We start from the raw sequence: 72,089 nt of genomic DNA, 5'->3' as shown, positions 1-72,089 counted from the left end.
TTGTTTTTTACTACTGCGCATCTGCGCGTAGCACGCATCAAGTGTGTGCATGCCAAAGCATGTCCCTGAGTGAACCAGCGGAATAGCGGAACCCACCCGTGTTGTACCTTATGATTCTTGATGAATATATCTTGTCTTTTTATGTACACTGAGCGCATATGCACCAAAGAAAAATTCCTTATGTGTCCAACCACACATGGCCAATAAAGAATTCTATTCTATTCTATTCTATTCTATTCTATTCTATTCTATTCTATTCTATTCTATTCTATTCTATTCTATGTGATATCTTGCATGATATCTAAGAGCCAAGGTGGCGCAGTGGTTAAAAGCAGCACTGCAGGCTACTGCTAGATCAGCAGGTCAGCGGTTCAAATCTCACCGGCTCAGGGTTGACTCAGCCTTCCATCCTTCCGAGGTGGGTAAAATGAGGACCCAGATTGTTGGGGGCAATATGCTGACTCTCTGTAAACCGCTTAGAGAGGCCTGAAAGGCCTATGAAGCGGTATATAAGTCTACTGCTATTGCTATTGCTATTGCTATTGCTATTGCTATTGCACAACAACCACAATAAAGGAATGCTTCTTAATGGAACCACACTGCAGGGAAATAGATCCTATTTAATTGCTGAGTAGGATTACAAAGTGCCTTCCTGGCTACAATATCTGCTGTGGTTCTGTGACAGGTTGTCAAATGTAAATTCCCAAAAACAAATATCGCTGGTTATTTCCCTACTTTCCGATGGCTGCTAGAAATACATGGTAACATTTGACAAATACAGGAAAACAGCAGATGTCAATCCAGCCTTCTTCTCTGACGGTTCTATTTCTGATTTATAGTTTGTAGAGACAACTTTGCCGCTCCTGACTAACGCATGACACATCTCTTATCAGTTTGGAACTGGAATGCCAAGATCTATGGCTGTACAGTTTTGGAACTGTGGAACGTGTGGAAGAGAAAATGATTCAGCTTGACTAGAGACGGGTTAAGTTACATGGTGTCTTAAACTGAATTTGACAGCTCTGAAGCCTGGTTCATCTCTTCTTCGTTTTAAAGCTATTACTAGTGCTACATGTTTCTGAATTCACCAATATGGGATTGTATTCTTAGGGAATCGGGGATGGGGGGGGTTACTCAACATATCTTTTTATATATTAAAATAATAATAGTGAACTGCATAATAATATGCATTTACACTGATGGCTTATTTGGCTTTTATTTTATAGACAAAGTCCTAATCATTAGAAGGTTGATTTTTTACATATAGAAAAAAGATCCTGAGTGAAAGAGGCACTGAGGTGGGGGTTGGAGTACCATGCTGACTGTATCTACAATAACTAGCAAATGACTTACAAATGACAGGAGCTAGAAAAAAACAGGACATATCAAAACTAGTGCACGGCTTACCCAACACATTTGCTGGTACCCTCTGCACGTCTCTCTTCAAAGATATCCAACATAACAGAATAACACAACTGGAAGGGACTTTTGAGGTCTTCTAGTCCAACTTCTTGCTCAAGCAGGAAACCCTATAATATTTCAGACAAATGTTTGTCCAATATCTTCTTAAAAAGCACCCACAGATTCTGAAGGTAAGCTGTTCCACTGGCTAATTGTTCTCAACGTTAGGAAATTTCTCCTTAGTTGTAGGTTGTTAAGAGCTGTGGTGGCATAGTGGTTAGAGTGCAGTACTGCAGGCTACTTCTGCTGACTGCTGGCTACCTGCAATTTGGCAGTTCGAATCTCACCAGGCTCAAGGTTGACTCAGCCTTCCATTCTTCCGAGGTGGGTAAAATGAGAACCCAGATTCTTGGGGGCAATATGCTGAATGTCGAAACTGCTTAGAGAGGGGCTGTAAAGCACCGTGAAATGATATACAAGTCAAAGTGCTATTGCTATTACTTCTCTCCTTGATTAGTTTCTATTGATATGATTTTTCTTAAGATGACTGTGATGGTTGTGTGAACTGGGTTAGATTGTCCTTAGGTTCCATTATGCTATTATTCCATTGTTGCAGTTGTTAATAGCTTGTATTGTTTTTGATCCTATTGGTTTTAATTCTGTCCAGAGTCATAACCGCAAGATGAGAGGATATATAAATACTTTATAATTTATTTATATAAACAAACAAACAAACAAACAAATGTTTATATAAATAAATGAATGATTTGCCTCCAGAGGTTGTGGGTGCTCCAAAACTGGAGGTTTTTATGAAGAGATTGAATAACCATTTGTCTGAAATGATATAGGGTTTCCTGTCTGAGCAGGGGGCAGAACTAAATGACCAAGATCCCTTCCAACACTTGATATTCTGTTATGCACAAATAAATAATAAAACCCTAAACTCTTTTGCAGCATACCTTTCATCTGTATAAATGGCTTGGCCTGAAGCAACCTGTACTCTACTCACTCAAGTTAGTTGCTGCAGTGAGTAGGCCCTTAGCCCTTAGCTTGCAAATAATCCTCAATATTAACACATGGTTGGAGGGGGGAGAGCAACAGCAGACAAGATTGTGTTGCTTTCAGAGTTACCCTGATGGGGTGACGAATGGAGTTGCATAAACTATGTGACTCTGGCAACAAAATGTGATTGAAAGTTGTAAGATAAATTGAAATGTAAATATTTATGGGGGGGGGAGAGGGGAAGAGTGATTCAAAGGGCTAGTTCAATTTATTCAGGATTTTTATTTTATCAAAAGAGAGAATGAGCCTGAAAGACTCCATTTCAAAATTTGCTTCACTGTGCCTATTTTATGTTATATTGTAATTAAAGCTATAATTACAGAACTAACTATAATGAGCTCCTTTCTTCAAAAGACATTGGAATCCAACTTTCTTTATTAAATTTTCAATTTGTTTCCTGCAGTGTTACATAGTTTATTCTCATTAATTGAAGGGGATCTCATAAATATTTTATCAACACAGGAATGTGATTAAAAGCAGGAGGTTTCTTATTCTTCTTATCCCAATTTTCCACCTTTTTAAAAAAAAATAAAGTAACTTTCCTTAGTTTTAATTTTTTTACATGCACTCAAGTTCCTTAGTAGTCTTAAAAAGATTCTACCCTGATGTTCATCTTATATTAGATAAAATCAAGTTATATTAGAGCAATTCCATTCTGGTCTTGGAAGCATTTATTTCTATTCTTCTGGGATTGTCTTTTACTTAAGAGATGATTTGCCAAATGCTGTCTAAAAATACAGCAGTTACTAGCAGGATTTTCACATTAAATGGTTCAGTATTGCCTTCTTCAGATTAGAATCTACATATCTGTAAAAACAGCTCTGCTCACTCTCAGTGCAATTGGATTATCATCTCTCCTGGCTATTTAGGAATATAACTCTTGGCATACAGATATACAGGCAAGGTTATTTTTATTTTAAAGAAGTCGCGCTAAGCTTCCTCTGGCAGAGAAAACTGAAGATGTAAGAAAATAGATGTAACATAGACAGAGTAGGAAGTCTGAACAACAGCAAAAAAAAAAATACCCCACAACCATTTGGGTTAAAATATATTGCAGATGAACAGAGGAAATATAAAACATTGTTCACTGTAGCTGAATCTGGTTGAGCCCTATGCTAACAGGCTGGGTCTCCTGGGAAGTCAGCAAAATGCTCCCTTAGGTATATTTCTAAGTACTTCTCCCATTTACAAAGTTGATTTTGAGAAATCAGGAATGAATGGGTGATATAAATCTTGTCTTCTCCAACGGGGCACGTATCAAGTGTGTTTATATTTTTAAAAATCCCAGAATTTCCTCTCAGCATGCTGATTATTGCTGGCTGAAAATTTTCAGTTTGTAATCCCACTTATTTCAAAGACAAAGACAGTTTTTTTAAGGCTGATGTCAATTTTAGAAATGGGAGTAGGTCTGTCAAAGCTGTGCGGAGCTTCAAAGGGATGTTTTGCTCTGATGATGCTTCAAAGTAAGTCAGACTTTGAATGTGGTATGTGAAGCCCCCTGTGAAAAATAATGGAGGTCCAGGTTTGTCGAAATGTGTGATGGTACTCAAAATGTGGAGAGGCTAGAAGTAATTAAAGCCAGCTGGTGACCAGGTGATTCTATGATCTGATGATGTCTCCCTTGGACAACTCCTCTGACTTTTCCTCGAAGACCGGCTTGAGGGAGGATGAATTCATTCTGGCACGTCAGGACTGGGTTAATTAATGACTCTGAACTGCCAACTGAAAGAGATTTATGGGGGACTTTGACTGGGGATAGTTTGCAGGTCAGTGAAGAGAAGGAGGAGGAGTTGCTTTCCATGGTGGATGCAAGAGCACACAGGGCAGAGAAAAGACAAGAGCAAAGGAGATCTGCCTGATTACTCAGGAGAAGGCCCCTCCTGTCTTAATGGGCTCACTGGAAATCTATTTAACATGGCAAGTAGAGGGAACAATGTGTTTGGTTTATGGTTTATGGCTATTCATGCTTCATGCTTGACTTTTTCTTTGGAGACTCTGAACTTCTATTGCCAAATGAGTTCTTGTGGATGTACTTTGCCTGGTGGCAAAAAATTGTTTGGTGTACTTACTTGTTGGAGTAACTTTTTAATGGACTATTTGGTCATTGCCTTATAGACTGATCCTGGCCTGCTTGTGGCTGGATTTATTTGGGACAGTTCTGAGGCTGGGTGAAAGGAAATGTTGGGAAACATTAATAAACTCTCTAAAACACACTTATGTGAGTGAGACAGTGTGAGTGAGTGGGGCAGCACACTCAAGAATATGTGACAAACTAGACAGAATGGGATTTAGGGAGACTAGGTGACTTCAAGAAGCAAAAAGCCCATTGATTTCAGAACGGCATCTTTAATTTTAGTCAGAATAAAAATATAACACTCCCTACTCCCAAATTATAAAAGCAGGTTCCGAAGAAAACCTCTAGCAAGTTAAGTAAGGCACAGCCTCTTTAAAACATTTCAATCACATAATTTCCATTTCTGGACTGAGTGGCCTTTAACATAAACTCTGAACTGATCCTCCATCATCTGGTTCCAACAACCCCTCACAGATAAGGACATGTAGCAGGAGGCAGAGGTTGTGATCTGGCTGGCATGGCAGTAAGAGGGCAGTTCCAGCTTGTGACAATGCTTTTTGAAGGTGGCTATGTGTGTGTTGACAGGCAAAATATGTACCTGTGCAGAGACTGGTGGGATGGATAGACAGATATACTGACCTGCCATGCCTGGATACCAGCAGTTCGTGTGAGGCTTTGGGTGATGCCTTTCTGCAGAGATGAGAATTTATCAGAACTTACCCACTTCTTACTTCAAAAGAAAAAAATATGTTCAGTTCTTGAAAGAAACCTTGAAATGCTGACCTATTGCAATAGGATAAAAGAGCAAATATTTTTAACATTCTGTTTAATTTGCTACTTCTTCCAGTTAAACAAGATAGGCAGATCAACACAAATTGTTTATTTTTTTTTCCTATGGGCAATACCATCCCACTTACTTAACAAGATCAAGCAGGACTTTTTTTTAATTAAACCTGCTAGCCAGATTTAAGCCCTGCCAAGCCACTATGTTGTTCTTTGTTGATGCTTTTGCTTACACTTCCTGTTTTTTTGTACTAGATCAGGGGTGTCAAACTCGTGTCATCATGGCAGCATCACGTGACGTATCATGACTTTTTTTCCCCTTCACTAAACCGGGCGTGGGCGTGGCCAATGCGTGACGCATCCACTGGCTGCAAAACTGATATTTCTTAACATGATCAAGGTACAGCAGAGCTCAATAGGCCAGCCTGAATCAACTTTGTCCTTGCAGTCATGCACTAGGAGAATGCATTTATACATCCTCAATAGTATTAGTTACACTAGAGCATGACAAAATTGTGCTTAGATATAAACAACCAAGATTTGTTCCAATTTATTCATGCATTTCTTGGGGCTGGTTCTCACTTCAAACAGCTGGTGCAAAGTCAGAACATTTTGAAAGCTAAAGCTTTTACATCATCCCCATTGGCATGCGTCTCTGGTTCTTTCAATTTTGAAATCAGATTTTCTGTATAAAAATATTAAGCTCACCACTTATGCTAAATCTATTGATGCCTTTATACTGTTATGTTTATTAAATTTGCAAATTGAAGGTCAACAAGGTGTCTTCAGATTATAGGAATTTAGGACAAGTATAAATGATGCTGTTACCAAGGCCACTTCAACTGAATCGTCAATATCCAAATCAGTGTTTAACCGTGGAAATACAAAAAGGCTTGTGTGCGTCTAGAAAATATGATTTGAAAGATACTGATAAGTATAAATCAGGGCTGTCAAACTCCTGGCCCATGGGCCAGATGCATCACGTACTGGCCATGCCCACACACATTTTAGATAAGAGGGGAAAAGTCTTGATACATCACGTGATGCTGCCCTGATGACTTGAGTTTGACACTCCAGGTATAAATCAAGGAATATTACTTAAGATTGTGTTTCTCAACCTTAGCAACATTAAGATAGATTGATTTCAATTCCCAGAATTCTTCAGCCAGCATGGAACATCAAACCCAAATCACTAACACAACTGAATATGCAGGTCGCTGCACAGATTCAAGGTCTGGGCGTATTGTTAAATGTATATAATAATGGACAAGTGCACTTTTTTCATGTGTCCTTTTAAAAACTTCTAATATGCTGAAAATGAGAAAGTGGAGGTGTGGGGGTGGGGAGTCATGTTGCAGTTCAAACCGCAATATTAGCAAGACTTTTCTGAACTCAATACAGGAAACTTCTGGGCAGTCTATATAATATTTAAGACAACCTAAATTGTTTAGGAGTTTACATTATTTAGTACCAGAGTGGTAGATTTCCTGGTATTTATTTCTAACTGTTTAGAGACTGCTCTTGTAATAAAGCAACTGTTAAATATACAGAAACCTCTTTGCCCTATAATATTTTGTTGTAAAAAGCAACTATGTCACCCATTTTTTTCAGAGCAACATCACTATTGCATCAAATCAAAAATAACCAAAACACCCTATTTGGCCGTAATTATTTTTGTAAAGCTTAGAATTTTCCTCACTAAGAGTCATCCCCAATTACTGTACGGTTTTCCCAACTTTAAAACCAGTTTTAAATTCCAATTTCTTCTGATCTTCCACCTTTATGTTCTTAGTCAGTATTGTCGTCTTTATTTATTCTTAAACCTGTCATTTCTCCAAAGATTTTAATCTTCCTCATGAAATGTTCAATGTTCTCTAATGGGTCTTGCACAATCAATACCAAATTGTCAGCAACTGCAGGTAATTTTTTTAATTAAAAATTAGAAGTGTAAATTAGTCAATGCATACAAAGGTTTACACATACACATATTAAGTGTGTTTCATGCCCACTGACATTGACCAACTCCTTCATTATCTGAACGTCAAGAGTTGAAGTGATGAGGAGACATAAGGAACAACACCAGCAGAAAATAAGAAGTGAATCCATGATCAATCTCATGGATGATCTGTTGTGAGACTTGTATAGGGGTAACAAAATCATCTTTGTTCTTCTAAATCTCTTGGCAGCCTTTGAGACAATATCCTTTTACAGATTAACAGAGTTGAAAGGGATCTTGTAGGTCATCTAGTCCAATCCTCCACTCAAGAAGGAGACCCTACACCATTTCTGACAAATGGCAATCCAATCTCTTCTTGAAAGCCTTCAGTAATCCTTCTGGGTTTCCAGAAGGATTGGAAAAAAAATTGGAAAATAGGAGGTGCTATTTTATGGTGGTTCTACTCCTACCCAAATGAGTGGATCCAAAGGGAAAGGGGACCTTTTCCGTTGGGACCTTAAATGCTCAATTATGAGGTATCGCATGACTCAATCTTCCTTTTTATTATGTTCAGCATCTATATGAAGCCTCTGAAAGAGGTCATCGTTCAGTATAGGGTTACCTGCTCCAAACTGAACAATAACATAACAGTAAGTTGTAAGTGGTTAAAAGATGGAATACTAAGGAATAATATTTGGCTGAGGAGTTCCAGGAGAGATACAGTAAAATCTTACCAGTTTCTGTCCATAGCCAGGCCTTAAATCAGATTGACTGATCTTAAAAATCAACTTTATTCAATACACCCTGGAGTTGAACAGCCAGAACCCATTATTCAAGCATCTTATCTAGAAGGGGCATGTTGGCCATTGGTCTTATCTTTAGCTCTTTTCATCCCTTGGATTCCGACTTGGTTTCTTCAGAAACCATCTAATCCTTTCTCTTTTTAGAAAGCTAAAACTTCTCTCTCTCTCAGTGAGGGATGTCCTAGAACCAATCAGACAGTCCCTCTCTACAAGACTTGAAAAGCCAAAAAGGGCAAGGATCACGCACACGAGTGGTAATTCAAACATGTTCAAGGACCCTGTCCAGCTTTTCAGGCCTCAACAATTCACACTCATCAATAAACCAGGATAAGATGGTGCTCTTGATACTTCTATTTCTGGAGTTGTATTGAATGTGGAGACTATGTTGTGGTGAATGTGGCAACTTCATCTTCAAAGTTGGGCATATTGCAACACACCCCTTAAACTCAGAAAAGCACTACTAAATCACTCTGAGATGAAAACTTTCTCACTGTCATAAAACAGGTTTAATGGTGGGCTCGAAGTTGTGTTCAGTTGCATTTGGCATGAATTTTCCCCTGCATGTGTTCTAGCCTTCACCCCACTTGTAAACATAGTTTGATTGGCTTGGGGTAGCATATACATTCTATAAATAAATAAACCTTGGCTGCTATTGCAAAGTCAGAGAGAAACCAAAACAACTCTGAAAGAATTCACTATGCAATCTGGAAACAGCGTAGAAGACCACCATGGGAGAGCAAAAAGACTAACCTTCTAAAAGTAGAACTAAGCGTCCTACTTTGGCTGGTCTAGCCAGGATTTTTCCTCCAGTTCCAGCAATATGGCTAGTTTTCAGAAAATACCTTTTAAAAAGATGATATAAAAGTTATCTGAAAAGAATTCAAAGGTCCAACAGAGCCCCAGATTGCTAAAACTACTTCATTCACTTAGTGTGTGCTGACAACCCAAATAAAGTTTTATAGTGACACCCACAACCAAATTGCTCCGTGCAGATTCATCAAGCCATAGAACGAGGAAACCATATTTAAAAGCTCAATTACAAAACCACATTGGTAAATCTGGGCTTTCCTTTCTTTGATGTAAATAATATTTCAAGGTAACTACCAAGGATGCTTGTTCTCTTGTCCACACAATACAACTGTATTTTACTTGTTCACATCTCTCTTTCCTCCACAAAAATCTACATTTTTTAAGCTCATAGCATAACTCTGGATATCTTTCCTGTCATAGCATGCTCCATTGTTTGTTGTTTCTTTTTTCCGCAGCAAATGTGAAAAATTGACTTCATATTTCATTTTTTTTTCTTAACATGGTGGATAGGGAGGTATAATTTTAAAGAGATAAAGCAAATAGTAGAAATACTTTTCTAGACAGTGCAGAAAACAGGATGTTTGTGTATGTTTGTTTGTGTGTATGTATGTACACACTCATAAACATGCATGCACACACAAATAAAGTATATATGATTAGCCATAATTCAATCAAAGCTCAGGATTTTGCCATTGGATAAAACCTTCATTTAATTTATTTTTTACATTTCAAAAATAAAAAGGGATCCTGGGCAGTGTACAATAAAACCTCAAAATATTAAAAAACAGCATATAAAAATTAAAAGGCTAAAAATTAAAATTTGAGAATTAAAATGTTTTTAAGGAATGCAAGAATACTTAAACCTGTTAGGTAATGAGAATTTAATAGCTGCCAGCTGATGTAAGGTTGTAAACTATAAGATGATGTAATGCTATTACAATTTGTTAACAAAGGTTGAGGGAGGACTCTTATAACACCAACCAGCCCACAACTGTGTGCTCCTCTGGGCTTCTCATGCAAGGCTGTAGTCATGTTTAACTCCTTTTCAGAAAGCCAGGAGTGTGGGGGGCCACATCACCTTAATGGGAAGAATATTTTGCCTGAGGTTACACACATAACACACATTTCTGGCATTATTCATCTTACTTGCATTCCAAGTTTCTCAAAGGACTCCGTTCCAAAACTGTGTACCAGGGCACCCCAGAAAAATCACTGGAATACCTGTTAGTAGAACTGTTAGTGTCATGTACAATTTGCACACAATTTGGAAGTTGCTAAGTGCAGTATGAACTGACAATGTTGAAGCTTCTTCCCATTGACAGCATTATATTCAGGATTTCCCAATATCATCCTTGTAATTTATGGGTCTTGTTTCTTGTGTGGATACAATATTCTTAGTGTGGTTGACCAACACAAATGAACAACGACTTCTCTAGCTCTTGGTATGATACTTCTATTGATGGATATTGTTTATGCATCATTCATTGAATTTTGCAATTAAGTATAAATTTATATCTAAATTTACTATATCCATTGTTCCTCAAAGGCACAAATAAGTAGAATACGTTTTTGTGGGCCATAAACATTAATTATCTTCATCATCACCTATCCAGATGCTCTGTGTGTCCTAACGTAAGATCTGGAGCTGATCAGAGCTAAATGAAACCCAGGCTTGCCCCTGACAAGATTTTTGTGATTGTAGGTTTTTTGCCCCCACTTCTGACAGTTCTGAAATTCTTCTGAAGGTCTTTGAAAAATTAGTGCTTCTCCCTGGCCTGAGGGTAAGGCAGTTGTTGAACACCTGTCAGTTTTTCTTTGGAGAGTTGTGTTAATGCATGATCTTTTTCTTTTATCTTATTATTCATAACTTTTTAAAAAGTAAAGTGTTCAGAGTCATTTTGGAATCAAGCAACCTCTAAATTTAAATAAATAACCAAAAAATTAAGAAAAAAATAATGAAAGATTTTATTTACCATCTTCCCACCTACAATCTAATCCCAGAGGTCCTCCCCCAAATGATACTGGGACTTCTATTGAACAATGAAGTTTAAAATGTGAAAAATAGCAGTAGCAGTAGCACTTAGACTTATATATTGCTTCATTGCGCTTTACAGCCTTCTTTAAGTGGTTTACAGAATCAGTATATTGCCCCCCAATAATCTGGGTTCTCATTTTACCCACCTCAGAAGGATGGAAGGCTGAGACAACCTTGAGCTGGTGAGATTCAAAGTGCCAAACAGCTGGCAGCTGGTGATCAGCAGAAGCAGCCTGCAGTACTGCACTCTAACCACTGTGCTACCACGGGTATAACATATGCTCCAAATTATTGACATTAAAATAATGCAAATAATGCCATCCCTGTCTTCTCCAGATATTATATGCTATTTCTACTCACCACACTCATTTTTACAACATCTGGATGGTATACCAAAGTCAATGGCATTTTCTGCTCACACTGAACAATTTGGGCACTACCCCCTTTCCATTTTTCAAATCTGCACCAAATTTGGACTTATTTCAAGATTTCCACTTCTCTTTTCTTATGGATATTGATTTGGCTACATAAACCACTAATTTTTTTTTGATGCATATGCTCTCAGTGTACATAAAAATAGAAGAATCAAGAATCATAAGGTACAATACTTAATGATAGTCATAGGGTACAAATAATCAATCAGGAAGCAATCAATATCAATATAAATCGTAAGGATATAAGCAACAGCCAAGTTACAGTCCTGCAGTCATAAATGGGAGGAGATGGAAATGGCTAGGAATGATGAGAAGACTAATAGTAATAGTAATGCAGCCTTAGTGAATAGTTTAACAGTGTTGTGGGAAATATTTGTTTAGCAGAGTGATGGCACTCTGGGAAAAACTGTTCTTGTGTCTATTTATCTTGGTGTTCAAGCTTTTTGGCTCAAATCCATTGAGCTGATGTATTTGAAAAGCCAGAACACCTGGCTTTGATATGGGATTTTAGGGAAACAAAGCAAAGATGGCAGAAAAATGGCCAGAGCTAGGAAAGTGTGGTTAAACTCCTGATTGTGTAGTTATAATCCTAATTGTGATACTTCACGTTGCATCTAAAGAACCAAATAAAGACTTGGAAACCTTCAAGTGATATATGCCATGTAACTTGATTGCAGAATGTATGTCAAAAGCAGCAGGTAGCCTTAAACAAGTGAATTTGGCTTTCTATTAGCATGGCAGAAGTGTGTATAAAGAACTGGGAACAGACGAATACTAGGAAAATAGCTGTGCAACCACCTGTCATATTAGCATGGAGCACATTGTACACATCTGAAGCAGAGAAAATATAGCCTAATACTTTAACTGACACTTCCAACTGCTGCTATAATTGCCTCACCATTAAAATATTCTGTGTGTTTCCAAATAATGCCCATGTCCTTAACCTCTTCCCCTCCCTTCACTGTTGTCATCTAGGAGTGGCCACAATTATGCCTGTGTCTAAGTGTCGAGATTTTGTGACTGCACAATGAAAGCCTCACTTTTTTTAGACCTGTCGCATGTGTAAATCATATTATGCCGGGGTGATGGTTGCTTATATAGAAGGCCAATATGTTGGCAAATAAATCATTCTTGTTGAGTATTTAATTCGTAAACCTCTTGCTCATCTCATAAATCTCTTGGTTGGCTTTCAGCTACCCCTTAAGAACTTATTTGGGAACCGCCACTTGAATTGAGTTTTAGGATCTGAACTTGACCACTTATTAGAATTGTAGACATGGGGCATTGTTTGCTTCTACAATTCCAGAATCTCTATTCAGGCACAAACAAACGTGAAATTGTAATACATAAGAATGGTTGAGTGATGGTGCTTCCAAACCACTTGCCGCTTTTTATCTGCTTATCAATACAAAAACTAGCCATCTTATCACCTCCAAGCCAGTCTTCTCTTTTTTCCCCTTCCCCAAAAAAGCCAGGTAGAAGACAATTCAGGAAGTCACCATACTGGTAGAGGCTTCTCTACATGTGCAACAAGTGTTCCTTTTTAACTACCGGTAGGTCCTTTTGCAGAAAAGTAATGCAAAATATCTCCACTGCTGCTTCTACCTTTCAGTGAAAGGTATTTGGGAAGAAGTTTTTAAAAAATGAGGGGAAGCAGTAATATTTCTTTTGACCCTGGTTGTAAGAACTAAGAATACTAGATCAAGCACTTTGCCTGATCAATTACATAAGGATCTAATTCTTGTGCAGCAATTAAATATGGCTAGTGCAAATTCAAGGTTAAGAAGCTGGAAGTTAATTCATACTAAATACCAAATTCAGCCAACACAAAAAAACCTGATTACCTGATCATAGATCAAATAGAACTAAAAACTACTATATGAATGGATAATATGTTCTATGACTTTTAGACTAATTTGTGAATAAACAGTATATAAATAATAAATAAATAATACATAAATAAATACATAAATAAATCCTTATCTTTGATTTAGGAGAAAAGTTTTACTTCCCAGCTCAAAAATGTAGGTTCCGCATAAGCATTTGCTTACTTAAAGTGGAATCTCAAAAAAGGAAAAAAAATTAAACATAACTATAGTTATTTAAACTGTTGAGTCTTTTCTGCCCATGAAAAGAAAGGTGAAGAAGATGTATGAACTGCCGGGTTCACTGTAACTTGTGTACATGATAGGAAACCATGATTTCTCAATATATCTGAACTTGATCGTTTTCATTTCAAAGTTAGCTTAGGTTGAGCACCTAAATAATCACCAGTTAGGAAGAAGGCCATCTTGAATCCTTCCAGAGTAGAACTTAAATTCAGGGACCTTCCAATTTTATTTTATATAGATTCAATGTAAGCAAAGCTTTCTACATTAAAAATTCTATAATTTTGTAATTCTACTGATTATAAACATTGCCCTAAACTAAATCTGAAAATATTTGCCTAATTTTTCTTCTGGCACAAAAAGAGCTAATGATACTTAAATGACGCAGGTAGTATTTTCAGACACTATGAAGAATCATAATTTAAACTGAAAGAGGTCACAGCTCAGGCGAAGTACAACTAGCCTTGGTTGCAAAATCCTTTTTCCAAAATGGCATATGCTGTGAGCTTTGATGCCATGGCTAAACCTATAATAATAGCATAAATATTAATTGGGCTTTCTGTGTTAATCTCTCTTGCAAACAGGGTTGGATTTTTTGTTTTGGTTTGGTTTTTTGCAAATATACTGTTGTGTATGAACCATGAAGTTTAGTGTGATGTTGCAGTTTAGTCAGAGTTTTCTCTTATACACATATAATGCATAATATGAATTTGGGAGAGAACTGCCATGTAGGATCTGCAGTGTGGATTTTATTTAATCAATAATAGCCACAGGTATAGGGTTTGCCAAATTACAACACCAGTATCAATGACATCTGGAAGACTATCTGCCATGATTTACCATTTGAAAGGACTCTGCATTTTTGCACATCAGATAAACTAGACACAAGGACAGTTTTTCCCCCGCATGCCATCACTCTGCTAAACAACTAATTCCCACAACATTCAAACTATTTATTAAGACTGTATTACTATTACTCTTCTCATCCTTCCTATTACCTATCTCCTTTTCTACTTATGACTATAGCCTTGTTGCTTATATCTTTATGATTTATATTGTTTTATTTACTTTCCTAGTATGATTTCGATTGCTTATTTAGTATCCTATGACTATCACTGTTGTATCTTATGATTCTTGATGAATATATTTATGATAACTATGATCATGATTTATCACTTATATATTTTACGTACACTGAGAGCTTATGCATCGAAGACAAATTCCTTTGTGTCCAATCACACTTGACCAAAAAAGAATTCTATTCTGTTCTGTTCTGTTCTGTTCTAGTCTAGTCTAGTCTAGTCTAGTCTAGTCTAGTCTGCTATCTTACTTTAATGCTGCCTGGAGGTGCAGAACATTCAGAGGTAGGTCTCATTCAACAGTGATCTTGTTTTTTTAAGGAAAGAGGGGGACTTGGCTGAACAACTTAGTTGACATCCAATTTCTAGGATAAAGACAAAGCTTTGTGGTAGCCATGTTCTTGGCTCCCTATGGAATGACAGTGATAAGCTATTGAGTCTCCTGCTATTGTTGTATGATGGAGTTTCTTGGAAACCAGTGGCTCTGTCAGTGAGTTGATACCAACAGCATCAGGATAGCCTAGTATTAGCTTCAGCAATGGTTACAACAAAAGGAAAAGTGGTGTTATTCTATGGGAGTTGAATATCAAAGTTGATATTCTTCAGCTTTGAGACAAAGGGAAACTGGTTCAGTTTACAATTTTTTCTCTTTTAGCTAGATGCAACGCTCTCCTCTCACCAGAATTACAGCTGAAGAACATGAATGGATTTGCAAACCTTTTTCTGCTAGTTTTCAAATAAAGATTTGACCAGCTGTATGTATTTTGTGGTAGGCTTCCCCATGGACCAATACATTTTAACTCCCCAGAACCTAATTTTGAGTTATGTGCTGGGATTCAAATGGATAAGAAAAGTCATGACCCTTAACAAAATCTATTCCTTTTCCTCCCCCCCCCAACCCCCCCCCCCCACAATTACACATAAGAAAAATTGAATATAGGGCAAATATGATGATTCTACCACTTCTGATATGAACAATAAGCACGTAACTGAATTCTGCAATTTAGAAGTTATATTTTTAGAAATCCACATCTCACCTTCTCATCCATTCACAGTGTCTATTTTTTTTTCCAAAGTGGAGACCAGCTGCAACCTCAAAACATTTTAACAGTTTAGCCTCGAACCATCTTTACCCTAGTGACCAATGCAGGCAGATGCAAAACATGATAAACTACACAGCCACAAAACCCGTGAATCAGCACAATGTGGAAACAGTTGGCAATACTGAAGGAACAATTTTTTTTAAGTTGAAAACTCACGAGGAGCAGCAGAAATAATCTGAAACCTTCCAACCCATGGGCACAACACAACGTCCCGCTTGAATTATAAAATAGTATGACTTTTCTACATAACTGTGATAGCACTTAGCACTTAGACTTATAGACCACTTCACAGTGCTTACAGCTCACTCTAAGCAGTTTACAGAGTCAGCCTATTGCCCTCAACAATCTGGGTCCTCATTTTACCCACCTCGGAAGGATGGAAAGCTGAGTCAACCTTGAGCTGGTGAGACCCAAACTGCCAAACTGCTGGCAGCCTGTGATCAGCAAAAGTAGCCTGCAATACTGCACTCTACCCACTGCACCACCACAGCTCCCATACAGTGATGTTGTACATGACAGAATAAAAGAGGGGGAAGGGACCTTGAAGGTCATCTAGTCCAACCCCCTGCTTAGGCAGGAAACCCTATACCACTTCAGACAAATGGTTGTCCAATCTCTTCTTAAAGACTTCCAGCGTTGGAGCATTTACAACTTCTGGAGGCAAGTCGTTCCATTGATTGATTGTTCTACCTGTCAGGAAATTTCTCCTTAGTTCTTGGTTGCTTCTCTCCTTGCTTAGTTTCCATCCATTGCTTCTTGCCCTGCCCTCAGATGCTTTCAGTCTGTAGAATACAGTATTGACACCATTATAACACAAATATCATTTTGGCATGGAGGGACTCCTGGCTAGTTAACTAACAAGATATTCAAATAGTATCTAACCTGGGAAATATTCTACAGGTGAGGTGGGAGTCTGCCACCTTTTCAATTGATCAAAGAAACTGAGTGAAATTTTGTAGTCATACAAATTCTTTGGTATCCCTCCCAGGACAATTTATTTTTTGCTGGGGATTCCATTCTTCTCTTCTGCTGCTCAATGATTGATTGATTATGTGTCATCAAGTCACTGTCGACTGTCAACTCCTAGCAACAACATAGATTTTTTTTTCTATGACAATCTGTACCTAGCTTGGTCTTTCAAGTCTTCCAATGATGTGCCCAAAACTGAGCCCATCCACCTTGCTTCAGGTCATCCTCTTCTTCTCTTTCCTTCCACCATTGCCAGTCTTAAAGCCTTCTCCAAAGAATTAGATCTTCACATCAAGCATCCAAACTAGGATGAGCTGATCAATACATCAGTTTTTGATTAGAATCATATGCAAATAGCAATAGCACTTAGACTTATATACTGCTTCACAGTGCTTTACAGCCCTCTCTATGCGGTTTACAGAGTCAGCACATTGCCCCCAACAATCTGGGTCCTTATTTTACTGACCTTGAAAGGATTAAAGGATGAGTTCACCTTGAGCCGGTGAGATTTAAATTGCAGGCAGCTGGTCGTCAGCAGAAGTAACCTGCAGTATTGCATTTTAACCACTTTACCACCACAGCTCATGGTAGATGGTAGTGGCACAAACAGCACTGCACGAAGTGTAAAATATTAAAATGGATTTTCTGCAAAAATCTTGTTCTTCAAACTGGGAAGTCTGAATCAAAACAGTTGACATCTGTGCTTAAACCAGCTATGCTTACTATTGCTAAATTGACCAAACTGCACCTTCCATTTTCTGTCCTTGGCTAAAACTTTTTATATTTCCAGGAGTCTTTTGATATTTTTGTTCATTCAGTCCAAGTATATGCACTGTCTTGTTGTTCTGTTTAAGGTTCGATTCAGTGTCCAGATTATTAGCTGATAGGGACTGAGACATTCCCTGGTCCAGGAAAGGGAACCTAACCATTAACATACTTACATGCTAGCCATCTATCTTCATGCATTAAGAACTCTTATGAAAGAGCCCTATTTGAATTCCATTTCACCTGCTTTGTGACTTCATTATACAAAGAGCAAACTTAGTTAATCTATAAGTAGCTGAAGCTAACAAGGGAGCAACTAAAGCATCTCAGGTTAGATAGAAACATAAGCATCTGACACATGTCCCCAACTCTCAAGACTAAGGAATACACTGGCCAAAATTGGCTGGTTTAAATAGCTTGGGAGAAAAGAGCTTAAGATTTAAATCTTGGAGCTGATACATATGTATATTGAATACATTCTGCCTATATTTACTTTTTTCTCATCTGCAAAAAAAAGCAATTTACTTGGCTGTGTTATGTTGTGAAACATCTGTTGTTACTAAATATGAGAGTTTCTGAAGAGCTCATATTTATTACTATGTCTGGGTGTGATTGATATGAAATGAATAATTGTATTCTCTATATGATATCTTTATGCTTTACATATACATCTTTGTTCTTTATTCTTCTATTTATATGTCTCCTTCTATTATATCCTCTCTAAATCCTACAATGCTCTGTATGTCTCCTTCTATTACTAACTGATCAAAAGAGGAGAACCAAAGAAAGAACATAAGAGAGTGGAAAAATACAGACAAAACCATCAACTGGCAGCATTTAGAGATAATTAATAGAAAGAAACTAAAGAAAAACTGAGTTTCTCCCACAAAACTGTGGAATTTCCTGACTCCGTTTCTTCCTCTTGGTCAGTGGAGGAAAAGGATGTTTTCTTCCTTTACTCCCCCCTTCACTTTTCATCACTTTTGTATGTATACTAAGTGCAGTGTGATGGGCTAGTGGTAAATACACTCTCCTCCCACTTGGAAGGCTGGAGTTCAATCTTAGGAAGTGGCAGATGTTTCTCTCCTAGGGTGCAAAGGAAAACAATTGCTGAGAACTTCACATAGGCATCAGGAATGGCATCCGGTTAGTAAATGTTTAGTTCCATGCAGTTGCCCCAACTCCACCCTGAATTAAATGATTAGATAAAGGTTCCCCTCGCATGTATGTGCTAATTGTTCCATATCTTACATATTTTGTAAAATAATCCAACCAAATTAGAGAGTCTGATATAATTAACATGACCTAACAGATCATCTAAGGAAAGAATCCTTGAGGTCTCATTTTTGTAGAATGAAAAGGGACTGAAAGCCAAGGAGATCATTCTAGCTTCTTCACAAATATGAATTTTTAGAAGGATGTTAAAAATTAAGCTTTTTCAAAAAGTTCTGACTTACACCATCATATTTCCTTATTTTTTTAAATTCTTTGCCTTTATTTTTTTCTATAATGAGTATTGAAATATTTATCAGTTTATAGTTTTTTTTGTTTAGAAGTCATTTAGATCCATATGATTTAATAAATTCTTCATGTCTTGGAAGCTATTGAGAATTATTGGTTTGCAACAGGACATACATATGATGGATGGATTGATTGATACAATAGTTGTAGGAATTGAGTATGTCTTGTTTCATGAAAATAAGGATTAGAGGAGACATGATAGCAGCTTTCCAATATCTCAGGGGCTGCCCCAAAGAAGAGGGAGTCAAGCTATTCTCTGAAGCACTGAGGGCAGGACAAGAAGCAATGGATGGAAAGTAATCAAGGAGTGAAGCAATTTAGAATGAAGGAGAAATTTCCTAACAGTTAGAACAATTTATCAATGGAACAACTTGCGTCAGAAGTTGTGACTGCTCCAACATTTTTAATAAAATGTCAGATATCCATTTGTTTGAAGTGGTGGGTTTCCTATCTAAGCAGGGGGTTGGACTAGAAGACCTTCAAGGACCCTTCCAACTCTGTTTTTCTATATTCTAATCAAGGAGAGAACCAACCTAGAATAAAGGAGAAAATTCCTGACAATTAGAACAATTAATCAGTGGAAAGGCTTGACTCAAGAAGTTGTGGGTGCTCCAGAAATGTATGTTTTTAAAAAGACATTAGACACCCCTCTGTCTGAAATGGTATAGGGTTCTGTTTGAACAGGATGTGGACTAGAAGACCTCCAAGGTCCCTTCCAACTCTGCTATTCTGATAAACTGATTGACCATTCCTGAAGCGGGAGGTGCAAGATGACCATTCTGAAAGAAAATAAGAGGGGAAAGTGGGCTAAATATGGAGACAATGAGAAAGTCTAAAGCAGAAAAAAGTAGGCTTGGCAGCCTGAATAAAAGCAGATTTAAAAAGCTCAATGGTTTAGGAGACAGTATAGTAGGCATACCATCATTGTTGTGCTCTCTAGTCATATCCATCTTTTTATTACACTCCAACTTCTTGGCTTCCTTTACTAGAACCACCGTGCTGGGATTCTAGTATAATTCCCTCCCGCCTTGAATTTGCTTGTTAATAATTTGTGTCCCAATCAGGACAGGAGAAGAATAGCCAAGGAACTTCTCTCTGTGCTTGGATTAATAAGGTTTATTTGGATAAAATGTTGATAACACAAGTAGTTTGCTTTCAGTTGTGGTTTCTATAAAGGCAATTCAAACCTGTTAGACTGTGTTTCTTTTTCTTTCTTCCCCTTTCATACTTTCATTGTAAAGAAGAGGAAGCTACTTTCTTCTGAGATGACAAGCTACTTTGAAAAATGATTTTTCCCTCCCCTCTAGAACTGTTTCATTTATTCTTTGTCAGTAAACTGGGTTCATCATGTCGGTGTAACATGCTTGCTTGCTACCTTGTAAAAACATTGATTGAATTCAATTTGGACTGTGTTTTTTTGTTCACTGTTTAGCAATATAAAAGGGAGGTTAGGAGACTTTCCAATATCTGATAATATATGTTTTGTTGTGAAAATGTGTCTGAAGAATAGTCACAGTCACAAAAATGACTTAAATAAGACTTGGTGAAACCCCAAGATAATTGAATATAGTACATTGGGATGAATGAACTGAAAGCCTGTGCTGGTAATTACAAAGGCATGATGACTGAGAAGCCAATGGGATTTTTTAGAATTCTAAGACAAGAGGCTCAGAACAGCCAAATAGGGTTTAATTCAGGGGTGAAATCAACTTATCTTCACTACCAGTTCGCAAATGTAAGTGCTCATGGGATCTTCTGTGCATGTGCAGAGCGTCAAAGATAGACGTGATGATATCTGGGTGGGTGGGTGGGTGGAGCCTGCTACTGAGCACACCTGCAAAAGTAAGTAGAATAGCAAGGGGGGAAAGAAAGCAGGAAATCCTCCTTTCTAGCTAATATAAATCTCGCATCACAGCTAATCATCAGAAATACCGGTTTGCCCGAACCGGTAGCATTTTTTACTACTGGACTGGTCCGAATCGATAGCATTTCACCCCTGATTGAATAATATTGAATAAATATCAAGAGAATTAACATAGAAAAATACCCCAATCCACATCCCTTCAGCATGCTAGGAACTCTAAGAATGGCAGCATTCTTAATCAGACAAGCTCCCTTATCAATTTTATCTTACAATGAACAGGATTAGCCATCTGAATCAAACAATGCAGAGAATTTGTCAGCAAATAATTCTGATCTATAGGTAATTCTTTCATGGTTTCAAAGCCAATTGCATCCAAGAATATCTTCTAATTAATAGCAATATACATCCTAAAAGTTCAAAGACTACAAGCAAATAAAGATTGTATGAGACTTCCTGCTAGCCTTAACTCAAGGGATACAAAGGTTTTTTCCCCTCAAACAGACCATGTCTAAAGAAGAAAAGGAAGCTCCAAAGACCCAGGCAATTGTGGATAATTTAAATCAAAATATGTCCAGGTTTTTGAACATGAACCCTCTAATTTCATAATGAATTTAACAAAGAGCATTTATTGAAGGCCAAGGAGGAAAAAAATAGTAGTCTAGCTATACAAGTGTTTTCAAATAGAATTTGACTTCTATACCCATAGCTAAGTAACAAATAATTTCATCAGAAAGAGGGATAAATCTATTGACCACAACAAGTTATAGACATCCTTAATTTCCAATGAGCTAAATATAATTTATCTATCTCTTTGCATTTATGGCATTTTTTTTCACAAGAGATGCACTCTATAAATGCTCTCATGCAGCAAGAGATGGTTGATACTGGCTGAAATCAGCAACTAAGACTTAGCTGTGGTCCCAGCCCTTCCCAGCAAGTGAAGAGAATAAGCATTTGAGCTGAGCAAGTCATTCCCAACATTTTATTATTGCATTTGCCTCTCCCACGGGACACTTTAGAATGCTGCAAGAGGATATCTGCATTTGCATAGATGTGGTAAAGAAGGCATAATGTAAGAATAAGATAACAAGTCCCAGTGTAGCAATTGAGACTTTGTCCACTAATGCAGAGAGCAGAGGGAATGGCCTTGAGGGACAGAAGGAAGGAAGAGCTGCTGCCAAGGCAACGGTCAGATAAAAGAAACCTGAGTCCAGGGCAAGAATGTAACATACACAAATGTTTCAGACAAGCCCTCGCTAGGAGGGAGGGAGGAGGCGGTATTCAGACATGCAAGATTATTATAGCTTTAGAATAAAAAACGTATTGGCCTACATAGCTTTGGTTTCCTAGTCATATCTACCATGAAGGACTGACAACCTTTCTGGACTATAATCATTCCAGGGAAATGTGGACTCTCACAACTATGAAAGAGATTCTATCCAGGTGGCAATAAAACCCAATGATCACAGCTGGCATTGAGATCTTCTGTTTTAAAGAACCAAGAGCAAACTTGACTACTTGCAATTTCCAGTTCATTCATGGAGGGAAATTATTTATTTATTTCTTTATATGTTTTGTTTCCTGCCTTTAGTACTTTTATTAGTTACTCAATGCAGCAAACATACATAATACTCCTTTCTCTTTCTATATTTCCCACAACAAGAGCCCTGTGAGATAGATGGGTTGGGCTGAGAGAGAATGCTAGGTCCAAAGTCACCCAGCTGGCTTTCAGGCCTCAGGTAGGACTAGAACTCAAATTCTCCTGGTTTCTAGGCCAGTAGCATAACGACTACACCAGAGGTGGGTTCCTGCCAGTTCGGACCGGTTCGGCTGAATAGTAGTTCTAGTAGTTCTGAATACCAGTTCTATTGGCGGTGCCGCAGGTGCCACTATCTTGTTTTTTGCCTCTGCGCATACGCAGAAGTATTTTTTTTACTACTCCGAAGTGCGTCCCTGAGCGAATTGGTAGTAAGAGAAGCCGGAACCCACTCCTGCACTACACCATCAGTGGTTATCAATCTTACATCAATGAACAGTATAGACACTTCCAGGAAATTCAGCAGATGAGACAGGAGGAAAATAGCCTTCCATTACTCCCTAGTAACTACATTCACAGCAAGTTGCCTGTGACACTAAACCTGCCACCAAGGTTAATAACTATTTATAGATTGAGTGTCACTGAATTATCCAATCATTTCCCCATGATTTTTTATAATGGCAAATTCCAGAGTTTAACTATGTATTAAGTATTTCATTTTACCATCCAAAATGTCCCTGAATTTGGTTTTAAGGGATGATCCAGCATAATGAGACAGGGGAAAAAAAACTCTGTCCACATTTTCCATATCTTTTATTTAATGTACTTCTGTCATATTTCCCCTTACCAATCTTCCCATCAAATTAAATGAAATCAAAGATGCTGGTGGTTTTTTTTTTCTTTATTATTCATTGCTTGCCATTATTTGTAACTCTCCAACCTACAAAATCATGTTTCAGATGCAATGAATAGAATTTTACATTCTATATCAGGAATCATCTCACCATAGATGTATAAAAAGATATTATTACTTTGCATATTTTATTTTTAATTCCCTTTCTAACCTTTCCAAACATGTAATTGTCTTTTTCACTCCTTTTTAAGTAGCTATATAGTCAGTTGACTTTTCACTGGAGTATTTATCACAAATCTAGATCCCATTTGTAATGTGTGAATGCCAGCTTAGATCTCATTAATGTATACAGAAGATTTGGATAGTTTGTGTTATTGTTGTTCTTGGTTTTTCATTTGCAGATCAATCGCCTACCGCGGAGAAAACCATTTGGAATTCTTTAACAATCTTTATTTTAACCACCCAGAAAAGTTGATATCACCAGCAAAGAGCCATGGTGGCACAGTGGTTAAAATGCAGCATTGTAGGCTAATTCTGCTGACTGCAAACTGCCAGCAATTGGGCAGTTCGAGTCGCACCAGGCTCAAGGTTGACTCAGCCTTCCATCCTTCGGAGATTGGTTAAATGAGGACATATATTGTTGGGGGGCAATATGCTGACTCTATAAACAGCTCAAATAAGGCAGTAAAGCATTGTGAATATACCATATCCTTCGCACTATAAGATGCACCTGACCATAAGACGCACCTAGGTTTAGAGGTGGAAAAGAAGAAAAGAAATCAGGCAGAGCCTGAGACGACCACAGATAGGTGTCCTCTCATGTACCAGCTCTCTCTATTGATTCCTGCACTCCTGAAAAGAGACAGAAGAAGCGGGCAATGACAAAGACAGAAGAGGTGGGGTTCAGCACTGTAAAAAGACCCCGCCACTGCGGGCCGGCTGCTATTCACCAAAGGACCTGCAACAGGACCTCTGAAGGTCTGTGATGCAATATTCACTCCATAAGATGCACAGACATTTCCACCCACTTCTGGGGGTGGAAGGGAAGTGTGTCTCATGGAGTGAAAAATATGGTAAGTCTAAGTGTTATTGCTATTGCTGAACTTGAATCATGCCCAATATCAAGGCTCACATTCAGTCCTGAATGAAGGCGAAACGTTTCTGAGCTATGTGGTGTTTGGAATGCCTGTCTAGAACTAACAGATCATGAATATTCATTGATTCTACATTTCGATTCACTAAGGTACAATGATCAAACTGCAAAATAAAATAGTGTATTATTCAGCAAGATCGTAATCGCAGTTGGTGTCCCTGCAAGGCCATTCTAATAAAACCTGAGACCTATTGTTGATCATGCTAAGTGCTGACATGAGCTGACATTTTAAAAGGTTCATAGGTTCCTCATCTCTTTGGTGGAAATTCAGCAGATGACAACCAAATACTGATTTTATTAAGTGCAACTACAGGCCGTTAGGTAATTAATATATACAACTTCATGTACAATATGGGGAATAATGTTTATCTGTCAAGTGCTGAAATACATTTGTATCCCAGTGGGCATTAACATCACAAAAGGGAAGTGGCTAAAATGCATGAACATTAGCACTCTCGAATCTAATTGTAAGGAGACAATAAAAACTGAAGAAAGAAACAAAAAGAACAGAGTACATCTTCTCCAGCATCAATACCCAGATAAGTAGGGATTAACATCAAACAGTGAAGGAGAAAATAATATGCTAATCAAGGAACTATTAAGGTTAAAACCCACCCCTACTGTATATAAACCAACTATATGAACAGGGAGCAAACCCCACACTCACTAACACGGATGTTGTTTCCTAGTTAGGTAATGAAATGTCTGCAAACACACAACCAAGCTCAGAGAACCTGAGGACTTCACAGTTCAGGTCTGAGCTACAGATATTGTCTTCTATTGGGCTCAAGTCTATCTGGAAATTATCTGTACTCCCCAAAATATACTGTCTATATTGTAAGAGGATGATGGAAAATAATGGTTTCTATCTGAAACAATTATCTCAATATTTAAATGTGCATGGAGATTCTCAGTCATCCAGATCACAGTTGTCCCAAAGGTGCTTTTTCAAGAGGCAACTGGACTTTCTGTTTTTTCTTTGAAGACATTTCGCTTCTCATCCTAGAATTTCTCTCATCAGAGCTGAAGAAGCTTTTTGGATGAGAAGTGAAACATCTTCAAAGAAAAACCAGAAAGTCTAGTTGCCTCTTGAAAAAGCACCTTTGGGATATCTCCATTTAAATCCCACCAGGCATGAGAAAAGCACTGCATCTGAGGGAAGCTACTAGTTATAAAAGCCTATTCTTGTTTTTTTTTTAAAATGTATGTTCCATTTTGACTTAAAATGTTCAAGGAAACAAACCTAATCTGGTCTCAAATTTCTGTGAGCAGCCAAATTATGACAAAAGAATTGTTTTGGGAACAACCGCCCCACCTGATTTGTTATATAATGTAGGACAGGAGAACTATGCCACATGTCTTTCTTAAATATTTCAATTAGAAATTCTGGAGCCATACAATCCTAGGATTTCCAAGTCTGGGTCTAGAATATATCCCAGAATATATGAAGAAGTGAATGCCCTTAGGCACTTCAACAATTCTATCCCTCATAAATGTTTCTACAGTCAGAATTTGTGAGAAGGGTTAGAAAAGAGAAAGGAAATGAACATTCATCACCAATTAAATTATGACTAAGGGAAAAATAAGAGTTGGGGAAAATCTATGCTCCCCCTTTCTTCGATTTCTCATCTTGTCTGTTCTCTTTTCTTTGCTTTATGTTTTGTTCTGAGGAAATAATGTGTATGTGTGTGTGTGTTACTGTTAATTCAGCATTTTATGCTAATTGGCTGTCTTTTCCAAGCAGAAGGCAGCCGAGCAGACAACTTCCTGTTAAAAGCTTTCTGTTTATTTGAATCATGGTTGTCAGTAGAAGCCCATGCATTACACTAACAATATTATTCCCAAGGAAGCTTTTATTAATTGATTGGGAGGGGAAAATATAAGGACAATTATAAGAAATACATGCAGAACGAGCCGTAAGACAGAAAAATCCACATATCCCCCCCCCCACCGCTCTTTTCAAAATAATCACAGGCATAGAAAATAAAAAGACACCCAGATTAAATTTTCATGGATGCAGGGCCTTTTGCTAGCTGGGCACAACAGCTCTAAAATTCATATCCACTTGACATGAGAAATGCAGATTCAGAGAATTCATTTCAAGCCAAGTTGAAAACTTATCTTTTGAGTTTTGCTTATGCAAGACTTAAATGCAGCTAAATGTTCAAGCTGCTGGTTATTGTTTTAGGTAAAACCCACTGAGATCCTTTGCATAAGCTGTGCTATAGAAATTGACTTTCAATTGTATCTAGTCTATACGCACTTGGAAACAGCACAGAGACAGCAAAAAATGCGATGAAGAATAAATACACGGGAAAAGACCTGATACTGCGAATCTTTTGTTTAAACACAAGCAGGAAACTAAATTTTATCTGGTTGTCACATTCAAAACTGCTCGGTCAGTTACTACCATTCACCACACAGTGATAGATCCAGGTTGTTTACTTGTCAAATATATTCTTTTTAGGAGAAGGGGCAAAAGAAGGAGATTATCCTTTCACTTGAGCTGTTATGCTGTGTCATGATTGCTCTGTCATTCAAAAAACCACTTAAATTCAAGCAAATGTACCATTCAAATTAGCATTTATTAATTCAAAGCTCTGCAATTCTATTGTGGACCTGCCTCCATTCGCAGTACAGGCGCGTACATATTTTTGAAACTGTAAATCACTTAATCTGACATCGCTATTTTCAAGATGGAAGCTTTCTAAATCTTTCTCTCAACTTTATTTGACAGTCCTTGTTATGTCTTTTCTACTTATCCAACCCAAGGCCCTGGAGGTTTTCTGTTTCTTACGCTACTGAATCTCCTAACAAAAATACTTCCAGTGAATTTTCAAGAATTACAATGTATGCAGGCAGGCTAAAGTAACTGAGCAGCAATACTAAATCACAGACTTGTTTAAGCAACCAGCAGCAATAATATGAATTTTGGTTTTCCTCCTGTGAGGAAAGAGATCTGGCAGGCATCATCTCCAAATTTTGTCATGTCCAAAAACCAAAAACAAAATATAGAGATCGTTCCAAGTTGAGTCCCTTTATTGTTTTACACCTATAGACAAAATTTTGCGACACTGAGGATTCTACTATATGGATATACAATAAATTCTTTGAACTATTAAGGAGGGTCTGTCTTCACCCTCTTTCTTTTACACACAACATCTACCTTCCATCACAAATTCCTACATACGTAGCCTTAATTCTAAAAGAAACAAAGTATATGCAGATCACATATAAATGATGGAAAAATATAAAGTATTTAACTTTGAAATGAAATCCTGACACCAGAAAGGGCTTGCTTATTGAATGCCAATAGAAATGATTGGCTTTAATTTTTTTCAGTGTTCAGCATCATCAAGTCACTAACAATGGTTGCAGCTATCAGAAATGCAGGAATCAGAACTTTGAATCTTCCCAAACACCAGAGGTGGGTTGCAAATCCTGATGTTACCAGTTCGCTCATGCTTGCGCATGCACTCAGGACACTTCTGCATATGCGTAGAAGCATCTGGGCAGGTGGATGGAGTCTCCCACCACACCACTACCGGTTTGCCTGATCTGGGCCGAACCGGGAGCAACCCACCTCTGTCCAACGTACAAAGTATTAAAAATAAAGAAGTAGTAGTAGAAGAAGAATCTAAAACAAACAACTCTATTGCATTGCAGCAAGCCCTTTGTCTATGATGCAACATTTACAGTGACCATCACCCTATGGGTAAGAAAGATGTCTATGTTTTCCATAGGTAAAACATATTTCTTCCAATATTTCCATCAGGTTTCTAACCAGTAATTATTTTGATGATTTTTTTAAAAAAATTGTCTTGAAATTAATCGTATCATTTTATGTTCTACACTATATATTTAATTGCTCTGGAGTCCCTTGAGTGTTAGAATAAATAGGAAAATGGAGTACAAATTAAAGAACAGAAAAAGAAATACATGTAGCTTGGGACCACCAATGTTGATAGAACATTAGTCTTTAGGTTTAGTTTTAGGTTTATTAAACTTGTATGCCGCCCTATTCCCAGAGGGACTCAGGGCAGCTAACATACCAGAAGGGAATGGGAACAATACAGAAAAAACAAAAAGACAGAGGACAAAATACAGAAGACAGTTTAAAACTCACAAGAGCCACAACAATTTGAGTGGGGATGGGAACTCATCAGCCCCAGGCCTGCCGGAACAGCCAGGTCTTAATAGCTGTGCAGAAAGCCTGAAGGGTGGTGAGGGTCCGAATCTCCACAGGGAGATCATTCCAGAGGGCCGGAGCAGCCACAGAGAAGGCCCTCCTCCGGGTGGTCGACAGCCGGCACTGGCCGGCGGATGGAATTCGGAGGAGGCCTAGTCTGTGGGATCTAATAGGTCTTTGGGAGGTGATTGGCAGGAGGCGGTCTCTCAAGTACCCAGGTCCAATACCCTGTAGACACTGAGTCTTGTTGATTAGTTCTTAATCTACTTCAACACCTGTGAAACCTCTTTGCATCAGTATTAATTCCCAAAATCGGTTGCATAAAACGATCAAGTCACACTGTCTAATGATAGGGCAAGCCCTATCATAATTTGCCAAGGACTCTGAACTTTTTTTCTCATATTTTTTTTAATCATATTGTCTTTGGTCAATATTCTCAAGGTTTTTCCCAGTTTCAAGCTTTTTCTTCATGTTTTGTGGTTGATTGGTGATGTGCCCTATCAGACTCAGGTTCAGGACTCAGATTCTGAACCTGAATCTGAAGAAGGTGCTTCAGCTGGACCTGTAGAATGACAGCCTCAGGAGACCCCGAGCCAAGAATCACATGAGGTGACAAGAGCATGTACAAAAGTACAATGTGGAAAGTGGCAGGCACTCTATGTGTTGAGCAGTGGCAGAGAAGAAAAAAGCAGAATAAATCTAGTGAGAGGTATTCAAGGAGAGCAGGGTTTGCAAGATGGAAACGTTGCTATACAATAGTATTACTAGTAATTGAATAATAATCACGTATAATAATTGTTATAGTAACAGTAATTAGTGTGGTAATGTAGAAGTAATAGGATAAAAATATAGAATAGAAATAGGATAAAATATAGGATACAGACAATAAAAACATTCACGAATAGATTTGTAAGTTTCATATTCCATTTTTGTATCTTGCTTTCCCTCTCAAAATAAAGCATCTCCTTCTAAGCCTTCTAAGAAGATACTTAAAAATATACCTGTCCAGAGTCCAATGCTTTCATAACACTGTTGAATCTTGGTTAATCTAAATGAGTACAGTTTAAAAAAACTGAACTTGTGACATCCAGGGACTGAGATATACATCTGGGTATAGCATATCAATGATGCCACATGCATGGCAATAAATGACCTTATCTTCAAACAAAAGCAAAAAGAGAACTGACTCCTGCTGAATTCGTATAATGGGGGCCATGTGTGGGACCATTCACTTCCAAACAACACTGACTGAAACTGACTGCAGAGAAAGGAAGACACCAGAACAATACAATGCCACTCATCTCCAAACCCAGCATCTGATTCAGAGGTGGTATTCAGCAGGTTCTGACCAGTTCTGGAGAACCGGTAGTGGAGATTTTGAGTAGTTTGGAGAACTGCTAAATACCACCTCTGACTGCCCCTGTCCCCATCTATTCTCTGCCTCCTGAGTACCAGCTGATTGGGAGGAAATTGAGATTTACGGTATCCTTCCCCTGCCACGCCCACCAAGTCATGCTCACCAAGCCATGCCATGCCCACAGAACCGGTAGTAAAAAAATTTGAATCCCACCGCTGATCTGATTCAGAAAGATTCCATGGTCAATGATACTGAAGTTTGTTAAAAGGTCAAGTAGAGCAAGGATGAATGCATGTCTTCCTGCCTCTGCAACAAGTCATCCAAAAGTTGACCAATGCTGTTTCAATCCCATGCCTAGGTCTGAAACCTGACTGAAATGAGTCCATATAATTCATTTTATTCAGAATCCACTGAAGTTGTGGATACAACCACCTTCTCAACAACCTTTCCTCTTCCTCAGGCCCAACAGGTTTGAGATCTTCCCAGATAATAGGGCATGATTACAATAGCTAAAAGAGACAGAAAGGGCCAAAAACAACTTCACTTCATGTACATCATAGTCCTACAGGTCTATTTTTTAAAATAATGAACAGAAAGCTAAAGCATGGATGTTGAATTGATATTTACCGATAAAGAAATAAAGGGAGACTAGTATAGATCTATTTCAAGCTATTTAGCTCTCATCAGCTAGTCATACCCTTCTGGGATTCAAATCTGGGGTACTTCAAATCCCAGAAGGGTGTGGCCAGCTGACAAGAGCTAAATAGCTTGAAATAGATCTATACTAGTCTCCCTTTATTTATTTCTCGCATCCTGGACATAAATTGTTTCAACTCATATCCTCAAAATGACGCTATAGAACACTGTACATCAAACCAACTAGACACAAGCAGGTTTTTCCTCTACTAAATCACTCTACTAAACAAATAATTCCCTCAACACTGTCAAACCATTCACTAAGGCTGCATTACTATTACTATTAGTCTTCTCATTGTTCCTATCATCCATCTCTTCCCATATATGATTGTAGGACTGTAACTTTATTGCTTGTTTCCTTATGATTTATATTGATATTGATTGTTTCCTGATTGCTTATTTGTTACCCTATGACTATCATTAAGTGCTGTACTTTATGATTCTTTATGAATGTATCTTGTCTTTTTATGCACACTGAGAGCATATGCACCAAAGACAAATTCCTTGTGTGTCCAATAACATTTGGCCAATACAGAATTCTATTCTATTCTATTCTATTCTTTGTTGGTAAAGATAAATTCAACACAAATAATTTGCTGCGAAAATGACTGCCTGCGAAGGCTCCTGGATTGGGGCTGAAAGGCGAAAGCAGAAGCAGTATGCTACCCATATTTGGGTAGACCAGGTTGCCCTGATAGACAATACAATAGCAGAGTTGGAAGGGACCTTGGAGGTCTTCTAGTCCAACCCCCTGCCTAGACAGGAAACTCTATACCATTCTAGACAAATGGCTATCCAACATCTTTTTAAAGACTTCCAGTGTTGGGGCATTCACAACTTCTGGAGGCAAGCTGTTCCACTGATTAATTGTTCTAACTGTCAGGAAATTTCTCCTCAGTTCTAAGTTGCTTCTCTCCTTGATGATTTTCCACCCATTGCTTCTTGTTCTACCATCAGGTGCCGTGGAGAATAGTTTGACTCCGTCTTCTTTGTGGCAACCCCTAAGATATTGGAACACTGCTATCATGTCTCTAGTCCTTTTTTCATTAAACTAGACACACCCAGTTCCTGCCATAACCAGACCATCTCACTGGGGAAAATAAACACTAAAGCATGGGTTTACAACATGCTTCTGATGTCAGATATGTCAAACTCGATTTCATTGAGGGCTGGATCAGGGTTGTGTTTCATCTCGATGGGCATGGCCAGAGGGTGTGGCTAGCTCAACGTAACTCATCGAGGCTTCGTTTTTGGCCACGATAGCCTCCTGCAGCCCTCTACCAGTAAAAACAGAGCCCAGGAGAAGGCCCCCCTGAGCTCCGTTTTCACTGGCAGAGGGCTGCAGGAGACCATTGCAGCTGAAAATGGAGCCCGGGAAGCCCACGAGTGGTCCTCCTGAGCTCTGTTTTGGCTTGCAGAGGCACCGTGGGCTGGTCCTTTGCTGTTTCCAGGGCGGGCCTGTGGGCCAGATCTAAGCACCCTGTGGGTCAGATCTGGGCCACAGGTCTTGAGTTTGACACCCCTGCCCTATGTAATTATTTTGCAGCACAATATTTTTCATATCTACTCAAATGAAAAGCCCTCTAAATTTAGCTGGGCTTCCTGCCATCTAAGCAACAAGATTGCAGTGATCCTGTACATGTGCCACTGAAGAAATTTCAACTTTATTTGACATAAATGCTTCTCAGAAGCTTAGCTCAACCTCCATAATAGAATTGCCACTGACTAGGTCAAGCCCAAATGGACATGCTCTAAAAGAATCTAATTGCTAATGCAGCTACCTGCTGCTTCTACAGAAGCAGAGGCTAAAACACATCACTTCACTAAATGCATTGCAGTTACCCTGTAGTATTTACTGTGTACAGTAAGTTTCTACATGGGTGAGGTGACAAATTCATAGGCAGAAGCAAGAAGTACAGTATTTCTTCCTACTGGTATTTTTCTCTAAGTGAAATTGAACACTAATATTGTAGTGTTCTTTCTTTCCTAGTTAACTTTCTCTGATTTCACTTAACATTTCTTAAATACTCTGCACCTTTAAAAAAAGTGTAAAACATTTTTTAAAAAAATATATTCTGCAACCTCCAGTGTTCTCCAGATAGGTAGAGGTTATAATATAACATATTTTTCGGAGTATAAGACGCACCATGGTTTTGAAGATGCAAATTTAACTAAAAAAAGGTTTTGCACTCTGCAAACCCCAAAACAGCCCATTTTTGTGAAAATGGACCCACTTTTCTTCCGAAATAGCCTTTAGGGGGCTTGCAGAGTGCTCCTGGAGGGTAGGGGACCCTCCCCTCAAATAAGCAAAAATGGCCCATTTTTTGTGAAAACGGGCCCGTTTTTGTCAAAAAAAAAATTGTATGCATAGCGTTTAGGAGGCTTATAAAGTACTCCTGGGAGTTGGGGGGGGCAAAATTGAGCAAAAACAGCCGTTTTTCACTCATTTCTGCCTTCCTCAGTCCCCAGGAGTTCTCGGAAAGCCTTCTATAGGGTCTGCACGGCCATTTTGGTGAAGGGGGAGGAGTTTCGGGAGGCAAAAAATGCTGTATTCAGTGTATATAACACACACAGATTTTCAGGCTCTTTTTTGAGGGAAAAGGGTGCGTCTTATACTCCGAAAAATACAGGTAGGTCCCATCAGTAAAGGAATGTCAGCTAGCAGGGAGTAAGAGTTGTGCCTTCTCTGCCATAGCCCCTCTGTCTGGAACATTCTCCCTCCTTAGATAAGGGTGGCCTGACTATGTTGGACTTTCACAAGGCACTGAAGACCTGGTTATATGTCAAGGTTTGGGACTCCAAGTATGTTAAGGGTCCTGGGTTGTTGTTGTTGTTGTTGTTGTTGTTTTTGCTATATTGAAGTTTCTGGTTAAAATGTTTATAGGTTAAATATTATGTTACATTACATATATATTATATGCATTAAAATGGCTTTGGTTTTAACTGCTATTATGATTGTTCACCACCGAGAGTCACTTGAAAAGAGATTCAATATAAATTGAATCAATCAATAAATAAGCTATGCTACATAGAAACCTCTGGCAAAAATTATCTGTTAATGAAAGATGCAGCAAAAGGTGCAGCATCAGATAATTATTACCTGCTTATCAGCAATTTTCAGATTGTTAACTGCTAGAGTAGTTGATACAATCCAACAGCATCTAGTTGAAAACAAGCTCTTTTCACTTAAGCAGAAAGGAAACCCCCCAAACAGCAGAATAACAGAATATATCACAAGAAAGAAGAAACTCTTAAAGTCCAATTCCTCACTTCCATTTCCCACTATCCTGTCAAAGCTGAAAAAGCTTCTTGGATGAGAAGCAAAACATCTTCAAAAGAAAAAACAAGAAAGTCCAGTTGAAACTCCTGGAAAGGCATCTTTGGGACAACCATGACCTGGATGACTGAGAATCTCTATAGACCTTTAGCTTTACAATTTGGGATGAACCCCCACCGTAGGGAGGAGGAACTGACCAGGTGGTTCCGCCCCAGGCGACTGATGGACCCCTTGAGGTTCCAGACGGAGCTTGGGGTTATTCCTGATACTCTCGCCCACAGTTCGGCGGAGACTCTGGCTGCTGCCTGGTATTCGGCGGCATCGGAGTCTCTTGACCGGATTGTGCCACTACGGCCCCTCCGGGTCAGCGGATCCCGGAGACCTCCTTGGTTCACCGAGGAGCTCCGGGAGAAGAAGCGCCGGAGGAGACGCCTAGAGCACTTGTGGAGGTCCGATAAGTCCGAGTCGAACCGAGCACTATTAACAACCTGCACCAAGGATTACATCAGGGCACTTAGGGCAGCAAAAAGATCTCATATTGCCACCTTGGTTGCGTCCGCTGAGTCCCGCCCAGCTGCCCTGTTTAGGATAACCCGTTCCCTCCTAAATAGGAGGGATACGGGGGAACCCTTGCAGGGTAGAGCTGAGGATTATGCCCAATTCTTAGCGGACAAAGTTGCTCGGTTTCGGTCGGACTTGGACTCCACCGCAGCAGATCCAGCCGGGACACAAGAGGATCACTTGGCAAACCATCTCTGGGTTGAGTTTCAGGATGTTGCCTCTGGGGATGTGGACAAGGCCATTCGAGCTGTGAGTGCCTCCACCTGCATTCTGGACCCGTGTCCCTCCTGGCTGGTTGCCAACAGCAGTGAGGTGACACGTGGCTGGATCCAGGCGGTCGTAACCGCCTCCCTTCGGGAGGGGAACTTCCCCGCCGCACTAAAAACGGCGGTGGTGAGACCCCTCCTGAAGAAACCATCCTTGGATCCAGCCATTTTAAATAACTACCGTCCTGTCTCCAACCTTCCCTTTGTTGGGAAGGTTGTTGAGAAGGTGGTGGCCTTCCAGCTTCAACGGGCCTTGGATGAAGCTAGCTACCTTGACCCCTTCCAGTCCGGCTTCAGACCCGGTTACAGCACAGAAACCGCTTTGGTCGCATTGACCGATGATCTCTGGAGGGCCAGAGATGGAGGCCATGCGTCCATCCTGGTTCTCCTTGAGCTCTCGGCGGCTTTCGATACCATCGACCATGGTATCCTTCTGCGACGACTGCGGGAGCTGGGGGTGGGAGGCACTGTTTTGCAGTGGTTCTCCTCCTACCTCTCGGACAGGTCGCAGTCGGTGTTGGTAGGGGGGCAGAGATCGTCCCTGAGGCCCCTAAAATATGGGGTGCCGCAGGGCTCGGTCTTATCCCCCCTACTATTTAACATATACATGAAACCTCTGGGCGAGATCATTCGGAGGCACGGGATAAAATACCATCAATATGCGGACGATACGCAATTGTATCTGTCCGCCCCGTGCCAACTCAATGAAGCGGTGGATGTGATGAACCAGGGTCTGGAGGCCGTTAGGAACTGGATGAGCGCTAACAAACTGGTACTCAACCCGGACAAGACCGAGTGGCTGTTGTGTTTCCCTCCCAACAATTTGGCTAATGTTCCATCTATCAGGCTGGGGGGTCAAATTTTATACCCCTCAGATAGGGTTCGTAACTTAGGAGTCCTCCTGGATCCACAGCTGACTCTCAATCATCACCTGTCGGCTGTGACCAGGGGGGCATTTGCCCAGGTTCGCCTGGTCCGCCAGTTACGACCCTACCTTAATCGGGAGGCTCTCACAACAGTCACTCGAGCCCTTGTGATCTCTAGGCTGGAATACTGCAATGTGCTCTACATGGGGCTGCCCCTGAGGTGCATCCGGCGACTGCAGTTAGTCCAGAATGCAGCCGTGCGAGTGATAGTGGGCGCACCGCGGTTCGCCCACGTTACACCCATCCTCCGCGAGCTGCACTGGCTACCTGTCGATCTCCGGGTGCGCTTCAGGGTACTGATGACCACCTTTAAAGCACTCCATGGTAGTGGATCTGGGTACTTGAGAGACCGCCTTCTGCCGATTACCTCCCTCCGACCGATTAGATCGCACAGACTGGGCCTCCTCCGAATTCCATCCGCCAGTCAATGTTGACTGGCGACTACACGGAGGAGAGCCTTTTCTGTTGCCGCTCCGACCCTGTGGAACGATCTCCCCGTCGAGATACGCACCCTCACCACCGTCCAGGCCTTCCGCGCAGCCCTCAAGACCTGGCTCTCCCAACAGGCCTGGGGATAAGTCCTTAATTTGCCCCACCCGAGTGTTGAATGTAGAATGCATGTTGTGTTTTTACTACTTATCTTGTTTTTATATCGTTTATTGTGTATTGTACCCCCTCACTAATGGTTGTAAGCTGCCCTGAGTCCCCTCAGGGAAAAGGGCGGCCTATAAATTTTAATAAAATACCTAAAAAAACAAAAAAACCTAATAGTGTGGGAGTAGGAATGGATTTCCAGAGAAAAATTGCAGACTATAGGAACCAGGAGCACTGCTCAGGTGACCCTGAAGACACAGATAAATCTTCAAGTGCTTCAACAACCCTCTAAAAGGATGCAAGTGACCAGCTGTCTGCAAGGAATATAATTCCTTCCATTCCCCACTAACCTGTCAGAGCTGAAGAAGCTTCTTGGATGAGAAGCGAAACGTCTTCAAAAGAAAATTCCAGTTGCCTCCTGAAAAAGCACCTTTGGGACAACCATGACCCGGATGACTGAGAATCTCTACAGACTCTTGTAGTCCAAACTCAGTGGAGGAAATACCATCAAAGCAATCAACATCTGGACAATCCCTGGAATAATGGACTAGATTCAAGCAGAACTAAAAGCCCTGGATGGGAAGTTCAGAAAAATAATGACAATGACTCATGTCCTTCATCTACACAGCAATGTTTTTATTTACCAAGATTCTGCTTAAGGAAAACAGGGCATTAAATGTTACAAATACAACAGATTGTTGTTGAAGAAGAAAAAGGGCAGCAAAGAGAATGCACTGAAGCTAGCATACATAGCATGAAGTTTTACTGAATACTGGAGAGACTCAAATGCCTCAGAAGAAAGACCAAATGAAAAATACAATAAATGGGGCAGATGCTATAATAAAGGAGACCTGCTTGTTGGTTCCTGACAGATATTTAATTGAGGGTACTCAATGAACCACATCTTTATATCAACTCAAATTGGATAGGCAAACATTTCAGGAGAGGAGGAGGAGGAGAAGGAGAAGTAGTAGTAGTAGTAGTAGAAGTAGTAGTAGAAGAAGTAGAAGAAGAAGTAGAAGTAGTAGTAGTAGAAGTAGTAGTAGAAGTAGTAGTAGAAGTAGTAGTAGTAGTAGTAGTAGTAGTAGTAGTAGTAGTAGTAGTGTGGAAGCTAGGTAGTAAATGAGATGCATACCTTGTTATGCTACCTTTGTCTGTTATTGTTATTTCCAGCTGCATAAAACTAATGTTTATCACCAAGACTAACAGCATTTTCTTGTTTGTTTTTCAGATGCTTTTGTTTCAATGCCTCATTTCTGTTCTCTGAAAGCCTCTGAATGCAGCTTGTTATAACACTTCACACTATTTCAGATCAAATCAATGTAAAGCACAATTCAAATAGAAACAATTAAACTTGCAGTAGCCTACTCTACAAAAGAGCATTTTAGCTCCCATTTCCCCAGTTAGAATTCACACATCTTTCTGCTGGGCACACATAGAGACAATATAAAAGAGTGATAGGTGACAACTTTATGATGCTGCAGTCAGGCTTTAGGTGTTGAACTGGATGAGTGAACAAATTGATCTGCATTTACTAAATTAATGCTGGTCAAATTCTCTTGCAGTATTTTCTGCCTGTTGTCCTTCAATCTGACAAAAGAGAATTTGCTTTAGACAAATAAATCCTACAAATACACCATCTTTGTTCTTATTTGGTTATGAGTTGGTCATAATCTCCATGTTTTTATTAGACAATCATCTCTACATCACTCTGCGTTCTCCTGGCTTCCAAATCATTGAAATCCAGGGGGAAAACTATCTGGATTTTGGAAATATTCCTTCCATGGAGCTTTTTCAGGATTGGTGCTCTCTCACTGATAAGGGAAGATCCTGCACTTTGGCAATTACAGGTAGGCCTCATTTAGCAGCTGCCTTGTAGAGCAAGTTACAACAGTGGCAAAAAAAAGTAATCTTAAGATCTATAAAGTAAAATAAAGCTGAAGTGAGATCATAAGAATAATCCCAGTTTCATTTAGTGACCGCTTCACATAATGACCCAGTTGCGTATCCCAATTGTAGTATTAAACAAGGACTGCCTGAACTATACTAGAGAATTTCTTCCTGTGGAAAACTTCAGAGAAATTGCCTGGAGAATTTTTGAAAGGCCATTTGCGTCCTGTTCTTTATCAAATGAGAGCTACAGTAAAAAGCTGATTTCCATTTAAAATATAAAATCATAAAATATAAATTTTGTATTTTAAATATAAAATATTTAAAGCAGGGGTGTCAAACTGGATTTCTTCGAAGGCCAGATCAGCATTGTACTTATCCTCTCCGGGCTATTTTTAGCCAGGGCAGCCTTCTGCAGCACCTTGCCAGCCAAAATGGGCTGTGGTCCAGGCCAAAAACAGGGAGCGGGGTGCCTCACATGTGCCCTGCACCAGAGATGGATTCCTACTGGTTTGGCCGACTAGATCGTAACTCGGCCTGCCACACCCCTGAACCGGTTCTATTGGCGGCACCATAGGCAGCACCATCTTGTTCTTTTAGTACTGTGCACGCGTGCATTGCCTGCATCAAGGGCACATGCACACCACGTCCCTGAGTGAACAGTGGCAACAGCCATAACCCACCTCTGCCCCGCACCCCATTTTGAGTGCCAGAGGCGCCGTGGGCCAGTCCTTTGCTATTTCCAGACCAGTCCCACAGGCCAATTTTAAGCACCCCACGGGCTGAATTCAGCCCATGGGCGTTGAATTTGACACCCCCGGTTTAAAGCATAAAACAGCACCTGTAACTCCAAACTCTGCCCTTTATGGACACAATGTACTGACATATCATACTATTGAAACAGAAGCAAAACAAAAGCTGGGTCCTTCACTCATTTCAAATCCCTGCCATGAAGTCATCTAAATGGAAACAATCTCCTGAGTATTACAGGAAGATGTCACTGCCCAGAATACAAGAGAAATGTACCGCAAATCTTTGAAGTCATCTTACTTGGATGGCAAGAACAAACCTCAATATTGTTCCATGAATTATAGATGAAGGATGATCCACGTATTAAGGGAGATAACAATATGATTCCTCCTTTTTCTTCCTACGAATTTTTTATTTTATTTTTTTAATGCTATTCATCTCCATGTGCAAATGCAAACCTTTCGCTTTTTTCAGGAAAACTGTTTATTTGTTTCAAGATCATTTCGGCCAACCCTCTGCTCTGTGTTTGTTGTTTAGTGATGCTTTTATGTTGTTATTGTCCTTTCTACCCTGCTTTCTTATTGTCCATTCAGTAGGATATTCTCCTAATCTGGAAATGAAGTCATGGCTTTTAAACAATTAGTTTTAAAAATGGAATTGATTAGAAGGGAATAAATGCCTATAAATACCTAAGAGAGAAAACCAAACATTGATTCCAAGGGACAGTTCATAAATAGTTCAGACATTTTGGTGCCTTGAGTTACGCTTCCAGACTGCCAGCCCAGGAGCGTAATGATACATAGCAAGACAGATCAAAGGCTAGAAATCACTTTGTTTTCTTAGCTTTGAAAGTAACTTCATTTACACTCTTTTTATATTAGTTTGCCTCACTGATACATCCAAGGAATGCACTAGGTACAGCTTTGTCTAATGGCAAAGAGGAATACAGGAAAATGAAAAATGCTTGGCTGTTAGATGCCGAAGCAAAGTGTTTCACTAAACATCTGGTTTCAGTATCCAGGTAGAATGAATGATTCAAATCAAATTCATTTAATTTTTAAAACATAACTCATTCAACGCCATTGTGTCTTTTGATTTCTGCTACTTTTCAATACCTCTATCTTTCCTTTTTCATGGGTTTTTTTTTCACCTGGGCAGATGCCCAAACCAAAGATTAATCAGTAAGGAATAAGTGCATTGTGAATATTTTTCTATGAGAAATATTTCTTTTAAAGTGCCAAGAAATATACTGATAATGTACTGAAAGAGACACCCACAACCACAGAAAAAGAAAGGAAGAGAGGGGCAGAGGAGAGGAAGAGGAGGGAAGGAAGGAAGAGGTAAGGAGAGGAGGGTGGAAGGGAGAGAAGGACAGAGGGTCGGAAGGGGAAGAGGAAGGGAGGAGTAGGGGAGAGGTAAGGGAAGAAGAAAGGGAAAGGAGAGGAGGAAGGAAGAAAGTAGAGAAGGGAGGGAGGGAGGGAGAAAAGAAAGGGAAAATCAGGTGGTGTTAAAACAGGTGGATGGGATGGTAAATAAAGCAACCCAAACTGTATATTACAACTTTTCAAATGGAATAACAAATGTACAAGAATTATAAATGTGAAGAAGAAGAATAACTATGTGAATGTATATCTATAATTGTACGTAAAAGAATAAAAAATAAAAAAAACTTTTCAAAATAAATAAATAAATCATTAACCATGAGTTATAGTATCTTGGGTGGAAAATATTCCATGGGTTTGCATAGAGATGTCTTTCTTGAGAATTCATTGATATGAAAAGCAGCTTTGAAGCTTTAGTAAACAGATGTGTATAAGACTGGACTTCCAATTACATCCCTGTAAGAGGAGCTAAGCTTTTGCAATGAATTATGTGTTGACCTAACACTTCAGAGCTTGCAAAACATAGTTTTGCTGATCCCAGTTGCCAGTAACCTCACTGAGGAAGAATCGTCTGTTACAATAAAACACTTGTGATTGGGGAGGGGGTGAACCAGAGGAGAAACAGGTAAGGACAACTACAGATAAGAGATAAAAGTAACATGAGAGTGTGCAAGTGTCCCATCATATTTTGCATTTGCAGTGCTTCCTTCCCTTCAAAATCTGCTGTCCCGCTTTTTTCAGCAAGTTTCAATTGTGAAAAATTGTAAGAAGCAAAAAACTATTCACATGTAGATGGCCCTTGACTTACAACCATATCTGAATTCTCTTCCTTTATAAGTTACAGTCCTTGAACTGTTTTCAGTGTTTGCTATTTAAAATAGTTGTTTCAGTCATTTAAATGAAAAGCAAAATAAAGAACAAAATGAATACAATGCTGTACCAAACAACTAGTCTTCTTTCAAATATCTTTTCTTTATCTTACATTTCAATAGGGAAAAGGCTGGTCTTGTTTGCAACTTGGATTAACAATGGTGGGCTATGTAATTGGGAATAAATATAGCAAAAGTTAGGGACGCGGTGGCTCAGTGGCTAAGACACTGAGCTTGTTGATTGAAAGGTTGGCAGTTCGGCGGTTCGAATCCCTAGTGCCATGTAACAGGGATGAGCTACCGTTACTTGTCCCAGCTTCTGCCATCCTAGCAGTTTGAAAGCACATAAAAATGCAAGAAGAAAAATAGGGACCACCTTTGGTGGGAAGATAACAGCATTCTGTGTGGCTTTGGCATTTAGTAATGCCGGCCACATGACCATAGAGACGTCTTTGGACAGCACAGGCTCTTCAACCAACCCTAGAGTTGGGAATGACTAGCACATATGTGTGAGGGGAAGTTTTATCCTTTATAGCCGGGATGGCAAACCTATGGCACGCGTGCCACAGGTGGCACATGGAGCCATTTGTCAGGGCACGCGAGGAGTTGCCCTGTCAGCTGGCCGGCGTGCATGCGTGTGCTGGCCAGTTGAGTTCAGTCTTTTTTAAAGCTATTTTTGCCCTCCCCAGGCTCCAGAGGCCGAAGGACTAAAAAAGACCCTACGAGCAAACCGGAAGTCACTTCCGGTTTGCTCGTAGGGTCGGTTTAAGCCCTCCGGAGGCTTCAGGGACCTTCAGGAGGCTTCCCTGAAGCCTCCGGAGGACTAAAAAGGATCCTACGAGCAAACCAGAAGCTTCCTGAAGATCCCTGAAGCCTCCGGAGGACCTTCGGGAGTCAAGGGGGCTATAAAGCCTCTAGAACCTGGGGAGGGTGAAAAAAGCATGCAAAAATGGGGGGGTCGTGCCTCTCATGCACGCATGCACACTGGGGGGTGTACATTGCATTATGGGTGTGGCATGCCCCCCCTTATGGCACACAAGCCAAAAAAAGGTTCACCATCGCTGCTTTATAACAACAGGTACAACAGGGGTCAGAGTGAATACATTTGCAATCAGAATGATTCAAGTGTAATATGATAGTGAATCTAGCTCATCTTTCTCTTGATGTGTTATATAAGATATAGGGAACAGTAATAAAGCAAACTAATAAAATAGGTTTCACAGAATAAAAGTGTTTTACAAAACTGAGTAAACTATAGCAGAGGAAGAGGAACTTACCAAAACTACAAAGATTTGGGATTTAAATGATGCAAATATAAATCCATGTTTTCTTAAGTGTCCATGATATTTTGAATATTATTTTGATTTGGTGACAGTCCCTATGACTTACTGATATATACCGAAATCCAATATGAATGCAGCAATGCATTGAACCTGACAATTTATGTTTTTTAAAGCAAGTTTTAGATTTTTTTTCCTTGCCCAGGTGGCACCATCTTATATATGTATATTTCTTTATGTGAAAGGGGATTTTGCTTCTCATGTCAAATTATCCTTTCACACTCTGGTGATCCCTAAGGAGAAGTTAATTCAATTTTTAAAAGGCACAGGCAGCTGTTGAATCGGAGGTGAAGTTTATTCCTGAGAGCATAGTACACAATCAGCTGACTGGAAGTTGGAATTAAGTCTCTCTTAATCGCCCCTTTTATAGGAGAGTTTGGCTTTTGTTTTGGAAAGGAATTCCCTCCAGGAATTCTGAGAAAATGTCATGAGCCAGGTTACCCAAAGGGAGCCCTCTGTCATGGGGCACTCTGCTGTGTTTGTACTTTCTGCTTATTTAAAGGTGGCAATCTTCGGGAGGGAAAGAAATGGTTGGTTAGTTAGTTCAAAGGATCCCTGACATCCTGAAAGTAATGTTCACTTGAATAGGCTGATGTCACCTGCTACACTTTAATTTTTGTACCAAGCCTTTTACAATTTCTTACCTTTTGTCCTGATTGTAATATTTAATCTTCTACCCTGGTAGACCACGGGAAGACTGAATGGCAGAAAGGGTTTGATTCCCTTTTACTTAGTAGTATAACCTGCCTGGGATTCAAGATTTAATCTTGATTAAATGAGCTACTATTAAATACCTTCCTCCTCTTCCTCCTCCTCCTCCTCCTCCTCCTCCTCCTTCTCCTCCTCCTCCCATATCTTTCATTGGATGTTGGCGATAATGTTGGCGATCCTATTTTTATCAACAACCGCACAACAGAGTGCTGCTACATTTTGTCCAAACAAATCCATTAGATTTTGAAGCCATGATGTTTCTCTTCTGCCTGGACCTTCTTTGCCTTCAATCTTTCCCTGGAGGATTAAGTGAAGTATGCCGTATTTTTCCAGGTGACGCATCACATGTCTGAAATAATAATATAACTTTTGCTTTTTAATGGTTTTAAATATCTCTCTACATTTTTTAATTTAGATTTGACAGCTGAGCATGTTTGTGTGTGTAGCATTTAGGTTCCCCTTTCATAACCTCATTCTCTGGGGGAAATAGAATAAATATGTTAGAGCGGGAGGGCACTAGAGAATGGCTCCCTTTAAATATCAAGGTCATCTTTGTGCTTCCTTTGTTAATACATTGTGTACCTTGGTCATAGTTCCCTGGGTAATTCTAGTAAAGCAAGTTGTAATAAAATATATCCTATGTGGTGTTGTTGTTGTTGTTGTTGTTGTTGTTAGGTAATCTTTGGTGAAATTCACAGCCTTTGAGTCTGGTTAGTAGCTCAACAGTTCGAGTCCTAACCAAGGACCTAGGAACTGTTAAGGTTACATCAGAGGTTATAAGTTGTTCCAAGTAGGGTGGTTTTTTGTAGAGTCAGAATATTCAAGTCTGGTAAATTTAGATTTTCCAACTAGCAAGGTAGCCGTTTAGGTATTGCTCCAAGGGCTCCAGTTACAATCAGGACAACACACAGTTTCTTTTTCCATAGTCGCTCAACTTCAATTTGCAAGTCTTGGAACTTTGTGATTTTTTCTTGCTGTTTATCTTCAATTCGTGCATCACCAGGAATTGCAATGTCAATGAACCATACTTTGTTTTTTTCAACTATTTTTATGTCAGGTGTGTTGTAGGCCAAGTGCCTGTCAGTCTGAATTCTGAAGGCCCACAAGATCTTGACTTTCTCATTCTCTAAAACCTTCTCAACCTGATGTTTCCAGTGGTTTTTGCTGGCGTTGTAGGTAGCCAGTTTGTGAAATTTTTCTGCATCCACTGATCAGTGGTCGACTGTCTCATCTTTCTCATTACAGAGGCAACATTTGCTGTTAGTGGTAACATGCTGAATTTTTGCCTTCATGCAATTTGTGGCTAAGGTTTGTTCTTGAGCCTCCAAAATAAAGCCTTCTGTTTCTTTTTTCAGTGCTCCTGATCTTAACCAGTTCCAAGTTAGCTTTTGGTCAGCTTTGCCTTCAATACTTTTCAAGTATTGGCCATGCATAGCTTTGCTTGTCCAATTTTCAGCTCGCTTCTCAATTACTTCTTTCTTATATTCAACTTTCGACTTAGTTGTCTTCAAAAGACCTCCTGTATTTATTTCCTTAATCATTGGTTCTTCACTTTTCTGGATGTAGTCATTCAAGCTGTGTCTTTCTTCTTCCACAGTCTGCTTTACTTATAGGAGTCCTCGACCACCCTCTGCTTTGGTAGATATAATTGGTCAACATCACTTTTAGGGTGCAAGGCATGATTCATTGTCATAAGCTTTCTTGTTTTTCTGTCCAAATTGTCCAACTCCATCTGGGTCCAGTCAATTATTCCTGCAGAGTATCGAATCACAGGTATAGCCCAGGTATTTATTGCTTTTATGATGTTTCCTCCACTCAATTTGGACTTTAATATCTTGTGGGTTTGTCGAATGTACTTGGCTGAAGTTGATTCCTTGACTTTATTATGCATTAAGTCAGAGACCACTAAAATCCCCAAGTACTTGTAACCTTCTTCTGGTTTTATTGCCTTTATTAAATGGCTCCCTTTAAATATCAAGGTCATCTTTGTGCTTCTTTTGTTAATACACTGTGTATCTTGATCATAGTTCCCTGGGTAATTCTAGTAAAGTCAGCAAGTTACAATAAAATATATCCTATGTGTTGTTGTTGTTATTTACTTTATTCATTAAACATGGAGCTCAGTCAATTGACCATTCAAAAATGCACCACAAATATCATTGACTGGTGCTAATAGTTGATATGAGTTACTGGAGCAAGAACAGGGGCTCACCCCATCACATCGTACTTGAGTCTCAAACTGCCAAACTTCCAGTCAACAAGCCCAATGTCTTAAGCACTAGGCCACCATTCTCCCTGTCAGGAACATCTTATCGGCTACTTTAAAAATTAGCAATTGATGTAGGAGAAGAAGAAGCAGAGTCAAGAGAGGAATCAGTCTAGAGTCATCATATCCCCACAAGTGATCCAAGTTCAGCCTCCGCTTTTTTTTATTCTGTTATTTTTTTATCTAGCACCAATTTAGAGGTCTTATTCCTTGTACCTGACAATTACTGCCTTACAGAAAAGCAAAATTATTATAGTAGAAGCTTTCATGGGTTTGATTCTTTTTCATGAAGTCTTTGCCATAGTTGCCGAGCATCTCAATGGATATTTTAATCTGATACATCTGAAAGGTGCCAGATTTTGTGGAGGGCTGGCAGAGAGAGAGTAATTGATTTCCAAAAATGCTCTCTTTCAGCTCAGATATCTCTTCTGTGCATTATAAGTTTCATGGGAACTACAAAGTATAAGCTATCAAATGATCACTGTGGAAGCTTGGCTACCAGGTTAATAACACCAAAAAACTCACTGGTTGAGCTAGCAAGAATTTCATTATGATTTAGAAAAATAGTCCATTTGTATCATTAAATGTTACACTAGCATGAGAGTGATAATGGGTTCTTAGGATCTCAGTGGAAGCTACAGGATATTTTGATATATATTGGAAAAGGCTATTAAATGATTGCCCTAGATTATCTATGCTTAAACCTGCTATTTCTGATAGAAGAAATTACACTTCAGTGGTATTGGACCTATTTCAAAAAAATTTATTTCCATGCATTTGCAAGGGAACCACTGCTCCAGGAAAAGATTACCTTTGAGATTCCCTTCTTAAAAAGTTTCCATTCTTGCATATTTATTACCTTCTTTTTGGTTACATGTGAAGTTTGTTGTGTCACTGCATGTGCCACTGAATGGGTAGAATGGTAACTTGGAACATAAGAAGAATAAATGATGAAGAACATAGATTAATGAATGTAATAACATAAATAAAAACAGACATGTTATGCATCTGTGAAACGAAGAGAAAAGGGGAAATATATTCTATCTGAATGAAGCAGCTTTGATTGTATGGAGTGGAGCTGATGAATGCTTGCAGCAAAGTGAAAATATAGGTTTAATTATGAATGAAATATACGTCAAAAAGTATGATCTGTTATTGGTTCCTTTGCTGTAAATGGTTGATCCTAAAAGTCAGATGATATTCATCACTTCAATAACTTGATCAGTTCTAAGCATACCACAATACTAAATTCTCCTGCAATTAAAAGCTGTGATATTCAGTTAGTGAGTCCTGTTTTGAAAAAAAACACAAAAATTTGTTGACCATTCCAAAGATTGAGAGATATTTGTCAGATGAAAACAAAAGTGGCTATAGACTTACAGATAATTCTGTACTAACACTGATCTTCAGTGTTCGCTCAGATAATGTTGTTTTTCTCTGCTCCAGAATCAGTTGCTATTTCTAGTTTAGGATTTACTTTGTTTCATATTTTTCAACAGCATATACCCATAGATTATTCTTATATTAATTCTATACATACTTCTGGCATAGACAGTTTCTGTTGGGAGTGTGTTCTTGTCTATGTATTTTTTATGTTCTTATTGATGGCGATTAACTAGTGTTTAGCTATTTAGGGAGACTGATACAGAAATTTATTGGATGATCTTATTTACATTTATATGTAAATATAAATGTAAAGAGCCAAGGTGGCGCAGTGGTTAAATGCAGCACTGCAGGCTACTGCTAGATCAGCAGTTCAGCGGTTCAAATCTCACCGGCTCAGGGTTGACTCAGCCTTCCATCCTTCCGAGGTGGGTAAAATGAGGACCCAGATTGTTGGGGGCAATATGCTGACTCTCTGTAAACCACTTAGAGAGGGCTGAAAGCCCTATGAAACGGTATATAAGTCTACTGCTATTGCTATATGTCAATTCCTTAGGTTTTTATAGCAATAATGGCTTAGATGAATTGATGCTAAAAATGTCTTCTTTAGAGCAACACTGAATATTGACTTCAGTTTTTAAAGTCAAGTATATAAGCCATCACAAGATGCTACAAAATCAACCGCTGAATGTGTAGGTGTGAAATGGCCTTTAATTGTGGCAGAACATCAAGCTTCATTCTTGTATGAACTAGTCTAAACAATTAAATCAAAGAGACTCTTGTGCTGAATATTTAGCTAAGCAAGGAAAGGTTTAGTATCATTTAGAAGGGGGAAAAATCCTCCTAGAATTTAGGGAGATGACTTTATGAGCCAACATCTTAAACTAGCATTATGTAAAATTACCAATGTAAAGCTTGTGATAGCTGTCTTTAAGAGACAGGGACTTTGGCTGTCTAGACAGGATCAGATCTCATAGTCAATGAGTTTTGCAATCTGATCATTTTGTTTTTCTTCATATGGTTGGCACCTATCAGAACTTGACAGACTGCAGATATAATGATTACAACAATAGTAAGGATAAGTGTACCAAGTAGCATTATTACCCCATGAATGACTTTGTGGCTACTTGTTTTGTTTTTCCCCCGATGTTCCCCATGAGGTGGAATTGTTTAGGAGTTTAATAACATTTGGTTGGAAGGTGAAATACTCTTAAGAGTCCATTGTATTACATTTTATTGCACTATATTCAGAACTGATAGGAAATTCATAATATGTACCAGGTGTTTCTTCTAAGTAATACTAGGTGATCTCTCACAAATGTACTCATATTCTGCACTAATGGCCAAGTTAGACATGACACAAATCACTTAACTGGAAATGTTGGTTTGTATTTTTATTTAAAAATAAGAGATCATGAACATATTACCAATTCTACAATCTTTCCCCCTTTTAAAGCCCTACATGGTATCGGACCTGGCTACCTGAGAGACCACCTCCTGCCATTTACCTCCCAGAGACCTATTAGATCGCACAGACTAGGCCCCCTCCGGATTCCATCTGCCGGTCAATGTCGGCTGGCGACCCCCCCCCCCCGGGGGAGGGCCTTCTCTGTAGCTGCTCCAGCCCTATGGAACGATCTCCCCGTTGAGATCTGGACCCTTACTACTCTTCCGGCCTTCCGCAAAGCAAACAAGACCTGGCTGTTCCAGCAGGCCTGGGGCTGTTGATTTATCCAGCCCCATCCTAAGTTATGAATGTTGTTGAATTTTTAATTGTTGTTTTTTATTTTTTTATATCCCCCCTTCCCTTTTTATTTGTAAGCCACCCTGAGTCTTCCGAGAGTGGGTGGCATACAAGTTAAATAAATAAATAAACAAACAAACAAATAAATAAATAAACAAATAAATATGGACTTATTTTCATATTGCATATAATGCATATAATCTGAATCTGGGCGGAATGGTATGTCAGGCTATATTATATGCATTGAAAGCAGAGGTGGTATTCAGCAGGTTCTGACCAGTTTTGGAGAACCGACAGCAGAAATTTTGAGTAGTTCGAAGAACCGGTAAATACCACATCTGACTGGTCCCACCCCCATCTATTTTCTGCCTCCCGAGTCCCAGATGATCAGGAGGGAATGGAGATTTTACAGTATCCTTCCCCTGGCATCCTTCCCCTTTTACATTTTATTTTAAAATGTAAAAGCTACCAACTGTTATTTTGTGTCCATAGCCAACTTACAGTCATCTAAAATTCAAACTACAAGTGACACTGATCATGCAAACCATTAAAAAAAATCTTTCAGTATGAAACTTCAAATGTAACCATGAGTTATCATTTGGAGGGGGGCATTCTTACCTCCAACTACAGATTGTTCCATGATCTAGAAAGAAAAACCAAGGAGAGTGTTCTGAATCTGGTGTTAGCCAGATTCATAATGAACCTGCAAATGAATAAATGAACTTAAGGTATGAGACTATTTGTACTGAAGATGGCAGTTTTTCAAGACTATTTCAGCAGGGAAGAATGACATGAGACAGCCTGGGAGCATACTTTACATCTATAATACTGCAACTATGGCAATTATTTCTGCATGGTCCCAAGAATATTACCTGCAAGTGTCTATGAAGTCATCAGAATATCAGTTTAACTTGAAGGAGATTTTACCGAGATACATACTTTCATGTTTGCAGTTAATTGAATCAGAGCTGATCACAGTCATCAAATCTGAGCCTGAACAATCATTTATTACATTTTGACTGCTGCTTAGGGCCATTTACATGGGAGCCTTTAAAAAAAAAAATAGCCCTATTGTTAATGTTCTAATTTTGCTCTTTGCACACAGATGTATAAACAAAAATGTTACACAGTAGATGTGGGCTTTTCCACTTTCGAAATGTCATACTTCTAAGACACCAATTTATCTGCCTTACTTTTTATTGCTACAAATAGCCATTGACTGTAACTGGGTCATTTTTTACAATAAAGATTCCCTTAGAAGTGTTATTTTAGTTCTACAAGGAGTGTACAGATCTATTTATTATGCATTTATGTTTTGTCTGTAACTAATAACTTGCCGTTGGCTGTTCAGAGGAATATCTATGTGATTTTAATCAGGGTAGACAACTTTGATTACAAACCTGGGGTAGGGAAGAGCACTTAATATATAGAAAAGCTCTTAGGATGAGTGGGTGGGTGGGTGGGAGTCCATATAGAAAGTTAGGACATCTTTGTTGTTCTAATTTGATATCATTTCAACTGTTCAGAGCAGCATAATGGTGGTACTGTTAGCAATGGTGAAATATAGATTGCAAAAGGCATCATAAAATATGTAAAATATCAATAAGAAAAAATAGAAGCAGAAACCTCATTTTGGTTCTTTTGGATTCTTGATCAGTGTATGATATGTTGCAAATTTGAGTTATTACAGTTACAAGCATGTGGGTAGGTAGGTTTATTCCTTTCTAAAGGAAACCAGATTTTTTAAAGTAAGCCTTCTCACCCTTTCTGTGTTTTCTAGCAGAATCATTTGCCAAAGGTTCCCATGCAGTACTACTTGCCTCATCCTCTGCCCATCCTGGTGCTCAAGGTATTTAAAGGATTATCTCTGTAAGCAGAAATGTTGGACAAAGAGAAAACATCTGAAGCTCTAACCAGCCGCTGCCATTATCTTCGTGAAGTGTTACTACCAATTTATAATGCCTTGGTAAGATCACACTTGGAATATTGCATCCAGTTTTGATTGTTATAAAAAAGATGTAGGAAGAGTGCAGATAAGAGCAACAAAGATAATTAAGAGACTGGAGGCTAAAACATATAAAGAACGGTTTCTAGAATTGGGTATGTTTTATTTAATGAAAAGAAGGACTAGAGGTGGCATAATAGCACTGTTCTGATATCAAAGAGGTTGCCACAAAGAAGAGGGAGCCAACCTATTCTCCAAAGCACCTGAAGGCAGGACAAGAAGCAATGATGGAAACTAGCCAAGAAATTCATTGTCCTTTCAAGCAAAAGACCATTTGTGTTCACCCAAAGCATTCTTCACTTGAGCAGTCAGGATGGCCAGTCAATAAGGCTAATTTATATGTTGCAGTCATCCAGAGATCTATTCTGTCTTCTCAGCAAAGTAATAAAGAAATAATCAGGCTTTCCTATCCTGGGAACTCAAGTTATGCTTTCTAAGCAAGGATGATAGTATAAGATTTGTGTAAAGAGTGATAGGAAACTTGTTTTTCTCCAGATTTTGCTAAACTGCAATCTCCAGCACCTGTTCTGTAATAGCCAATGGGGAAGAAGCTGGAAATTAAAGTTGAACATCATGTAGAAGGCAGCTTTGAGGAGGGTAGAAGAAGATTGAATCTCTTCCATCTTCTTCTGAAACCACTCTTGCTTCCCACTTCTATATCTGAAGATCTGAATAGGCAATTAGCCATAGATTAACCTATCTAGGAATCAGACAATACACAGGATTCTGTCTATTATAAACCATGGTTGCAAATTATAGAAAAAGGTTCCTCCTGAACCCACTCCAGAAGTTGTATGTTAGCTTAGCCCATGGGTCCTCAAACTACAGCCCATGGGCCGTATGCAGCCCATCGAAGCCATTAATCTGGCTCATGCAGGACCATGGGCTGTAGTTTGAGGACCCATGGGCTAAGCTAACATACAACTTCTGGAGTGGGTTCAGGAGGAACCTTTTTCTATAATTTGCAACCATGGTTTATAATAGACAGAATCCCCACCCACCCTTCAGCTGAGCACAGTACTTACCTTCATGAGCCCCACGGGCTGAAACTGAAAGGTAAGGCCAAATATTTTGGCCTACAGAGATGTTCTGGAGGTGGAGGGTGTAAAGCTGGGCACACAGACACCCCGGGAGGCCAAAAAACTGGGGAAACAGCCTGTTTTTCACCTCCCTCGCCTCCAGAAGATAAAGAAAGAGAGAGATAGAGACACAGAGAGAGAGAGAGACAGGTAGACAAACAGACAGACAAAGAGAGATTTCTCAAGCTCCTTGGGGCTGAGAAGAATTGTGCAAAACTGAGTTTCCTGTAGTGGACCACTAGACTCCTAAACAATTAAAAAAATGATCTAGTAAAAAGAAAAGGCAACCAAAAGAGCAACATACAAACAAAAGCAAATAAAACACCCCCAGGAGCAAAAGTTTAATTTTTGTGCATTGTTCAATGAACTGTGAAATTGGCCACACCCACATAGTCACATGATCTAGTCAGGCCCGCCATCACATGCCCATCTAGCCATGCCCACCTAGCTGGTCCAGCTCCCCAACAATCTGAGGGACCGTGACTTGGCCCCCTATTTAAAAAAGTTTGAGGAACCCTGGCTTAGCCTATCAAATCAATCCGATTTATATGTTACAGAGGCCACTTTCTCTAAGATCACTTATATCAGTATATGCAACCCATAATAGATCCTGGCAGCTCTTACCAAAGTGAGCAACCTCAGAATATTTAAGGATTTAGATTCAGCGTTTTCAGTGACCTTATTTATATCCTCTGCCTGCTGAAAGTAAAGCAAAAACAACTAATATATGACCACTAGAATCCATTTGGAGCAATGTCAAAAAGTGATACATGATATGCATTTAGATGAGTAATCAAAACATTAAATAATATAATGTTTGCTACTAAAAAAAAATACAGTGGAGATATGAGCCAGGGTATCCAATGTCCACATCTGTTCCTCTCAATGTGTATTTAGAGCTAGTTTTCATCTATTAATAACTGACTGATCTTGTTCAGTGTTGAGTTATTTCTCATCATCTCAAGCACAGGGTAAATCTAAAGAAAACACAAGTAGATTCATTATTAATATTTCTGAAAAGAGAGAACTAGGCCGATTGTCTCTGGTATGTTTTGACCTCTGATTTATATAAACATGCAAAAATAAAAAGTCTTCCCAAATTATTAGAATATCAGTTGTGTTGGAAACAATTTTCATTTATGCATCCAAGCTGATTCTATTATCAGTGAAGAGAAGCCAGGACTTATAGTGTCAGCTGAAGCTTCACACTTAGCTTCACCTCTGAGATTCAGAGAGCTATGCTAAATTACAGCATGAAGAAGAGCAAATTCAGATTTTAATTCATTGAAAATAATTGAAAGGTCACCTTTTAGAGTGCTACTTCTCTCATTTTTGGGGGTCAAGCAGATTCTCTTCTGGCCAGTCAACATCATTTGGGACATAAATTACAAAGAATAAAGATAAATCAATAGGTCACAATTGGTTCTTCCTTAAGTCTTGTCTCCCAAGGAAGCAATTTCATATTTGGAAACATAGTTTTGTTGAATATCGAATGGGACAACTCACTGCAGCCAACTTGATGCAGCTGACTCACCCCGACTATCTCACCTTGGCCAATTCTCTGTGGCCAACCCACCATGGGATAACTCACCGTGGGACAGTTCAATGCAGGATAATTCAAAAGAGGGAAAAGTAGAATTGCCCCTCAACTCAACCTTGAGAACTTTGAACATGAGAAGGTTCAAACCTGTCTTAAAGCAAGACAAGGCTCACTGCAATTTACTTGTCCCTCTCTTGAGTTATCTCACATTGAATTGTCCCTGGGTGAGTTGGCCAGGGGAGTCGGCTTCAGTGAGACACTTGGGATGAATTGGCCATAGCAAGTTGGCCGTGGCAAGTTATCTTACATCATGTTAAACAGCCATTGTTTGATTTGTAAAAGATGCCTCATAGAATCTCCAACATCTCCGAATTAGACTCGGGGGAAAAAATCTGATATCTAGCCACAGAACTGCTTAGCTGGTTGATTAGATGGACCAAGGGTGTAATTCAAGTTAGCATAACTATATAACTTACAATTTTCTATATTCCCACCTTGACATAAATTATTTGAACCTCTTTTGATCCTCTTTGGTTAAGGTGCTGTTCTAGAAAACTAGGAGATTCTGAGCTCTAATCCTCCCTTTGTGAACTGTGAGGTTTTTTTTAATCTATCTATCTACCTATCTATCCATTTATCTATGTAAGCCACCTGAAGTCAACTTGTATGAGTTGGAGGGCCATATAAAGCCACAATCCCTCCAATTCATTATATACATGTTTAGTATATATAATAACATCAATCCTGGTAATTTAGCATTCTTGACAGCAACTTCAATGGACAACATTTTCTTCTTTCCAATGACTGCTACTTCAGTTATGAACAAGGTGTCTGTCTGTTTAAATGTTAAAGTCCCATGAGGGCTTATATTCTTTCCTTAGTGCGCAAACTAAAATTTTCCTATATTTTTTTTTTTTTTTTTTTTAAAGTTATTTGTAAGGTAAAAAGGCATTTTTTCAGATGAAATTTTATTTATGATCAACTGCTTCAGAATTGTTTATCATTTTTAATATAATTTTTAATTTAATTTAAAAATTTAAATTAAAGCAATAAGAAAAAAAACTAGCAGAGACTAATATAAAGTAAGAAAAAGGAAAGCAACCAAAGAAGAAAGCAAAAAGTTTAAGAGGAAAAAAGTTGAAGAAAACTAGCAAAGAAAGAAAAATATATAAAAAAGTGGCGTCCACTACACTGGAATTGTTTTTCAGGTGTTCCTGGTCCTCTTGGGAAAAAGACAGCTATTGGAGAATCCCCTTTTGTGACTTCCGTCATTTTCCTACACTTTTAAGAGAGAAACATTTTGAAGGTTCTTCCAAGCAAGCATTTGCAATCGGGTGTGTGCATGTGATTAGATCTAGATAGATAGGTAGGTAGGTAGGTAGGTAGGTAGGTAGGTAGGTAGGTAGGTAGATAGATAGATGATAGATAGATGGATGGATGGATGGATGGATGGATGGATGGATGGATGGATGGATGGATGGATCGATCGATGGATCGATGGATGGATCGATGGATGGATCGATGGATGGATCGATGGATGGATCGATGGATGGATCGATGGATGGATCGATGGATGGATCGATGGATGGATCGATGGATGACAGACAGACAGACAGACAGATATAAAAATATTGCAAAAACATATATGTACCCTGGTTCCCCAAAAATAAGACCTCCCCAGATAATAAACCCAATTGGGCTTTTAGCACATGCGCTCAAATAAGTCCTCCCCTGAAAATAAGCCCTCCCCAAAATATTGCAACACAGCAGCAGCCATGAGGTGACCACACTCGCCGCCTCCTGCACCTCAAAAATAATAAAACCTCCCTGAAAATAAGGCCAAGCTCTTATTTTAAGGGTCAAAAGAAAATAAAGGCCATCTCTTATTTTCAGGAAAACACGGTACGCATATGGTGTATGTATATATGTGTGTCTCTGTGTGTATAAATGTATGCAGCAAATCCAATCTGGTGTTGCCATGATTTAACCTTTTTATATACTTTTTATATACTTTATATACTTTATATACTTTATATACTTTTTCCCTGGATGATTGAATCTTCATTTACATGTCTCAGAGATCCCTTCCTTGCAAATCTCTTATTTTTTTCCCCAAATTTGAAATATATTTTTATTATTTTTACATTTAAAACAATGCAGTACCACAGAGTCGAAGTGACCATACATTCACATTATGCACAATTAGTCTCAACCATTAACTATTAGCCTACTTAGTGCATTTTCTATCCTTCTGTCCAATCACAATATATACACTTTGTTCCAGTCTTGTCACCTTGTCTTATACCAATCATAAAATCTGTTCCAGACTTCAAAATATTCTGATTCCCCTTTATTTTTAAGTTCCAGAGTGAGACTATCTGTTCTGCACAGGCCAACACTTTTCTGATTATATCTAGCTCTGATGGTGTATTTTCTCTTTTTCAATACTGCACAAAAGTTATGCGCGCCGCAGATAGTACATGTATAAGATAGAGTACATTTTTCTTAAACCCTTCCAGTATTATGCCTAGGAGAAAAATTTCTGGTTCAAACAAAATTTGGTCTCCCACCATTTGTTCCAACCATGATTGAATCATTTTCCAATATCTTTTGGCCTCATTGCATGTCCACCACATATGATAAAAAGTGCCTAGTGTTTTTTTACACTTCCAACAATTTGGGGCCAGATTTTTAAACATTTTGGAGAGCCGTGCTGGGAGGAGATGCCATCTGTAGAACGCCGTACCAATACCAATTAGTTTCCAATTAAGTATCCAAAGTTTTTCCCACTTAGCCAATTCCACATTATAACCAAAAATTTTCACCCAGGTGACCATAGTTTCTTTGACATGTTCTTCCTCGAGTTTATATTCCAATAAAAATCCATACAGCACTTTGATCAACTTGTTTTCTGTCTCTATCCAAAGTTTATCTAATACTGTGTAATCTTTAGCAATACCTCCCTTTTTCCTGTCCTCTGCAAACCTTGATTGTATCTGTAAATAAGACCACCATTCTACTTGTACCCCTTGTGATGCCAAATCTCAACCAAGTTTTAATCTCCCCCAAATCTCTTATTTTGATGCCAGTTACTGTTACTTTAGGATCCTCATTTCACGGGAAAGCACAACTAGACTCCTAATGGAAAGCAGTGTTGCACTTGTATGATAAGCATATGCCAAGGACAATGCTCTGCTTTTCTAGTCCCACATGCATAAATTTGACATCTTAAAACAAACACTGAGAAGATGCTAAAGATTAATTAGCAAATAAAAGAAGTGAAAAGTTGCTCAGACCATGATGGAGTATGTGAATACAAATAGTCTTCCCTACAACTAAATCTCCCTCCCTCCCTCTCTCTCCCTCTCTCTCTCTCTCTCTCTCTCTCTCTCTCTCTCACACACACACACACACACACACACACACACACACACACACAGGATGAGTTCCAGAGGTGGTATTCAGCAGGTTCTGACCAGTTCTGGAGAACTGGTAGCAGAAATTTTGAGTAATTCGGAGAACTAGTAAATACTACCTCTGACTTGCTCTATCTATTCTCTGCCTCCCGAGTGATTGGGAGGAAATGGGGATTTTGCAGTAACCTTCCCCTGGAGTTGGGAGGAAATGGAGATTTTACAATATCCTTCCCCCCTGCCACACCCACCAAGCCACAACCACAGAACCGGTAGTAAAAAAATTTGAACCCCACCACTGATGAGTTCCTAAACTTTTCTTAGGGTGGGCGAAAAAGGTTCAGCTGCTTAGCAATTGCTGCCACAATACTCATGGGCTGGGAAGGGCCAGGAGGAAATAGGATTCTCACTACGGCTCTCTCAAAGAAAAGGAAGGGATGAGGCAAATGGACTTCTTCAGATGAGTCCAAAAAGGCCGCTTTGCCTCTGCTGCTCTCCTTCCCGCACTGCCGGTGCGACCTCGAGGGGAAGATGTCTTACCAAGACAAAACATCCCTTGGATCACAGTGAGATGAAGCACCCTCAGGCATATTCTGCCGACCTTGGGCGGCCAAGGTGGGTGGGTGGGAAGCTCCATAAGTCCAGCAAGAAGGGGAGGGGGCACCTGGTGGGGGGCGCAGCTTCCCTTTCAGCCTCTGAAGCCACACTTGGCCCACTCAGCTCCCAGGGATGCTTTCCTGGGCAGCCGCCAATTTATAAACAGAAATTAATCATCTTCTTTTGAACTTTCCATTTCAATGAGAATTTAAGAAGTTTTAGAAAAATTCTCATTGAAATGGAAAGTTTAAAAGAAGTTGGTTAATTTCCATTTATAAAGGTCACGTGGTGGTGGTGCACGGACTGCTGACTTAACCCAGCACCTGGCCAGGGTGGCGGGGCTGCGCCCTTCACTCACCTTCCACCCGGAGGCTCTGCCGGCAAGGCGTCTCCCATTTCACCTCTCACGAGACTGGGTGCAGTGGAACATATGGTGAAGATGCATCCATGTCACCAGCAGCAGCAACAACAACGGGGTAGGAGCAGTGACAATGGCTGGTCTCTGCTTCTGTGGGGTTGGCTGTTCGCTGCTTCACTTCACTTGCTGTAGCTGGAACACCAGGGAGTCAGGATTAGCACTGTCCGGGTTTGGAGAAAGGCGGCCAGTGCTTGGCTGCCACAGCAGATCCTTGACTGACCCCTAGAAAAGAGAATGAGGCAAAGATAGAAAGAGAGAGAGTGTGTGAAAGAAAGAAAGAAAGAAAGAAAGAAAGAAAGAAAGAAAGAAAGAAAGAAAGAAAGAAAGAGAAAAAAAGAAGGAAAGAGAAAGAAAGAAAGTTGGAGAGAGAGACATAAGAAGGAAGGAAAGAAGAAAGAAAGAAAGATATAAGAAGAAAGAAAGAAAGAAAGAAAGAAAGAAAGAAAGAAAGAAAGAAAGAAAGAAAGAAAGAACTAAAGAAAAAGGAAAGTAAGTAAGTGGGGGAGAGACACACACAAGAAATAAAGTAGGACGAAATAAATAAATAAAGGAAGGACGGACGGAAGGAAGAGAAAGAGGAAGGAAGAAAGAGGAAGAGAAAGACAGGAAGGAAAAGAAAGGAAGGAAGGAAATAAAGAAAGAGGAGAGAGAGACACAAGAAATAAGGAAGGAAGGAAGGAAGGAAGGAAGGAAGGAAGGAAGGAAGGAACTTATGATCAAAATTGAGCCCAAAATTTTGGTTGCTAAGCAAGAGCATTGTTAAATGAGTTTCACCACATTTTACAAGTTGGTCACTCCCACCCGGTCACATGACCACCAAGCCACGCCCACAAAGTACGCCACCCCTACAGATAAGGTTCTAAAAAATTTTGAAACCCACCACTGGACAAGGCATTTTAGGGAAATGGGCTTCTAGTTCACAGAATGCACAAAATGATCTACCAGTGGTAATTTGCCCACCTAGGTAATTAAATCCTACTCTGGCAGAGGGGAAACATGATGATTTAACAGTATATGCGCTGAATCTTAGGCAGAAAGGTGGGTTTAACAGGGGACATGGGAACAAGAAAATTGCTGTCCTTACCCAGTCTCAAAACTGGGCTACAGAATTTGCCGTGCATAATGTTGGTCCTGTTTAAAAGCTCAGAAGGGACTGTTACTATGAAAAGAGGTGCAATGTAGGGCTCCAATGTCTCAGAAGGGGCATTTGGGGAAAATTAAGAAGAGAATGATAAATGCAATAGCCTTATTCTCTGACACTATTGTCAGGTTAGTAGGTGTCTTAATGTGATTCCTTATTGCTACCTAACATAAATGGCCAGTTATCTCCTACTATCTTTGGTTAGCTTGAGAAAATGGGGGAGGGGAGGAAATGAGAGAGGCATATATCTGAATCCATGTGATTTTCCTTTTTGCTCTTTCTGATAGCCAATTGTAATGGACTGGGTGCATTCTGAGCCTAGCAGCACAGTCAGTTTTGCTTCCAGCAGTATTTATATCCTCTTTTGGGCCTTGCCCTTGAGTTTCCTGTTCCTGCACAAGAAATGTATTCTATTGGCTGTAGTCAGACTCCCATAGGGGCATATGGGTTCATATTTGTCTGAATCAAGTTTGGTTGAAGCCTGGAGGATGATTCAATGTCCCCAGGTGATTTTGCAATGTAGACAACTTTGCTGCTAGAGAATCCTATTATGTCCTGGATGATCATGTCTTAATCTAATCACTTTTCTTGTAGATAGGCTGGCCCGGTCCTGCTGGGGCTATTAGAAAAGATGGGGACTGCTTTCCAAGACCACGTTTCTCCTTTAGGGAAATATAATATTCTGCCTTTTTAAATATTTCTCAAAATATTTCATTCTTCCAAGAAAGGTGACTTCCCTCAAGCAGCTGGAATTCTCTTCTTGTTGCTAGTACAGCTCCCTGGAATGACTATGTAACTTTGCATGATCATTCAGGAACTTCAGGAAATTCTCATGGAGAAAATATTCTCAGCAGTGTGCCTTATATTTATTTTTATTTGAAGGTCTATCTGAAAGATTGTAGCTCCTTCTACCCAGGGATTAAAATCTTCAGAAGAAAGAAACCCTTCTGAAAATGTTTCTAATATCAGAAACTCGCTTCTCTGGCACGTAAAAGAGGACTTCCGTCACTTTTAGGCTATTCTTTTTGGAGTACTCCCTTCAGAGTTGTGTTTGGCTCCCAATCTCTCACTGTTTAGAAACAATGGTGTTTTTTTTCCCAGTGCTTTTAATTAATTTTACATTCTGCTTTTTGTTGTTATATTTTAATAAGTGTTAGTCATTTTGAATATGAAGACAGCAGTGGTGGGATTCAGTTAGTTCCTACCACTTCAGGAGAACCGGTTGTTGGGTTTCTGAGCAGTTTGGTGAACTGATTGTTGGAAGGAATCATTAGGGCAGAGAACTGGTTGTTAAATTATTTGAATCCCACCACTGGAAGACAGGGTATAAAAAGAGTGACTAAAAATCCCCTTGGCCATCTTTCTCTTTCAAACATAATTTGGTGGATCTTTCTTTCTTTCTCTTTCTTTCTTTCTTTCTTTCTTTCTTTCTTTCTTTCATTTCTTATTTCTTTCTTTCTTTCTTTGTCTCTTCTTCTCCTTCCTTTCTTTCATGTTAGAATTAAAAGTTTCTCAAAAAAAAAGGAAAAGAGAGACAAATGATACTGACTCCAAGCATTAAACCATGCATTCCTAGTGACTATTACTGTATATCAATTAGCACAATCAATACCCTTTTGTTTCTCTTATCATAAAATCTTTCCCTACAGAGATTTCTGGAATAATAAGGACAAACTTCACAAGGCGTTAAGGTAAGGTGACCAGACGTCCCGATTTCAGCGTGAAAATCACGCTTCATAACAATTTGTCCCGTTTCCCGCTGCGTTTTAAAAAAGTCACGATTTTCTGGCTTCATGTTGAAAGCCCAGTGGATTTGCTTAAGAAATCCTAACCGGGGCAAGACAAAAGACACCCTGTCTAATCCCTCTCTCTGTCTCAGTACTTTCATTGAAGATATTAAAACGTTAAAGCAACAAAACGGACCCCCCCCCCCCGCTCCTTTTACTCACTTTTATAAGAAAAAATGACCAAGTACCATAGAGCTGCAGGAAACACTTGGCTAGAGAGGGAAGTGACTGTTACTTCCTGGATTTTCTGAAGGGGAGGGGCATGGAAGTTGGAGGTCTGCTCCAAAATGGTGGCAAAGTTTCTTTGAAAAATATTTCCCTGACTAATTTCACCATTTTAAGTTGGTCAGTTCTTTGTATTAACATCTACATCATTCTGGATTGACTTGGAATGCTCACTTGTGCCTGCTGGTAAGTGAACTGGGTTTTTTTCTTTTATTTTTTTAATGTATTTTAAAATAATATTTTATTTATTGTGCATAGGATTTTTTTAAATATTTTTATTCTGTGTGGATTCTTTTTTTAAATAGTCTAAGACAATTTAAAAAAATAAATAGTCTTAGACTATTTAAAAAAAGATTCTATCCGAAATACAAAATACCAGCTGCAGTTATTCACTTAAGAACTGTGACAAGAAAGGTGAGAAAAGTGACCAAAGTTATAATGGCATTGAAAAAAGTGACTGATGACCATTTTTCACACAGCGACCATTTTCACACTTAGTGACCATTGCAGCATCCTCATGGTCACGCAATCAAAATTTTGATGTTTGGCAACAGATTCATATTTATGATGGTTTCAGTGTCCTGCGGTCATATAATCACCTTTTGACAAAGTCAAATGGGGAAACCAGATTCACTTATGTTACTAACTTATCAGCTGCAGTTATTCACTTAGGAACTGTGGCAAGAAAGTTGATATAGTGACCAAAGTTACAATGGCATTGAAAAAAGTGACTGATGACCATTTTTCACACTTAGTGACCATTTTCACACTAGCGACCGTTGCAGCATCCTCATGGTCACGTGATCAAAATTTTGATGTTTGGCAACAGTTACAATTTATATTTGTAAATTGTAGTTATGTTGAAATAAAAAAAAATATTACAATACTATTTTTGCATTGTATGAAAATTTTTGTTGCTCCGTATAAAAATTTTAATCAAGTCCCCCCACCCCAGTCAAAGGTGTTCCTCTTTACCAATCTGAAAATCTGGTCACCTTATGCTAAGGTTCTCGGGATCAATTGAAAACTGTGAAACCCAGGAAGCTTTTTTACTAGCAATTTCGATGGTATAGGCCCTCATGGAAATCAAATTGATCAGGTCTATGAGCAAAGGCTGCAGAAATCCTTCATTAGTGGATAACCTGTATTTTGACTATTGATAGGTAGGACCCATGGAGATGAGGATTAAGAAAAGCCTTGATATTACCACAGGTTGGATTAGAAGCAGTTTTAGATATTGAAGAACTTGTAATCGTAGGGCATGCTGTTGAAGTATTGTGAACTTATTGATTAGAATTTACAGACCATTAAAGTGAATTTATTATATTGGCTAGTTAGCCCACCACTGGATTTATTTGCTGACATGGCAACCTTGCTTGGATGAAATTATTATTGTAGGATTACATGAGTATACTCTATGTCTCTAAAGCCTGGCCTTGATTAAAGTAGAATAAAATGTAGTCAAAGCAAATCAAATCTACTCTCGACAGCTGAGTCCAGAGTAATTTGTATGATCTATAGCAAAGCCGTGCTCAGGTATAGCATATACTAAGACCCAAGATCTGTTAACAAACAGTTGCTGAAGGTTCACTCAAGTTGCTCTGAACAATCATTGAGGTTTTCCAGATGTACACTTTAAACCCTTCCCACCTCTAATCCATCACATCATCAAAACTGGTAATTTGATATTTGATGACAAGTACATAATGTTATCATCTAACACTTGTACAGTTAGATTCTTTCTGCCTTCCCTCCCAAGGCAGAACAGTGAGGGAAGTCCAAGTGCTTCAGCATAATTAGGGAGGAGGAGGGGGAGAACAGAAGGAGGAGGAGGAGGAGGAGGAGGAGGAGGAGGAGGAGGAGGAGGAGGAGGAGGAGGAGGAGGAGGAGGAAGAAGCAGCAGTAGCAACATATAGATTCAGTGGGTGACAATTCATCCTACCTTGTAGACTGGTTGTTGTAGGAAAGGTGAGACTTAGTCTAACAAATAAATAAACATATCACAGGAAATGCAATCTTCTTTTTTTAAAATCCAACATATATCTAGGATCCTTAATTTTGAGTATTAGTTGCATCTTTTAGTGCAATAGTGTCAGGTTTCTATTTTTCCATTATTCCACTTCTATCTTTTTTTGTTAATAATATCTTAAACAATCTAAAGAAATATAAATAGCAGTTATTATGGTGGGGTCCTAAAAACAAGAGCAATATATGCTTGGTTGTTGCAAGGACCTTGTTCACTCCATAGCAGAATCAGAAAGCAAACCAATTTTCCTGTCACTGTTGCAAGGAAAATAGAGAACAGAAAATAGAGAAAAAATGTTGAAGCCTGGATAAAGGTGCACAAACTGAAATGATCAAGGTGCAGAGAGTGAAATAGGTCTGCAATTGCAAACTAAGATAAAATGGAAACTTTCTTCAGAAAGAAGATAAAAATCTATTCTCTATCAGTCCTGAGTAAAGACAGAGAATTATGGTCTTAAACAGCCCAGTCCAATCCAAGGGTGATCTCCCTTAGTACTGAAGAGAAATCATCAGCTTGAAGATGACAATTGCTCATTAATTCATCCCAGAAGGCATGATGGATACTAAAAATGATGAGTACTGAGCAAACCATATAAATTACCATGTAACCCTTTATTTCAGTCAGAAGGAGTAGCAAGTCATGGGACAGCCGACAACAGCAAGTTCTATCTTGCACATCAAGTACAGAGAGAAAAGAGAGTACCAGGACAGGATTTTCACTTCAAAATGCATCAAGTACCGAATTTGACAAGTTTTGAAGCGTTTGAGTATTGAGGTATGACTGTATATGCAACTTTGATGGGAGCAGCCTTAATTTGCTCAGGCAAATTTGCAGCTGCTATTTACATAACAACACATAGATGGGAGCATCAGTGAGATTGGTTTGACTGCATTAATTAATAAATGAAATTAATGCCACTCTAGTTTGGCCCTGAGAGGCCTCTCGTGTCTATCTTCATGAGACTTTATCTTTGCATATGCAAATTGAGTTCTTCTTGTCCTTAAAAAAGATTATTGTTTGCACTTGAAAAGTCATGCCTGAATTTCTCACAATCTCCCCAATTAGGAAGATAGATATAACACAAAAATCCTGTATACAAGTTTACCTAACTTTTAAAATTAGTGTTCCCTATTGCCAATCCTGAAACCAGTCCTGGAGAACTTTTCACCTCAGGAAATATGGTCTATAATGCCTGTGCAGGACAAACACTCAAATAAAGTTAATTAAAATCCACCCATTTGAAAAATTAATTGTCCCTTCCATGTGTCCCTTTCATACACACAAACCAACTTCTGAGATTCAAAATTCTTCTGTGCATACAGACAAATGCAAACACTTAGTCTTAAACAGAGCAAGAGAGACCAATGAATTCTGGATTCAACAAACATAAATTAACATTATTATTTCATAATAGGTTCCAGTGGGCACCCAGATTCTTAGGCTGAAGTATATATACCTTTTGCTGGAGACTGATCTATTTAACCAAGGTGCTCTATGGAAACTGTGAAAGGATATTGAGCATTTTCCCCTTTCAGTATACAAAAAGCAAAATAGATCAATAGTTATCTTTGCACCTGGCTGTAAACAAAAAAAAACCTATGCATGCTTATTATGTAGAAGGTCTCATTTAATGCAGAAGGTCCCATTCTAAGTAAGCCTGGTTAGGAATCTTGTCTTCTTCTGTGTTGTGCTTTATTTGCTTCTCATTTGCTGTTAATTAAGGATTTTAATTTTTGAGTCCCCGTCTCAAGGAAAGTGTTGTGTTTTCCACTAGAAATCTCAGCTTTTTAATGGAAGGGTGAATTTTTCTAAAAAAAAGAAGGCGGAAAAGGCTAACACTGACTTAACAGGAGTTTTTATTTAGATAAGAGAGACTCATATATTACTTGGATAAATATAGTAATGCCTGTTTATTACAAGTTGAATAAGTTGGGCTATTACATTAAAACTTCAACTTTTAAAAAATTGTCCTGAAGTTTTCTTGCAGACCTTCATACAGTTTTTCTCAGGGATACCCTCAGAGAGTAGTCAAAAAGTTAAGATGGTAGCTATGAATTACCGGTAAATGAAAACATTATACAAAGAGATTAACTGTATTCTGTTGCCCTGCATACGAGGAAGCTTAATGAGTGAAGCTTGTTAAAGAGATATCCAATCGGGTGAAATTCAGCAGGTTATGACAGATTTTGGAGAACCGGTAGCAGAAATTTTGAGTAGTTTGGAGAACCAGCAAATACCACCTGTGGCTGACCCCAGGGTGGGATAGGAATGGAGATTTTGCAGTATCCTTCCCCTGGAGTGGTGTGGGAATGAAAATTTTGCAGTATCCTTCCTCTGCCATGCCCACCAAGTCATGGCAACAGAACCAGTAGTAACCAAATTTGAATTTCACCACTGGATCCAATCTAGTAGTAAGGAAAAATTTCCCAACAATGAGAACAATTAATAAATGGACCAGCTTGCCTCCTAGTAGAGGTTTTCAAAAATAGACTGGGATGGTAGGAGGATCCTACCATAAGCAAGGGGTTGGGCTGGAGGACCTCTGAGGTCCCTTCCATTCCTACGATTCTATGTTTTCCAGTTTAATGGCAAAGCCCACTATGGCAGGACTTTGTTATGTGAGGGGAAAAGAGAATTAAGCTTTCTCTGTTCCTGGAAACTCAGTCTTCCAGCCCACTTTCAGATTATTTCAAAGTAAATGTAATGAAATCCCATCACTTTTCAATCATGAATTCCATGTGTGACACACATAAAAGGATGGGAAGACTTTGATTATGAACTTGTGGCCTCCATCTTGATTTTTTTTACCTTCCACCATAAACTGTGAGTTTTGTTTTGCACTGAAACTGATATGTGTTATCCAATTTAGTTTGTGTGAAGAAAAGTTGCACATTTTTTTTGAATGCTGCCTTGTCACAACTTTTATAATTGTTGTGTGATCCTGGGTGTGGAATCATTATAAAGAGGGATTTTTCATAAACCTAGTTATCAGCCTGCGTGAAGTCATGTGCACTGATCATATGAAATTGGTCCTAGAAAATGTTCTTATCAATGATGAAGGGTTGGGAGTGCTACGTATGTCTAGCCTATTGCAGAGAAGGATTAGGGGGGACAGGACAGCTGTCTTCCACTACTTGATGGCCTGTCACAGAGAAGAAGGGGTTGCCTTATTCTCCAAAGTACCTAAGAGCAGGACAACAAGTAACAGGCAGAAGATTGTTAAGGAGAAATCCAACCTAGAAGTAAGGAGAAATTTTCTGACAGTAAAAAATATTAATCAATGGAATAACTTTCCTCTCTGAGTTGTGGGTGCTCCATCACCGGAGTCTATTCAAGTTAGTCTATTCAAAAATAGACTGACAACCATTTGACCGGGAGGCTGAACTAGAAGACTTCCAAAGGTCCCTTCCTACCCTATGATTCTATAAGACTATGGCATCCATGGTGGCACAGTGTTAGTGTGCAATACTGCAGGCTACTTCTGCTGACCGTTTGGCTGCCTGCAATTTGGCAGTTCAAATCTCACCAGGCTTAAGGTTGACTCAGCCTTCCCATCCTTCCAAGGTGGATAAAATGAGGACCCAAGTTGTTGGGGGCAATAGGCCGACTCTGTAAAACTTAGAGAGGGCTGAGAAACACTGTAAAGTGGTAGATAAGTCTAAGTGATATTGCTATTGCTATTATGTATGATCCATTTTGTGTCAGTTGAAACCAAAATCTTTCTCATTTTTATGCATCACACATAAAATGATAAGGTAATGAAAGTGGAAAAACAATGATGTATAATATAGAGGGTCCACAGTAACTAGCTCTTGATAGGAATGACAGCCCTATTTGTGTTGTTAAACAGTACATAATTAAAAGTCAATACATCCAGATCATTTAAAAAAAAACCCTCTGTAACTAGTCAACCTCTCACTTAGAATTCCGGCGAGAAAACTTTATTTAAAATCCAACTATGTCTAATTTGGAGGGGGGAAAAATCCCTTTGGAACAATATCAAAGTGGTAGATTAACATCCATAGGTAAAGTTCAGTTTAACGTTATCTATGCAAAAGAGATAAATGGTTGTTTATTTCCACACGTTGCTGGTAGCATACTGTTCAGACTTAGACCCTTTGAGAATATCTGTCATATCAAAGAGAAAAGGATTCCTTATTAGGCTGTGCCCATTTCATAATGAACAGAAGTGGCAAATCTCCAGAGAAAAGAGTTCTTTACTTCCAAGCTCTGAGAACTTTTAAAGGAAGTTCGGTAACTATGGTTTCAGAAGATTTGTTCAGCCAAGGAACGGTTCTTCAGCCTTCGTTCATGCAAATGCAGTCCGCACAATCAGGCAATTGACTCTGTACTGCACCTCTCAAGTAACCATCTCAAGTCACAATGTTCCATAAATGGGGACTCTTGGAATTGGGTTCAAACCATTTAAAGACTGTATTTTCTCATCCCAGGAAATGGAGGAGATTGAAATAGTCAACCAGAATATCTGTGTTAAGATCCAAGTAACACACTGAAATGATTGCAGAAATAGCATAGTCAGCAAAGCAAGAACAGACCAGAACAGAACAGAATACAATTCTTTACTGGCCAAGTGTGATTGGACCAGAGGTGGTATTCAGCAGGTTCTGACCAGTTCTGGAGAACTGGTAGTAGAAATTTTGAGTAGTTCGGAGAAACAGTAAATACCACCTCTGACTGGCCCCACCCTCATCTATTCTGTGCCTGAGCCCCAGCTGATCGGGAGGGAATGGGGATTTTGCAATATCCTTCCCCTGGAGTGGGAAGAGAATGGAGATTTTACAGTATCCTTTCCCTGCCACGCCTACCAAGCCACGCTACAGCCACCAAGCTGCACCACAGCCACCAAGCCATCCCCACAGAACCGGTAGTAAAGCATTTTGAAACCTGCCACTGGATTGGACACACAAGGAATTTGTCTTTGGTGCATATGCTCTCAGTGTACATAAAAAGAGAAAAAAAATATATTAATGAAGAATCATAAGATACAACACTTAGTGATGGTCATAGGTTACTAATAAGCAATCAAATCATATTATATACCGGTATTAAGAAGAAAATATTATATCAAGAGATTAACACTACTCTGTTGTTTTACATGCAAGCTTTCAACCCTCCAGTTTTAAAGCTAAGCCCATTATGGCAGAGCTTTGTCAGAAGTAAGAGAGCTGAGGCATATTGGCACATACCAGTTCCATCCCATTGTCCCAAGTACATGGACTATTTGTTACACATTTAGTTTAAAAATCTGAAAGAGTACAGTAACATTATTTAGTGAAGATGCCTACAGCCTTCTCTGGGACGGGGAAATCAGCCTTCCAGCCCTTTTCAGATAATTTTGAAGTAAATGAATTATAATATTTGGAAACAGCTGTGCATGCCAGGGTGTTAGGATAGAGCTTATATATACAGTCATGTATTTTAGCCCTATGTGCATGTAAGTAATTGATAGCAAACATACCCATAGGATTATACTGCTGGCTTAGAATCAAAATGGCACCATTTAATTATGCTTTGTTAGGCTGTTGGCTTGAACCTGCTTTATTTCCATATCTAAATCTTGAATAGACCTAATTCTTTTAGTTCAGAATATATTGAGTGTTCAAAGCTCAGAAATACTTTTAGGACAGCTTTCTATTAAATCTCAGATTCTATCTTGTCCTTAGAACAAAATTTGTCTGCTTTTTAGGAGTATTATTTCAAGTATTCCAGATCCCTGTTATTTTGTGTGTTTGCTATTGGATTGCTTCTCTCAAGCTTTTCCCACAGATCAGTTATATCTTTCCTACTTTTGACACAGATCTCCCAGGAAATTACCACCTGAAAGCTATAGAAGTACCCAAAAAGCTTTCAGTGATTCTCAAAGGCGTTTTGAGTTTGTTGGAGATCTAAATCCTGAGTTTTTTAAAATCACTTTGTAAATTACCACAAGGGGCAGTAGGGTGTGGACAGAGATTTGTCTAAGAGATTGTTCATCTGAGGTCACTTCCTTCTGGCTACTTCCCAGGTGCACATAACTGGAACTCATGTTCTTAACTTCTCCTCCATCATGATGTAGCTAGCCGAGTGCTAGGCTGTGCCTCATCCTATGATGTATTTACGGTAAATAAATTTCATTTCTGTTATACAATTACATCAATAATCATTGCTCACATAAGATTGGCCAATTTTTCCACAGATATAGTGGCAAGTAGTAATCAATAGGGAATGCTGTACCACCTACTCTTACAATATCAAAAGGGTCTTATTCCAAGTTTCCATTATTTCCTAAGGCCAAATATTCTGCTAGAAGATTTCAAGAAAATTGTTTCTTCCAGAATAGTTTTCCATTTGAATTTAAGAATGATTTCAATGATATTGGCTGAATATAAATTGGCAGCAAATAATACATTTTCTAAGATTTTCTAATTTTAGTTTCTAATTTTTCTCTTTTGCATATTCTTTCATTAAAATACCTAACTGCATCATACAGTTTGATAAAAGTGTAAGTGTATGTATGTATGAACATATTATATGAATCAGAAATAAAAATAGTGATCTTGACAATTTGATTCATTATCAATCTATATATTAATAGTATAATAACTACAAACATACCTTATGCCATAGTTTGCAAAAACGCATTGTAAAATGTATAGAAATATTTAATCGTACATGGAACAAATTAAGAACATTTGACCATGTTGCTTGAGATTCTTTTTTATCCCTTGTTATTAGAAATAACATTTTTAAACCAGATGACCACAAAGTCATGGCAACACTGGATTTGTTTTGCACATAATTTTGGGAAATACAGATTAATTAACAGATTTGCTCTAGTTCGTCTTACAAGAATTGACAGAAGATGACTGAAAGAGGGAGGGAAGTATCTTGAGTTGAGTTCTTACTATAATCTTGTTTGCCCTATGCTTTTTAACCTTTCTAATAATGACTTTTTTGACACGATCTATTTATTTTTATAACTTTGTTGTACATTGCCCCAAGTCACTTCTGGTGAGATGGGCAGCTATATAAATGATATATATAGTACTACAAAGAGATAAATTATTTCTGTATGATTTCCAAGGCATAAAACGTAATGCAATTAGTTGTAAAGATGTCCTTGTACTAAACATAAAATCAGTATTGTGTTATCAGTGAGACCTTAAAAGATAACCTTACCTAGTCTTCATGGTGTGTTTTTTTTTTTTTTGCTTTCTAGTCTCAATATCTATAGCCTACAGCTACAACACATAATGTATAGTCAAAGCTATGTGCAGTAATCTATGGTTGTGAGAGTTGGACTATAAGGAAGGCTGAGAGCTGAAGAATTGATGCTTTCAAATTGTGGGGTTGGAGAAGACTCTTGAGAGTCCCTTGGACTGCAAAGAGATCAGTCAATCTTACAGGAAATCAACTTTGTGCTTTAGAAGGACACATACTGAAACTGAGGCTCAAATACTTCAGCCACCAAATGAGAAGAAAAGAGTCATAGGAAAAGACACTGATGTTGGGAAATATTGAAAGAGAAGGGGATGGCAGAGGATGAGATGGGTTAGATAGTGTCATCAGTGCAGTGGTCATGAGTTTGGACAATCCCGGGGAGACAGTGAATGACCTGAGGTGGCCTGAGGTGATATGGTCCTTGGGGGTCGCAAAGAGTTAGTATGACTTAGTGATTGAACTACAAAAAACCAAAAGATGAAGGAGCTCATCCCACTTAACATTATACCAGCTGCTACTTCAGCTGAAGCAAAACACAGATTTTTGGTTTCCTGATCGTTTCGGTGCTACTCCGCTTGCATTCATCTTCATAAAATTCATGACCTCATAGCTAGGCCAGTATCATTCTTCGACTTTAAAAACACCAAATACTTAAAGTGATACATTTTCAGGAATGTTCTTCTTATCATGAACAGGAAGTTGCTTTTTCGAAGATAACTTTCCCCTCCAATGGGCCCAGCAATTAGTTGGCATTTTTATTGTAAAATTGAACTAATTTTATGGACTGCCTTCAGGTTCCCATTTGTGGCTATCTAAAGCATATCTAAAGTATGCTTTTATGGTGTTGTCACTAAAGGGAAAGAAAGACTCTGAAATGGAAACAGCCTTTTTAGGAGTCATAAACCAAAATGCAGCACCCAGATTTAAATTCAATTGTAATAGATGGTCAGATTGAATTGTACGTGCAATACAGGAACAGTTGTCAGGCAATCCATGTATGCAACTGACAGCTGCTCAGTTACTTGCCGTAAGGTATTTTGCGCCGTTGGGAATAATCTGCCTTTTGCACCAAGATGTACACATAAAAGGAAAAAGGTTCCATGTAAGAAACCTGCAAAGTCAGTTCATACCTGGAAACGAACAGCATAGCTTTGGGGAAAAAAAAAAAAAAAGCCAAATCCATATTAGAGATAATTAGGTCAGGGTCCAAAAATAAAATTTCCAATATTGTAATGACTCAAACCACTTATGTGTGATGTAATCATACTTGGAATACCCTGTCTAGCATTTTATGGCAATATGGTAAGGATACCATTGATGTGTGAGATGAGCCTTGTAAATACTGAGCCTATTTATCATTTAAATCATATTTCCTCGACCTGATGCCTTGCTTTTATTATACTTTATACCTCAAGGCTCTGTTTTAGGCCCAGTACTCTTCAACGTCTTCATCAATGATTTGGATGAAGGAATAAATGGGGAACTCATCAAATTTGCAGATGACACCAAGCTGGCAGGAATAGCCAACACTCCAGAAGACAGGCTTAAGATACAGAAGGATCCTGACAAACTTGAACATTGGGCACTATCTAATAAAATGAAATTCAATGGTGAAAAGAGTAAGGTTCTACATTTAGGCAAGAAAAATGAAATGCACAGGTACAGTATAGGTGGTACCTTGCTCAATAGTAGTAACTGTGACAGGGATCTTGGAGTCCTAGTGGACAACCATTTAAATATGAGCCAGCAATATGCAGCAGCTGCCAAAAAAGCCAACACAGAGGGTTAGAATCAAGATCACGTGAAGTGTTAATACCACTTTATAATGCCTTGGTAAGGCCACACTTGGAATACTGCATTCAGTTTTGGTCGGCACAATGTAGAAAAGATGGGGAGACTCTGCAAAGAGTGCAGAGAATAGCAACAAAGATGATTAGGGGACTGGAGGCTAAAACATATGTAGAACGGTTGCAGGAACTGGGTATGTCTAGTTTAATGAAAAGAAGGACTAGGAGTGACATGATAGCAGTGTTCCAATATCTCAAGGGCTGCCACAAAGAAGAGGGAGTCAAACTATTCTCCAAGGCACCTGAGGGTAGAACAAGAAGCAATGGGTGGAAACTAATCAAGGAGAGAAGCAACTTAG

This window comes from Thamnophis sirtalis, unplaced genomic scaffold (assembly GCF_051295495.1).
Source record: "Thamnophis sirtalis isolate CommonGarterSnake01/CBP01778 unplaced genomic scaffold, rThaSir2_p1.2 scaffold_3, whole genome shotgun sequence".
In the NCBI taxonomy this organism is placed as follows: domain Eukaryota; kingdom Metazoa; phylum Chordata; class Lepidosauria; order Squamata; family Natricidae; genus Thamnophis; species Thamnophis sirtalis.
Note: the sequence above shows the minus strand (reverse complement) of the source record.